General features: G+C 36.0%; 1 protein-coding gene across 5 annotated transcripts; it reads left to right on the top strand.

Moving 5' to 3' along the window:
* The first annotated feature begins 25,264 nt into the window (after positions 1-25,264).
* Positions 25,265-48,086, top strand: Slc35b3 (solute carrier family 35 member B3). 5 transcript variants are annotated; one of them, XM_027948222.3, is made up of 11 exons: positions 25,265-25,431; positions 25,989-26,174; positions 30,797-31,087; positions 33,066-33,187; positions 36,364-36,518; positions 37,988-38,095; positions 40,531-40,628; positions 42,788-42,880; positions 43,259-43,370; positions 45,377-45,446; positions 47,471-48,086. In XM_027948222.3, exons 3-11 carry the CDS (start codon positions 30,887-30,889, stop codon positions 47,619-47,621), a joined length of 1,110 nt encoding a protein of 369 aa, XP_027804023.1. In that variant the 5' UTR covers positions 25,265-25,431; positions 25,989-26,174; positions 30,797-30,886; the 3' UTR covers positions 47,622-48,086. The 5 variants fall into 5 exon arrangements, with proteins under 5 accessions (XP_027804023.1, XP_027804022.1, XP_027804021.1 ...); XM_071613676.1 differs by having other exon boundaries at positions 25,288-25,358; XM_027948221.3 differs by lacking the exon at positions 25,989-26,174.
* The last annotated feature ends 24,003 nt before the right edge of the window (positions 48,087-72,089 follow it).

Genomic DNA, 72,089 nt, shown 5'->3' with positions numbered 1-72,089 from the left:
TATCGATTTTCCATTTCATATTATGTTGTTTAATTCAGTACCTTAGTGGCCCCACCCAAATATTCTACGGATGCTTTCTGATGAATGTCTAGCTATCACATTTTTTTGTTTTTATAATTTTCAAAAATAAAGTGTTCCAACAAGCAGAAAAAAACAAATATCAATTACTAGGAGCTCACTTTTATTACTAATACTTGAATAACTATAAATTGAAATGTAAATTTCATCTTCTATCAAAGTTATACATCAATATATGATACCTTTTTATAAAGTTTTACACATAACAATCCAAAAAAATGTAGAAATAACAATAAGATTTAAATTAATAATTTTTCTAAAGTCAGCACTCTTAAGTTATTCAAGAGAATCAAACCCCACAATTACTAGCAAGGAGGTGCTTGGCACACAGGACATCCACCATAAACCAGACACTGCTCTGAATGCTTCACATAGATTAACTTAGGTCACTTGGATGACAACCCCATGATGCAGATGCTATTATTGATTGGGAGCTGGGGCACTGAGACAGTAAGTAAATTACCCAAGGCCACACAGCTATTTTCAAATCCCAGTAATTTATCTCAAGGAACCTGGGTGCTTACCTACTTTGCAAAATCACCTTACCAAAAAGTTATTAATACATCCAACATACAACCTTAATTATCATTCCCACACGATAAGGATTATATTTATACTCTAAAAATTAATTGACCTTAATATTAGGCACCAATAGGCATAAATGTATATGGGTTTTTCCCAGGGATTTTCCTCCTTCCTCCTGCATTATCAATCACTGTCTTTCCTTCTGACAACATTGCCATCAGCTCACTGTTGTGCTCAGAGTTTTCTCCCTCACCTCCATTCCTTTGATCCTATGTTCCCTTACAGCTGCTCTCTCCCTCGTCCTTGGAAAGCTTCCCTGAGGAGTTAGTTGTACTCAAGGGCTGCCCAGCTCCTCATTCATCCCACTTCCTACCCGGTCATCAGCCTTTTTCACACCACCCCACAGAAAAATGCTAAGCTAAATCCAAAGGTCACTTTTATGTCCTCATTTTGTTCAACCTTTGGCAAACAGAACACAGCCACTCCCTCCTTCTTGGAAATCACTCCCCCAGTGTCTTCCCTGCCAACAAGACTTTCTGCCTTTCCCCTGCCTCTAACCTTACTGGGTTTCCCTTTGACAGCTCCTCCTCCTACCCCAGAGTTTAGGTGTTGAAGCTCCGCAGAGCCTGGCTGTGGTCCTCTCTCTGCCAATTCTCATCCACTCCCCGATGACCAAGTCATCTACTACATGGATTCACATACCATCTTTTTGCTGATTATGTGTACATTTTTACCTCATCTTTTCATTCCCAATATAAATATCCAACTGCTGTCTGACATCTCCACCTAGATGTCTTATGGATTTCTTGGATACAAAACAGAACTCTTGATTTCACCCCAAAATCCTAGTCTTCCCCTATACATGCACCCATGTATGTGCACAATTTAGGGAGGGGAAAAAAACACTTCTGTCCAGCTACCTGCCATCCAGTTGCTTAAGTCGGAAATCTAGGTTATCCTTGATTCTCCATTTCTTCTCATGCTCTGCATCTAGTCCAGCAGCATGTCTTCAAGTCCCTGCTGTCTCCATCTCACTTGCCAAATGTTGCTTGAAAGACAGATATTTTAACAGTTCTGGCCACAAAGAATGAGGGGAAGCCAAGCTCAGTAGCACACACCCATAATCCTAGTGACCTGGGACACTGAAGCAGGAAACTGCAGATTGGAGGTCAACCTCAGTAGCTTGGCAAGACACTGTCTCAAAAAAAAAAAATGAGGGAGAGATTTTATTTATATGTAAAAAGACACACAAGAAGCCTCTTTTGTTCAGGAGATGAGTGAAATTGCTAAGAATTATGAGGTTCTGTAAGAAGATATCACCGTCATGATAAGAATGGCCAAGCAGAAAGATGGTGTTTGGGGCACTGTCTTGACCTGCACTGAATTTACGCTGCCTCTGTATTTATGATGTGAGACGGTAACACCTCACTGTTTCAAAATACTTTTAGTTGGGTCTTGTGTTTGGGAGACCAAAAGCCATCTAACTGACATATTTCTTTTTCATCAGCTCTCTGTATAAGAAATCACCTCAAAATTTAGTGGCTTCCGACAACAATAAACTTGGTATCTTTCACTGTTCCTGAGGATCATGAATTTAGGAGTGGCTTATCTGTATAGCCTTGTTTGGGGGTCTTTCATGAGGTTATGAATATAATGTCAACCAGAGTTGAAGGCTTAATTGGACAGGTGGTTTTCCTCCCAAAATAATTCACTTACATTGTTCATTTGCATTCAGAACTTGGTATTTGTTTTGGTGAAAGCCTCAGTTCCTTTCCATAAGATTCTTCCCAGGCTTCTAATAGTCCCAAAAAACAAGAGTAAGTCATCTGAGACTGAGTAAGCCAAGGGTAAGCTCTTCTTTGTTATGACTCAACCTCAGAAATCACAAAGAATTGCTTCTGCCACCTTCTATTGATTAAAAGTGAACCACTAATTCAAATCCAGATTTTGAAGGAAGGAATAAGGCTCCAACTTAAGGGAAAAAGTTGAAGACACTTTATAACTACAACATGCACCTTTTCTTTTTGCATCCCAGTCCCAGTGATTTTCTTTCAGTTCCCAGAATTTGCTAATCTCCTATCTACCTTCAAGTTCCTTCACATGTGAATATGCCTGTCTAGAAGATTCTTCCCCTGACTTTCCTGAACACCTTTTTAAAGTGGCTTTCCCTGATCCATTAATCTTCATCATTACCCCTTGTATGTTTCATGAGGGAAGTACTAGCTGTGTCTGGGTTTTCCATTACATCCAAAATTCTTAACACAGTGTCTTATAGACAACAGGCACTCAAAAATAGTTACTGAATGAATGTATAAATAAATGAATAAAAGTATACACATATTCATCCACAAAATGTTTTCAAAGAGCTGCAAAACCATTCAGTTAAACCAATCAGAGGAAAATGTCTAAGATGATAAGGTGCTTAAGAAGTTTAATATGGAAAGTGACATTATAGCTATCTTTTAAATATTTAAAGGACTATCGTTGGGGAAAAGATTAAGTTTATGCTTTATAATTCATGGAGTTGAATTAGAATGAATGGATAAAAATCATGGGAAAACAGAGTTTAGCTGAATAAAAGAAAGACCTTCCTAATGATTAGAGTTATCTAGAAAAGTCAAACCAGACAACGTATAAGAGAAAACTTATCATTTGAAATGTTCGAACATGCTTTAAGACAACCTGTCTGCAATATTAAAGAAATTCAGATAATTGGAAACCAATTAAACTACATGACCCTAGGTTCCCATTTTACATTCTAAGATTATATAAGCTTAACAAAATGTAGATTTAGTATTTTTATGGGACTAAATATAGACCTTAAATGCCATAATAAATTACTTCTTTCTATACTATCATGCTTTTAGAAAACGTTTGTTCTTCTGATTATAAAAGTAGTGTAAATGTTTTAAAATGTAAATGCTACATACTGATTTTAAATATTTTAAGTATATCTTGATATAATATAGGCACTGATCTTGGCACTAAAGAAAATTTAATTGAATGGTTCACTATAAAACATATTTGTTAATTTCTTCGGTTTCTGGAAATAATAAAGTATATAAGCTTTAGTTTCTACCTGTGCATTAAATTGGTCTTTTGAAATTGCATAAAGGAAAAATTATTCTTTAAACAGTAACATAAATTTCCTTCAATAGGTGAATAAACAAACTGTGGTATATCTATACTCTAGAATATTATATAAGAATAAAAAGAAATGTACCATCAAGTCACAAAAAGAAATGGAAGAAACTTACATGCATACTGCTAAGTAAAATATGCCAGTCTGGGAAGGCTATATACTGTACAATTCCAACTATGTAACCTTTTAGAAAACATAAAACTATGAAGGCAGTAAAAGATTGGTGGTTTCCCAGTGTTCAGGGGAAAGGAAGGATGACTAAGAAGAGCACTGAGGATTTTTAAAGCAGTGAAATTATTCTGTACAATGCTGCATTGTTGGATACATGTCATTATCGTTTGTCCAAACCCATAATGTGTCAATGCCAAGAATGATAATAATAATGTATCAATACTGGATCATCAATTATAACAAATCTAGCATGGTAAAACAAAATGTTAATGATAAGACTAACTTATTACTCTTATCAGATGGTGTATGGGAACTCTTTGTACTGTCCATTCATTTTTTGTGTAAACCACACAAACTCCATATGCAATGTATGAAATAAGATTGTGATACTTATGTATAAATTGTATAAATTATTTAAAATAAATATTAAGTTATTTAAATTGAAAAGAAAGAGGCAATAAGGAAATTCAAAAATAGGTTCCAAATTTGAAGGACTGTAGAATTTGTAGAAAAAACAAGTGGAGAAAATGACATAAGGCTAGAGAGGCAAATCAAATGAAAACTCCTTTTGAGTGTACTCCTGTACTAATAACAAGCACTATAATATTCACATAGGACAGCATGTTAGTCAGCTTTCTGTTGCTGTAGCAAAATTCCTGAGGTAATCAACTTAAAAAGAGTTATGGTCTATTCTAGCTCATACATTAGGGGGTTTTGATCCATGTTTAGTTGATACTGCTGCTTTTGGGCCTAAAGCAAGGCACATCGTGGTAAGAGCTTCCCACCTCATGGTGGCAAGGAAGCAAAAAAGAGACAAAAGAGGCCCAGGTCCCAATATCTGATTCAAGAGCACATTCCCACATGATGAGATTTCCAGCGAGGCCCCGCCTCTCAAGGTTCTACCTCCTCCAGCAAGCACCACTGGCTAGGGACCAAGTCTTTAATACATGGGCTTTGGGGGGGACTCTTACCCAAACCATAGCAGATAGTGAAGCTACTGGCCTGGACTTTGAGGCATTCAACAAATACATGAGGAAGACACTATGATAGGGTGAAGGCACTTCAAGATGTTTCCAGACATCAGTCCTGCTCTCAGGAAACTTGCTAAGTGGTATGTTTCATTACCCCCTTGCAACCATAAAATTGGGAATTACATGATTTTATAAAATAAATATGGGATCAAAAACTAGTCATGCCTCAGAAAGACTTGCTTGTGCAACTACTCGATATGTATACGCCAGGATGGTGCACTTTATATATACATATATTTTAGTTGTAGTTGGACACAATACCTTTATTTTATTTAGTTATTTCTGTGTGGTGCTAAGGATCGAACCCAGCGCCTTGCACGTGCTAGGCAAGTGCTCTACTGTTGATCCACAGCCCCAGGCCCAAGGTGGTGCTCTTAATGGTGAATACATTTTCCCCTGGGTCTGTTTTCTTTGGCACTGAAATAGTGCTATTTATATCTGAAGTGCTTCATACATTTTTATTTTTGTTCTCATTATCCACTGGTACATGAGAAATCCTTAATCATCTCCTTGGCCTACCAGCACGACCTGTTGTTGGCATGGCAATATTCCTTTCATGGGGAACTGGATGACCAAGAAGGAGCAGTTGTAGACATGCAACAGCGGTAAGGAGTGGCAAGGCCCTGAAAAGGGCACTTGTGTGCAAGAGAGCTTCTGGGGGTTGGGAATCATAAGGGAGTATCTGGTTCATATTTACAGTGCAGGGGCCCATCACATCTTAACAAAACCATCAATCTCATCCTTCAGCTCATGGAATAATGCATTTCATTTTGGAGTCAGGGGAATAATTTTTTCTTAATCTCAGGTTAGTCTAGTTCTATCCTTGAGATCCACATAAGTCTAATTCTTATTTAAATAATGGACATTTAATTATTTGAAGACAATAATTGCATACATTTTAGAAAATGATTCTTCATTAGGTTTCCAAATCCTAGAATAGCATAATTCTGTTCAGCATAAAAATTGTTTGGAAGCCTACATTTACACTTGTACAGTGGCTAAAAAGCACTTTTCATTTAAAATAATCAATTTCAAAGGAACATTTGATCAAGCTGAACATGCCATGATTACATGTATGATGACCAAATAGACCCAAAACTATACATAATATAAATACATGTGAATAAAATAAAAGGTAAGAATAACAGCTTTTAAGTAAAATATATACATACAGAGATAAACTAAAAATAAGCTGTACATTTTATACAGCCTGAGTCCATTTCAGCTGAATGTAGTTTTTTCCCCCCAACTATAAAACCTAGAAAATCTCCGCAGATACAACATGAGCTGTAAAAGGTAGACACAACATATGCATTATGCTACCATTTTAAGTTTTGAAAAAGGAAAAATTGATATACGTGTATATTTCTTATGCAGAAAGAAGTAATATTGCTGAAAATATATTAAGCTTCCAGTGATACTGGTTGACTTAGGAGGAGGAAACAAGGTGAATAAAGCCAGAAGTATGTAATTAACCTTTTTTAAAAAAATATTTTTTAATTGTAGATGGACACAATACCTTTATTTTATTTATTTATTTTTTATGTGGTGATGAAGACCAAACCCAGTGCCTCACACGTCAGATGAGTGTGCCACCACGGAGCCACAACCCCAGCCCTGTAATCAAACTTTTACCAGATGTGCTTTGCAACTTTTATATTTTTAACTGTGTGAATACATTTATAGTTATAAATAACATTAAAACATAAGGAGACAATAAATAAAAATATAAAAGTAATTAAAGAATTCTAAAAATGCCAGAAAACATGTCTAAAAATGCCAGAAAACATGTCTAAAGAATTTTTAGAATTCTTTAATTACTTTTATATTTTAAAAGTAATTAAGATTGCTAATTAAGCACAAGGGAAAATGAGATAATCCAAGAGTTGGATTCAGTTCTCAAATTGCTGACTGTCTTCCAAGGTTCAGATCCAGACAAAGATTAATCTTTATATATGCAGACTCATGGAGAAAGCAGAATAATGGAGGAAGTTCAAATGTGGAAGTCACTTTTCTATATGAAATATTATTATCTTTAATTTTTCAAGCCTATACACATTTTATCTAGAATTAACTTATATATATGTAAGTTGTAGTTGGGGGTTTCAAAATAATCTTAAACTATGATATCATTGCTCATTTGAGCAATGCCATTAACTAAGATGTTCAATGTTATGCTGAGACTAATAATCAGTATAATGGATAGAACTAATAATCAGTATGATTAAATACTTTTTTAAAGGTATGGCAAGTTAACCTTCAGATTATAGAGTTTGCTTCATGAATAATTATTAAAAAAGTCATTTTATTCCATTGTTAAGGTTCAGAATGTGACTAAATAACTACAAAATGATCCAGTAAGTCACAAACCAATGAAATAACATAGCCCAGGTGTCCATGAGAAGCCAATTATGACAAGAATTTGTTTTCTGGTAAAATCCAATGATACATTTAGAAATCAATCTCTCAACTAAATATATTACATGCCAATTATATCTAATACCTACTAAATATCAAGTTATAAGCAGAAACCATCAAGAGTTGTTAAAGATACTCTATTCCAGAGTCCTCACATATAAATCATTTAGCATATAGGCAGTGCATGCCCCTATATGGCAAATACTACATTAGACAGTATGTTACTCAGCTTTCCATCACCCATGACAAATTACCTGAGAAATTACCTCTTATAATTACCTCCTTACAGTTAACTTATAAGAAGGAAATGTTTATTTGGCTCATGTTTTCATAGGTTTCAGTCCATGGACACTGGGCTCTGATGCTTTGGGCCTGTGGGAAGACAGCACATTGTGGCAGGAGCATATGCTGGACTAGAATGCTCACCTCAGGATGGCCAGGAAGCAAATAGAGAGAGGAAGACCTGCATCCTAATATTCCCTTCAAGGGCATATCCCCAGGGACCTAATTCCTGGCAAGTAGGCCCCACCTCTTAAAGGTTTCACCACCTCCATCGCACCACAGGCTGGGGACCAAACCTTTAACACATGGGTCTCTGAGAAATTGTTATGATCTGAACCATAACAGACCATGAGGAAAAACAAAACATGGTTGATGCCTAGGAGCTCTTAGCCTTCTGAAGAAGATAGAACTACATAAACACTGCAAAATGCCATGATTGCTGCTAGAAAAGGAGAAATAAAAAAACAAAAAGAACCTGGACATAAGAATCATCGTGGTCCTAGGGAGGGAAAAGTTAATCTACTTGGCAAAGAGGGAAATAAGGAGGATAATCTTTAGAGAATGCCAACTTTTCAGCTAATAGTTTGGAAGTGTAAGACTTTTCATTTGAATTCAAATCTCTTGATTTCAATGTAGTATTCATTTTGTTATACTGTTCCATAATAAGTTAATCAAAGATCATTTGTACTATAACTAAACTACACATGCTCGTGAGATTTAGTAGTATATTTAAGGAGCATCTAACAATTACCTACTCTGCAGAATAAAGAAAGAATTGTTAACCTCTAACATTGTACCCAAAGCACTTAACACTTCTACACATGCATAGTATGATATACATACGTGTGTATATATTTACACATAGTTTCACACAAAGTTATTAGATAGCTGTATCTAGTAAAAAGTATTATTTTAAAAACAAAAGTCCAATTCAGCTTATTTGCAAACACTGATGCCAAAAGTTTATTAACCAAGCAATTAGACTGTGCTGCTGTAAAACTATTATCCCTGAATGATATAGAATGAAACCAAGGATAAATCTTGTCATTATAGTTGTCTTTCTCATTTAAAAAATGCATTTCATATCATGTACAACCACAAAAATGGGAATTTATACTCCATATATATATGACATATCAGAATACATTCTACTGTCATGTTTAACTAAAAAGAACAAATTTTAAAAATAAAAGAATATGTTTCAGAGCGCTTACCTTGATTAATGCAGGTGATTTTATACAAGACCAGGTTGGCTACTTAGGCTGTCAAAATATACTATCTTCCTCAAATGTACACAAAGCAATTAAAACCTCTGATGCTATTTGATAGGTAAGAAGTACAAGAGCACACCAAATGTTTGGTACTGTATAAATAACTCTTACTCTTTCAGATAACTGAACATACTGTGGCAGTCCACTGGCTCTGAAGAAAGAAAAACACTGTACTCATGTCTCAGAGCCAATGGCAATAATGCAAGATAATGTTCAGTGGATAGTGACCTCTAAACACTATCTTCTACATCATGAAATGCAAAAAATGAAATTAACCAAAATGCTACTACTTTTCTCCAAGCCATGCTGGTCCTGAGAGCTTTCTTTTATGGATGATGAATCCAATAGACTGTTAGTGCAAGAAGACACCTGAAGTAATATTTCCCTTTCTGTATTAGCCCTGTCACAGATTCTAAATGCCTAATGTGTGAAAGCTAGTCATTTTATTTCTAAGAGAAAAAATGTTTTACATTATTGCTAAATCACATCAAAATAACTATACACTATAAATAGTAAAACAAAATGTGAGTGTGTTGTGTGTGCACACACACACAAAACATACACAAGCTTATTTTGTGAAAGACCATCAGACTAAAGATAGCTGAACCAGGGTTACATAATACTTACTTATGATTAAAACCAATTTAAAGAACTTCAGAGGTGGAGAAGAGATCTGTTAAGGGTTATTGGAAAAGAGACTTAAGCTATTTGCTTAAAATTCTGTCATGTTAGCAATTTATGGGCCTGATTATGTCTTCAAAATGAGCCATCACCCAGTAACAACTCCAGTAGAAAGACACTAAATTTTTATGATATGGGATAATCAGTTTGGCAACCAGACATATAATATTGACATGATTCAAAGAAGAAACAATTCACAGTAAACCACTAAGCCCATTTTTTTGTAAAAAAATAAAAAGACAAAATTTTGGTTTTATTAATAATTTCAAAAAGCTGAGAAAACTTTATCACATTTAACTTCATTCTTGCAATTTTTTCTTCCATTCTATAAGAATAAAAAGGATGTGCATAAATATTTTAGGCAGGTATGTATGTAGAAATGCATTGTAAGACTTTTAATAAAATAAAGGAAACTAGGGTACTCAATCATTAGGAACACAAATTACTCATATGAAAATGTGAGCTAATATTTTTATAGTTAAAATTTATCATTGTTGTTTTGCCTTGCTTTTCAGGCTTTGCTTATAATATTTCAGTTTGACTTTAGCTTTTAAGAAGTAGTTATTTCCCTAAGCCTTATATCCATATATCTGAAAAGATTAAAGTAAACAGTCACACTATATACCTCTTCAGAATTTATTTAATTGTATTTATTCAATCGTAGAAATATTTCCTCTAGGGTATAGACACAATAGAAATAGGATCCCTATCTTACTATCACAAATCAGTCCAATATTAGTTAAAAACAAAAAATAGAACAAAGTTTTTTCTTTCTTCATTGTTTCTTTTTCTTTGAAATGCAAAAACATAATGCATTCTGAAAGTTGTTTGATGTTAACTATATACATAATGTGTAGTAAATTTTATATATATGTGTATTTATCTATATCTTATATTTTGTATGTCTAATGAATCTATATATTATGCCATTAACCTTTTTATTGGTACAAGGGTTTAAACAATGAGGCACTTACCCACTGAACCACATCCCCAGCTCTTCATATTTATTTAGAGACAGGGCCTCACTAAGTTGCTGAGGCCAGCTTTGAGCTTGTGATTCTCCTACCTCAGCCTCCCAACTTTAATTTCTTTGCAGAGCTTCAGAATGTATTCCACACATTGATTTGAGATTTTTTACGTACTTTCTAGTGTTAAATATAGAAAAATTACCTTTAACTATAATTATAATTAAACAAAAATTAGTATGACTTCCACAGACTAAAATTATAAAAAAACTTTCATTTTGTTAATTACACAAGTCAGTTTAAAAAGATCTAAAATTGCAAACCATAATACATTTTATAGCCAAATGAAAGCTTTGATACTAACTGTAAATATTAATTCAAATATGTAAATGAATTGAAACTTGTCATTTCCATAAAAGTATCTTAGGTAAAATTTGTTGACGGACACTTTTAATACTTCTCCTTTTGAAATAAGTCCAAGAATGATTTGTTGAACTCTGGGTTTGGTAAGATGAAACTATTTTTATTTCAAAGATGCAGAATGGCCATTTAATCTCTGCTGCAGCAGTCTCTGAATTTACCAACATGGAGCCACTAGAAGTGTACAATTATTGTCCTGGCTGAGTTACTATATTAAAGATCAAAAGTCTTTCCTACTGCTGAAAGATCATTTCTATTAATTCATTTGAAAATATTTTTAAAATCACTTTTAGGAATGTAAATTTTACTTTACAAAAAATATATGTCCTTTCATTTGGTGAAGAGTCAAAATTTGTGTTTGGGAAATATATGATCAAAAACAACTCTCTACAGGAATAATTTTCATCGTTCATGTGTCCAAAGATGTGGAATACAATCTCCAGGACGGTGCATCTTTATAAAATACTGAAAGAAACATCTATCATCCAGCAATTAAAAATCCACTGAAAATAGCTTTCAGTGGGAAGGCAAATTAAAGACCTCACAACATATGCAAAAGTTAACTAAAAATGGATCATAGACCTAGATGTTGAACCTAAAATTAGAAAATTTCTAAAGGAAAATGAAAAAAAATCATTGTGACACAGAATTAAGCAAAGTTAGGTATGACACAAAATGAATTTGTTTATTAATTTTATAAATTTATTAATTTATAATTAAGACACACCAAAATTAAGAACTTCTCTACAAAATACTATAAGAATGATAAAATGAGTTTAATCATGAAAGAAAACATTTGCAAGATGCATTTCTGATAAAAAGACTGGCATCTAGAATATATAATTTCAGTATTATCTTTACTCTCAAAATATAAGAAAACAAAAAATTTCTCTCTCCATGTGAAGTGATGGAGATGCTCATTTGCTTGACTGTAGTAATCATTTCAACTATGTATATGCATACTCCATGTATGTTTTACACCTTAAACACAGACAATAAAAAAGAAAAAAATAGAAAATATTTGAAATTAAGAAAAAAAATGTAAAGAAAACAAAAAATCCAATTAGAAAAATTGTCAAAACAAATATGTCATGATAGAAAATCACATGTCATAAAGTAGGTGAAAGATACTTATTAAATTAATAAGCACAAGAAAGAAATGATTAATATGATTAATCATTACAGGATTACAAAATGAAACCCTAGTGGGATTCTATTACTATTAAAATGGCTAAAATAACAATGAATGACCATTACTGTCTTCTTAGCAAGGATGTACTTTGGGGAGCAAGTAGAATTCTCATCCACTGCTGGTGGAAAAAATACAATGCTGCTGTGCAATAATACAACTACTTTGCAAAATATTTCAGCCTTATCTTTAAAAAGTAAAATGTATGATGAAATCATTCCACTTCCAGGTTATTTACCCAAGAGAAAAAGAACTCAGGTCCTCCCAAAGATGTATGCATGAATGCTCAATAGTGGCTTAGGGCAAAACAGCTAAAACCTTGAAACAACCCAAATGTACATTAGCAAGTGGAATGGATAAACAAAGTGTGTAACAAATGCAAAGGAATATTATTCAACAATAAAAATGAATTCATTTTGATAAACACAACAACATGGATGACTTTCAAAATAATCTGAATAAAAAAATGTTACATGGCAAAAGAATTTTCCTATCATTAAGGTTACTAATCAGTTGATAATGTGCCGCAGTCTGGCTGGGCACAAATCACAAGCCACTGAAGCAGGAACAAACTTTATTTTTGAACTCCACCAGCACACTCCACACACGCTCCCCAGGAACTCTCCCGAACCACGCAGCTCCTCCAGGAACCACACACCGGAAATCCCTCCTCCAGCACTTCCCCAACCAATGCAAACTGTTCAGGAATCCCCGCAAGAGCTCAACCGGAACCCAACGGGAACTCCGCGAGAACTCAAAAGTCATCATCTTAAAGGCTTGCTGGCGTCACCTCTCAACCACTACTTCTGGCAAAAATGCCATGCGTCATCCCGACTCGGCTGTGGCCCTCAACAATAATGAATGAATCAAAATTATCCTTATAGGTCTGAGTTAATCACATGACCCTTGATATGGGTCTGAAGGTCAGAGACAGAGCAAGTCAGGGCTGTGTCTTCTCCAGAAGCAGATGGCAGCCCACCAGCTGGCAGTCAGCAAGGAAACAGGGGCCTCAGTCCAATAAGTGCAAGGAATTTGATTCTGCTAACAACCTGCATGAAGTTGAAGATAAACACTGAGCTCTAGATAAAATGACAATCCTTGCCAAACCTTGATTTCAGCTTGGTGACACCCTCAGCAGAGAACCCATTCAGTGCATACCCAGGTTTCTGACCTCAAAATTAAAAGGTGTTCAACTGCTGTTTTTCAAGAATATGTTTAGTAGCAATAGAAAACTAATATACACGTCAAATCTGTGAGGACGAAAGTATTATAGAAATGTCAATATTTACCAGGAAGTAATTTGCAGGATGGAGGAGAGTCAGGAGTAGCAGCTCTTTCTGGTCTCTCTTATGTTGTACTCCAGTGTCAGACAAGCCCACTCTGTGATCACAGTGGACCAAGACAAAAACACAAAACTATCCACTAATTGTGTCTGAATGCAGACACAAATAAAAACATTGTCTAAACCACAAAACTCTACTGTCCACAAACATCTCCCTGTCTGGGCTAATACATGTGACAGCTACTTATTGACTACTTGTAACTTTAACTTTTCTTTGTTCTTCTCTCCTTATAGGTCAAGAATTCTGAAGAGACCCAAATTTAGGATTATCTATATTCCTGACAAGACAATCCCAGAGTTAACCCCACTTCAAAACTTTCCTCCGAGTCACTAGACAAGAGACCTAATCCTGTCCTTCCTAATGCTCTTACCAACGTGCATCACAATTCCCCCACAGGGCGCTTTCTCTCTCTCATTGCAATGAGTTAATTAAAGAGCATTCATTCCTCAAGCACAGGCAGTGTCCCCAGTTCTATTCCTCCCATGCTCCTGCTCCCTATCCCACTATGAATCAGCCTCCTTACATCAAAGAAAACATTAGGCATTTGGTTTTTTGGAACTGGCTAACTTCACTTTGCATTATCTTCTCTAACTCCATGCATTTACCTGCAAATGCCATGATTCTATTCTCTTTTATTGATGAGTAATATTCCATTGTGTATTTATACCACATTTTTTAATCCATTCATGACGAACTCTAGATAGGGCAGAGGGGTTGGAGGGGAAGGGAGGGGGCATGGAGTTATTAGTGATGGTGGAATGTGATGATCATCATTATCCAAAGTACATGTATGAAGACACGAATTGGTGTGAATATACTATGTATACAACCAGAGATGTGAAAAATTGTGCTCTATATGTGTAATAAGAAATGCAATGCATTCCACCATTATATATAAATAAAAAAAATTAAAAACACTTCCTCAGGCTTTGCTTGCTGGCATGAGGAAGGCTGGAAGTGAACGTCTGGGGAAGTTAACAATAATAGGAAAAGCCCTTATCCCTGGGAAGAGAGTTAAAGGATAAATATCCAAGCTTCAAGGGAAGTAACTCATATTTTATACTTTCTCTCAGAGGTTCCAGCAGAATGGAGTCCCGGTTGCCCACAATGGCACCCTCCTCAACAGCACACCTTTTATTTAATTTCCTTCTTTTTACTGACTCACTTGCCTACCTCTTTACTAGTGTTTCCAGGATTCACTTCCCAAACAACCACCTTTCACAACAATAAGCTGCTGGGGAAATATAACCTAATACAGTGGTTGAGGTTGGTATCCAGATATCATCAGGCGGCGACTGTAAAGTTACTGCTGTAGGAAGAAAACTAGCTCCTCAAAGATGCCCACATTCTGAAATGCACTTGAAATATGAACTACACATTGAATTTCTAAGACTTTGTATAAAAATTAAGATATTAATAATTTTTATATTGATTACATGTTGAAATAATATTTCTCCTGTACTGGGTTCACAAAAATATACTATTAAAATTGTTTTGTTCTACCTTTTTAATACAGCTAACAGAATTTTTAAAATAGCCCATGTGACATGCATTATGTTTCTATTGGATAGTACTAAGAAATGAAGAGATCTTCATGTAAAGAAGAGAAACCCTCCATGGAAGGCAGCTCAAAAAACTCTCCTAAGAAGTTAATCAAATTACTTCTTAAAAAAAAAAAATTGTCTCAAAAGGTAACATGTCGCGACCCCTCGCCGGCAAGGGAAAACACGACACAGGATTCTTCTTTCAGCAGTTTATTCAGGCCTTGATTCAAGTATCATCTTCTAGTGACCCCCCCGCCGAGCGCCCAAGCACAGCCTAATAAAGCCTCCCGCATACCAATCCCAAGCTGCCACGTGGATCTTTCTCATAGGGTGGTAAGGGATTGCGCGCCAATTCTCCATAAAAGGAGTTGTTTATCACAGGCCACAGTGGAAGCTGGCGCCATCTTCTAATGGCGGCCACGGTCTATAGGAACGGCTCACCACAGTAACACCCAAATCAGTTGTTAAATGAGTAAAATATTCCTTTACCTCATTACACTTGCTACTGTTTTTTCTTTGTTCTAACATTCTTTTTTATTAATTTCTTTTATTTATATATGACAGGGGAATGCACTACATTTCATATTGCATACATACACATTTTCGTATCTCTGGTTGTATACACAGTGTATTCACACCAATTTGTGTCCTCATACGTGTACTTTGTATAATGATGTCCATCACATTCCACCATCATTTCTAATCCCCTGCCCCCTCCCTTCCCCTCCCACCCCTCTGCCCTATCTAGAGTTCATCTATTCTTCCCATGCTCCCCCTTCCTACCCCACTATCAATCATCCTTTTTATATCAGAGAAAACATTTAGCATCTGTTTTTTGGGGATTGGCTAACTTCATTTAGCATTATCTTCTCTAACTCCATCCATTTACCTGCAAATACCATGATTTTATTCTCTCTTAGTGCTTAATAATATTCCATTGTTTATATATGCCACATTTTTTTTAATCCATTTACCTACTGAAAGGCATCTAGTTTGATTCCACAATTTAGCTATTGTGGATTATGCTGCTACAAATATTCATGTGGTTGTGTCCTTGTAGTATACTGTTTTTAAGTCCTTTGGGTATAGTTCGAGGAGAGGGATACTGGGTCAAATGGTGTTTCCATTCCCAATTTTCCAAGAAATCTCCATACTGCTTTCCATATTGGTTATCTCAATTTGCAGTCCCACCAGCAGAGTATGAGCATACCTTCCCCCCCCCCCCCGACATCCTCGCCAATATTTATTGTTGTTTGTATTCATAATAGCTGCCATTCTGACTGGAGTGAGATGAAATCTCTTGATTTGCATTTCTCTAATTGCTAGTGATGATGAACATTTTTTCATATATTTGTTGATTGATTTTATATCATCTTCTGAGAAGTGTCTGTTCAGGTCCTTGGCCCATTTATTAATTGAGTTATTTACTTTTTGGTGTTTAAACTTTTTGAGTTCTTTATATACCCTAGAGATTAGTGCTCTATCTAATGTGAGAGGGGTAAAAATTTGCTCCCAAGATGTAGGCTCTCTATTCACCTCACAGATTATTTCTTTTGCTGAGAAGAAGCTTTTTAGTTTGAATACATCCCATTTATTGACTCTTGATTTTAATTCTTGTGCTATAGGAGTCTTATTAAGGAAGTCAGGGCCTAATCTGACATGATGGAGATTCACGCCTACTTTTTCTTCTAATAGGTACAGTGTCTCTGATTTAATTTCTAGGTTGATCCACTTTGAGTTGAGTTTTGTGCATGGAGAGAGATAGGGATTAATTTCATTTTGTTGCATATGGATTTCCAGTTTTCCCAGCACCATTTTTTGAAGAAGTTATATTTTCTCCAATGTACTAGGCTATTTTATTTTTTGAGGCTATTGTAAATGGGGTAGTTTACCTTGTTTCCCTTCCTGAGGATTTGTCACTGATATACAGAAATGCATTTTGACTTATGGGTGTTGATTTTATATCCTGCTACATTGCTGAATTCATTAACTAATGCTAGAATTTTCTGGTGGAACTTTTTTAGGTCTTCTAGGCATAGAGTCATATCATCAGCAAATAGTGCTAATTTGAGTTCTTCTTTTCCTATGTGTATCCCTTTAATTTCTTTAATCTAATTATTCTGAGGAGTGTACAACTATGTTAAATAGAAGTTGTGAAAGAGGGCATCCCTGTCTTGTTCCAGTTTTTAGAGGGAATACCTTCAATTTTTCTCCATTTAAATGATATTAGCCTAGCTAATAGTCTTTATGATGTTGAGATATATTCCTGTTATCCCTAATTTTTCTAGTTTTTTGAATATGAAGTGGTGCTGTGCTTTATCAGATGCTTTTTCTGTGTCTATTGAGATGATCATATGGTTCTTATCTTTAAGTCTATTGATGTGATGAATTACGTTTATTGATTTCTTTATGTTGAACAAACCTTGCATACCTGGGATGAATCCCACTTGATCATGGTGCATGATCTTTTTGATATGTTTTTGTATTAAATTTGCCAGAATTTTATTGAGAATTTTTGCATCTATGTTCTTTAGAGATATTGGTCTAAAGTTTTCTTTCTTTGATGTGTCTTTGCCTGGTTTTGGAATCAAGGGTTACTGGCCTCATAGAATGAGTTTGGAAGTGCTGCCTTTTTCTATTTCTTGAAATAAATTGAAAAGTATTGGTATTAGTTTTTCTTTAAAGATCCTGTAGAACTCAGCTATGATTCATCTGGTCCTGGTCTTTTCTTGGTTGGCAGACTTCTGATGGCATCTTGTATTTTGTTGCTTGAAATGAATCTGTTTAAATTGTGTATATTATCCTGATTCAATTTGGGCAAATCATATGACTCTAGAACTTGTTGATGCCTTTGATATTTTCTATTTTATTGGAGTACAAGTTTTCAAAACCAATTTCTAATTATCTTCTGTATTTCTGTAGTGACTGTTGTGATATTTCCCCTTTCATCCATATGTTAGTAATTTGAGTTTTCTCTCTCCTTCTCTTCATTGTCATGGCTAAGGGTTTGCCAATTTTATTTATTTTTTAGAAGAACCAACTTTTTGTTCTGTCAATTTTTCAGTTATTTGTTTCAATTTCATTGATTTCAACTCTAATTTTAATTATTTTCTTTCTTCTACTTTTTTGTGGATAGATTTGTTCTTCTTTTTCTTTTGAGATGTAATGTTAAGTCATTTATTTGTTGACTTTTTCTTCTTTTAAGGAATGAATTCCATGCAATGAACTTTTCTCTTAGAACTGACTTCATAGTGTCCCAGAGATTCTGATAAGTTCTGTGTTCTCATTTACCTCTAAAAACTTTTTCATCTCCTCCTTTATGCCTTCTGTAGCCACTTTTTCATTCAGTAGCATATTATTTACTCTAGAGGTGTTGGAGTAGCTTTTATTTCTTATTTTATTATTCATTTCTAATTTCATTCCATTATGATCTGATATTTTTGCTAAGAATTGTTTTGTGGCATAATATATGGTCTAGTTTAGAGAAGGATCCATGTGCTGCTGAGAAGAGAGTATATTCACTCATTGAAGGATGAAATATTCTATATATGTCAGCTAAGTCTAAGTTATTGATTGTGTTATTAATTCTATGGTTTCTTTGTTCAGCTTTTGTTTGGAAGATCTATCCAGTGGTAAAAGAGGTGTGTGCTTCATTATTTTGGGCATATATATTTATAATTGTTAAGTCTTGTTGGTGTATGTTTCCCTTGAGCAGTATATAGTGTCCTTCTTTATCCTTTTGATTAACTTTAGCTTGAAGTCTACTGTATTTGATATAAAGATGGAACCCCCTGCTTGCTTCGGCAGTCCATGTGAGGGATATGATTTTTCCCAACCCTTCACCTTTAGTCTGTGGGTGTCTTTTCCTATGAGTCTCTTGGAAACAGCATATTGTTGGGTTTTTTTTAATCCAATCTCCTAGTCTATGTCTTTTGATTGATGAGTTTAGGCCATTATCATTCAGGGTTATTATTGAGACATGATTTGTATTCCCAGCCATTTTTGTTTATTTTTGGTATTTAACATGACTTGTTTTCTCAACTGATTAGATTTTCCTTCAGTGTAATACCTCCCTCTGCTGATTATCATCATTGTTTTTCATTTCCTCTTCGTGGAATATTTTGCTGAGGATGTGCAGGCTTTCTAGTTGTAAATTCTTTTAACTTGTGTTTATCATGGGAGGTTTTTATTTCATTATCAAATCTAAAGCTTAGTTTTACTGGATATAAGATTCTTGGTTGGCATCTATTTTCTTTCAGAGCTTGGTATATGTTGTTCTGTGATCTCCTGGTTTTGAGGGTCTAGGTTGAAAAATCTGCTGAGATACCAATTGGTCTCCCCCTATATGTGATCTGATTCCTCTCTCTTACAGCTTTTAAGATCCTATTCTTATCTGCATGCTAGTCATTTTCATTATAATGTGTCTTGGTATAGAGCTATTGTAATTTTGTACATTTGGTGTCCTGGAAGCCTCTTGTATTTGGTTTTCCAATTCGTTCTTCATGCCTGGGAAATTTTCTGGTATTATCTCATTAAAGAGAATGTGCATTCCTTTGGTTTGAAACTCCGTGCCTTCCTCTATGCTAATAACTCTTAGTTTTGGTCTTCGGATGCTGTTCCATAATTCTTGGATGTTCTGTTCATTGTTTCTACCTTCACTGTGTGATCAACTTTATTTTCCAGATTGTATACTTTGTCTTCATTATCTTAAGTTATTTCTTCCAAGTGATCTAGTCTGTTGGTTATGCTTTCTATTGAGTTTTTTATTTGGTTTATTGTATCCTTCATTTCAAGGATTTCTGACTGTTTTTTTTTTCCAGTCTCTATTATCTCTTTCTTAAAGTAATATCTTGCTACCTTTATTTGCTCTCTTATCTCTCTATTGATCAATTTCTGCCTATTATTTGCTCATTTAGGTCATTCTTTAATTCACAAATCATTTTAATTATGAACCTTTTGAACTCCTCCTCTGACATTTCATCAACTTCGCTGTCCATGGGTTCTGTTATTGTAGTAACCTGGTTTGTTTGGAGCACTTTCCCCCAATACATGTTGTCTATGTGTCCTCCTTTCTTACAGTGTGTATCTGAGGTGTTACAGTTTCTACCCTATATTCTTGTAGCACCCATGTAGAATGTCTGTAACTCACCCTGATATTGGGCTTCCAGACCCTGCTGGTGTCCATCAATGTATACTACTTCAACTAAAGGTGGTGGCGGCAATAGCCAAGGTAACTCAAGATAATACTGGAGGTGCCCACGATGGATGCAATGTCTTACACAGATGGGACTGAATGCGTGGACCTTATACTCTCTTTGGAATGCCTGCTCTGAGATGCAGCTGCTTCTAGGCCCTGTCATCAAAAAGGCAGGGGCTACAGTGTGGGGAAGGCTATGGTTATGACTACAGTGTCCCAAGATGGAAGTGGGTTAGTATTGGGCTCCCAGGTGTTGGGGGGTGGGACGAACTCAGACCTACCCTGGACCTGGGTCCTGCCCACGTTGGTGAGGGGAGATCTGGTCCTGGCCTGACCTCCCACAGTAGTCTGTTGGTAGGAAGGGACAGTCCTGTGCAAGAGGCGGGGCTCCGGCAGGTGTCTGCTGGTGGTGGGGTGGATCAGAACCTACTCTGAGACTGGGTCCCGCACAGGCTGGTGTGGGTGGATCTCACACATGCTACTTCCTTATGTAAAATTTTGTACCACACAAATTATCAATGCTGAGAAAGGAGGCCAGCTGGGGCTTTGTTCCAGTGGCCCAGGAACAAAGTATCCTAGTTTGTTTGGGGCACTTTTCCCCTTGGGAGAAGTCGAAAAAAAAAAATTGTAGCCCTGGAAGTTAACTATCCTACATGGAACTTGAACCTATATTGTGGCCTCCTCAGCATAGCCAGTAGCACTGATAGCAGCCTTTAGTTAATTCCCTTATCACTAACATTAACCACATTGTAGTAACTTGCATAATTATCTCCACCACACAACTATGAGGTTTGTGAGGGCACAGATCTATCTCTGTCTGCTTCATCTATACACAGGAGAATGAAAAAAAAAAAAAAGCCAAATTAAGGTGGCTTTGACATCAGACTGGTTCATAGCAAATGATTGCCTCAAACATTCTGGAAAGTGTAAATACTTCCCAACATCCTCGCCGGGGGAGATACAGGGTAGGAGCAGTTGTCCATAGACATCCATCTCACCAAAAGATCAATGCCTGAAGGCATTAATTCCCCTAAACCTTCTAAAGGGCAGGTTGTGTGTGTATGTGTGCATTGGGAAGTAGGGCCAATGAGACCCTTTAGGCCTCTGTAGAATCAGAAAAACAGAAAGCAAAAAAAAAAAAAAAAAAAAAACAAATCAGAATGCAGGCTTCAGGAGAGACACTGTAAGCAAGAAGTGTACAAATGATATTTGAAAGGATACAACCTCCGCAGAGAAGTTAAGACACAAGATTGGTAGGATCAGCTAGAGATCCTGCTGCCACCATTCATCCTGAAGCAATAGCTGATAGTCTGTTTTGATGGTTCCTACTTCCTGGTAGAATTATTCCATGGAGACCAGAACCTCTAACCTAGTAGAGAAATGGGAAGCACAAATTCTGCCTTTGAGTTACTGGGAAGCATTGTGAGAAAGGCCAATATTATTTCTACTTCTTGGTTTCCAGGCTTGTGTATTCCAACTATGGGGGACGAGGGATAAGACCATATCTATCAGGAGTTGGTTATATGAATATAAGTATATTGGAAAATGGTACCACAACCTTTTTAGGGTATTTGATCTAAGCAAGAAGTCTTGCTGATGTTCACTAGACCATGTCAATGTTCCATTAGGCATCTACCTATAGATGGCCCAATGCGCCCAGTGTTCCAACTGCCTTACCATCAGTGCCTTCTTTAGTCAGTGGCAATATGTCAGAAAATTACATGTGCATGAGAGAATAGTGCTGACAAAGGCACTGTAATCAAGGAAAACTCTTTTCACAAGAGATGTCAACTCCATAACAATATACTACTTTTCCGCTTTCAATCCTGATGAAATTGTGGCCCCTGACCCAAACAACAATCTCCATAATAAACTCTAGTATTGCCTTTCTTCTTTGTCTCCCTCTCCTTTTTATCTACCATTTTATCTGAGATGATTTTCCAAACACCATCTGCACACAGGTTCTTGCCTCAAATTCTTGTTGGATGAAAAATAAAATAAGGGATATTATAGATTCTCTCAAAATTAGATGCCCCCAAATTTGGCGACTGATTCATTGCAGGTTTTATCTCCCACTCTGTCACACATGTATCTTCCTATGGTGTAGTACTTACCTCTTGTTCTCTAGGTCCAACATATATGTCAAGATCATAGAGGACAAATAAAGTAATCTGCAACATTTCATGACAATCAAGGTTCTTGCGAAACTAAATCATAATAGAGAATAGGAGTTATCCCAACCCTAGAAAAAGCCAGTGAATGAGTATTGCTGCTATTTTATAAAGAAGCCAACAGTCGTTGCTATGATTTATTGACAAGAACATTATCCAGATCAATAATCATATAACAGAGACCTTGCTTTTATTCTAGTAAAAATCCCACAGCTTGCACAGTACCTGCCACTGGGCTGTCATGTGGCTAAATTACAATAGTCCAGATTGGGCGATGTATTGGGGAACCCCTACTTAAGATACCTGTGGTGGCATTCAGGATTCTTCCTTCAAAGGATCTGTTTCGCCCTCAATTGATGAACCTGGGTGTAAGACTATTTTTACTGAAGCAGCTGATGTTAGCCTTTTGCTCACCAGTTCTGTTTGTTTCCTGATTAGGCAAGGTAAGTGACATGCTTAGGCTATCCATCTGTTTCCCCTTTAAGTAACCTGGTTGCCACTCTGCCTTTGCTGCTTTCCATAGTAATTATATCCTCTTGCTTCTGTTGGCTAAAATCTTCTACTGGGTTCCTGCCATTCTGTAATCCTATCACCCTTAATGCCCCTACTAAAATTAAGTAGCCCACAGAAGCATTTCCTTATGTTTCATCTTCATCCTCAATCCACTACAGGTAACAGTCTTAGTAACTGTGATGTCACAGCACACCAGGGGCTATCACCACCTTATTTGCCACCAACAGAGTTCAAGTAACCTAGTTCCAGAGTTCTGAGGGTCTGTATTATCAGTATCATCTTACATAAACTTTTTAGCTAGGTATTCCCCAGAAGCATAACCTAAGAAAACCTACTTGAATGATAACAGGTTATTTTGCAGATAATCCTAGTAAGAAACAATAAAAGAATAGGGAGAAGGGTACAGACTGTGATAAAAGACTGTGTTCTTGAAGTTGCTGTTATGGGCAACCAGAACTTAGTTTCATTACAACTACCTGAGATAGTCACAGAATAGCCTACCAAATTGTTTTGCTGAAGGATATAAAAAATTACCCCAGATGAGTTAAGTAACCAACACTTCAAAGCTGTGCATAGCACACACTGAGAGAGCTACTGATGGTATCCTCAAAGTCAGAAGAACCTTGGGACAGAAAACATTGGTCTGGTAAACTTGAGAGAAATTACTGGGAGAAATGCATGGAAGCTAGCAGGATGCTGTTTCCCCCCAACCCAACCAAGGCAGAAATCAGAGGTGATAGTGAAAATATGTGAATTGGGGCACTAAAGGAAGAAAAGGAGGAAACAAGCCCTGAGGTTGTACCTGAGAGGGCCATGTTCCGTGCAGAAGGAACAGTAGATAACAAAGCACTGATGCTTGGTGTGCTTGGAGAGGGTTAGATGGGCTCTTGGAGAGGGTTAGATGGATGAGTAGCTTGGACATGACCCACCAAAAACAAGTGATAAGCCAAGGTAAGGGGCTGTGAACTTGGAGTAAAATTGTTAGTCATCAAAGGGTTCCGAGTAGAGGAGCAGCATATCCTATATCAGATTCTAAAAAGATCACTCCAGCTGTTGAGTGGAACTAAGCTGTAAAGAAATAAAGGGGACACAGAAGACTCTTGTTTGATGGCTACTGTGATGTTATCTCTTATACTGTAAGTTTTATAGAACCATTTACATTCTCACATGTATCCCATAACTCCTTTGGGGCAGAGAGCTCATAGTTACAATTTACGGATTATGTATATAACCTAGATGTATGCCCATTGAGAAATAATTATTGTATAAGTAGCTGACAGTAATATTAAATCTACATTATTTAATTACAGTATATCACTGAAAGTCTTTGTCTTTTACAATCTCTTTAGAAAATGTAAGTTTTCTAGAGTATTTGTTTCAACATTTGTAAAATGCTGATAACTCTGGCCTACTAAGATTAGTAAGTACTAACCTGAAAATGCCTAATCAGACCTTTTCTTTCTCACCATAGCCGAGAGTAACAATTATCTGCCTTGTTGTAATACGATCCCTCGCTTTCAACACAAAACATAAACTCTGCAGTTACTGCAAACTTCCTGAAAAATTTTAAAAGTTTACACAACTGATTGCATTCTGACATTTATATTAATCCAATCCATCCCTTTCTTGGCACCTGACGCAAGGTCTCAAACACGGACCCTCTTCCTTAGGGTCATTTTTTTTTTCCTTTTTACATCACTGTTAATATAAAAACCACTCATCATCAATCCCATCTTTTTACTTCAGTGCACCTCGGGGAGCACAGACGTGGCCTTAAGTTTCCAGGGTTAAGAAGCAATCAAAACAGTGCGGAGTTTGACAGGTCCCGAGAAACTCCGGGGCTGTAGCTACAAGCTGAATCACAAGATCAGAAACCAAGTTTCCTTCCACCCACCCCATTGAAAAGGCAGGTGCGTCTCGGGCGTTGCACCGCCGCATCACCTCCCTGAGCCGGGGTGCGGGGAGGAGAACCCAGGGATCTTTAAATCCGGGTTCAATATCCTCCCCGTGGCCGCCTTCTCAAATTTCAGTCCACGGCCGCCTACGCGGAAGTCGCCTCCCCAGAGGGCACCGAGAGGCCTGAGCACACCGGCGATACCGGGCCCCGAGGCCGGAAACACGCGGGACATTGATAGTGTTCTCAGTGGACCTGCTACAGCGCTGTCCTCTCACGGGCCGGCCCTCCACGGCTGAGCGCGTCCCACACTCGGAAACACACAGAGCAAGCGCTGGAGGCCACGGCGAGCGCGTCGACGTCGGCCCCGGGCCTGGAGGGGGCGGGGTCGCACTCATGCGCACGCGCGCAGAGACACATAAGCGGAAGTGGCGCATGGGTGCCGGTGATGAGAGCGCCTTCCGGGGAGGCGGCAGCGGCTGTGGAAAGTCCAGAAGTAGGAGAGGAAGCGGAGGAAGAGGAGGTGATGACGACCGACTTGGGGAGGGGGCGACGTTTCGTCTGGCCGAGGCGCCGTCCGGGCTAAGGTCACCCAGGTGACGAGCCGGTTTGGGGGTGGGCGTGCCCCCGGCGCCCTTCTGGTGTTTGGGACCCAGAATCTCTATCCCTTAAAGACCTTAGACATTGCAGGTGTCCCCCTCGCTGAAGGAGCTTTCTAGGAGCGGATGAGGTCGGGATGGCAGGAGCGGGTGACTTCCTCTTTAAAAAGGAGCCGACACCTCCGGGTACGGTTTCCTGGGAGGAGCACCTGTTTCTCCCAAACCCGTTACCCTCCTGGGGCTGTTGGGAACGCCTTCAGGCCACCGTGGACTCCCTGGGAGGAGGCCAGCCCCAGGGCTCTCAGGGCTGTGCACCTGTGGGCCTCTGCAGGACTGTCAGGCTCCTGCTTTTCCCCAGGACCATCTGCACTTAAGAATCACTTCCGGGTTCCATGTTTTGAGGGGACTCCACGGTTCTCTGATGCCCATTTCCCTTGCCCTGGAAGGTGACTGACTGTTCTTGCCTTGCTATTGAGTTTATGTTACTAGAAGTTCTGCAAGTTCCTCCAGTCTTTGCAACTGATTTGCTACCTCTGTCTGTTTTTCTTTCAAAGGAATGTTGAAAGCAGAAGGGGGAATCATTTGGTGCACCCACAGAATTTTTTTAAGATATCGGGCATCTGCATTTCTTATGCAGTAGGTTTCCCTGTATCTAGAAAATCCAACGGATTTTGAAAAACAATGGTTGTGACAGTTTGAAACTTGGAAGAGGATGCAATTACCCTTTGAATATAATTTAGGTAGTATTATTTGTACTTAATTAATACATAAAATCCTAATTTTAGCATTTTCCCTTGGGGGGAAAAAAAGTAACAAATTGGCACCGTTTCTCGAACTTTGTATAATGAAGTGTGTAAAAAGAAATGAGACAGAATCTTATTTTGTTTTTTGGTACTCCATAGGCCGTGGTTGATATACAGTGCAGTTAATCAAGGGAAAATTACACTTTTATTTCTAACATTAAGTGTGGCAAAATACGGAGTCATGTTTCTCAGGTTACTTGCATAGTAATGACAGATTTTTCCTTACGTGCTACCCCACCCCACCCCCCTTTTTTTTTTGTAGTGGGAGTCTTTCAGATTAGAAAAGAGAGATTAAGAAATAACTAATTTTTATTTCCTTAGGTCATTATAAGTCATCACTATCACTTTATAATTTTGAAATATCCAATATGTACTAGAGATGCTACCTTTTAATTCCATTTTAGCTGTTATTTGTACCTTCAAGGAACTAAAGGTAGATATCTATTTTGAGTTTAGGAAGAGAACTCAGGCAGTGATTCACACTTGTGGTTTTCTTTTCTATTTTAGTTTCATGGGTTATTGTGAAGTTCTAAGGCAAAGCCAGATATTGTTTGTTTAATTTGAAAACTATTTTTAATTCCTGTTTCACAAAGACAGGCTCAATTTCTTTAGATGTTAGTTTATATCAGTCCTTAATGTTTTAAATGGAAGGGAAATGGCCAACCTTGGGCATCATTACATGTATATAAATCATGCTGAAAGAGGCCTTCATCAGTCATGCATTCTGATCATCGGTGTGCAGATTAATAACACAAAACTACATTCTAAAGGCAAAGCATTTAAAGGGTAGGTTTGGTGGTACTGATGCATCAAGCAAGAAAGGGAAAGAAACTTATTTTCATGTTCATTTCAGGTGCTTTGTGGAAAATTCAGGGGAGATGTTGGTATTTTTCTTCATGCTTAGAAAGGATAGTGCTGGAGGAATTTAACTGCATATGTGGCCCAGATCTGCAGTTCTGAGGTTGTAAAGAAATATGTTGGGAGAGCTAAAATGATGGAATGGAGCAGAATAGTGTTGATTCAATGATGGTTACTAAAGTGCAAGAGAGTCCTTCATTTAATATCTGATATTTTTGTTATATGCTTGAACAGCCTGTGAAAGCAACATCATCTCTTAAGGAACTCATATTTTTGGAGGAAAAGCACACACAAAAGTCATGCCATTATGATTTAGACATTTGTAAATTATGTTTACCTATTACATGTACATAAACCATGCTGTAAAGATCTAGAACAGCAATTAGTTTTTAATGTACAAGGTCTTAATCAAAGTTGCAGCATGGCCAAATTTCGTGTTCATCAATGTGAAAGATGAGGAGATTATACACAATCTAATCTGGAGAAAATGGCTATTTGATGGTAACGTCAAATATTTTAGATATACTTGTGGATGTAGAGTCAATAGGAATCTTTGCAGGGTGTAAATGTGAGGAATAGGAAAGAATCTTAAGGTAACTCCTGGACTTTTGAGTTTATGTTTCATGCTAAGTAATATTACATGATATTGGGAATATAGGAAGAAGAAAAGATTTGTTTTCAGGGGAAAATAAGTTCATATTAAGCCATGTTTAATATATGGTGACAGTAGAATTTCACTGAGATATCAAAGAAGCATTTGGAGAGAGGTCTGGGTAAGAAATACAGATCCATATTTCCAGTTGCACTTCAAAGAGTGAATCAGCTTCAGCACAAGAGACCACACCAATGGTATTTCTAAGTAGTTGAATAATTATCACTGTTTTAGTCGGCCTTTTTGCTGCTGTGACTAAAAGAACCCAACCAGAACAATTGTAGAGGAGAAAAGGTTTGTTTAGGGATCCTGGTTTCAGAGCTCTTCATCCATAGTATTCTGGCTGGCTCCATTCCTTGGGGCTCAAGGTGAGGAGAACATCATGGTGGAAGTGTATGGCAGAGGGAAACAGTTGACATCAGGAAGCTGAGAGAGATTCCACTCTCCAGAACAAAATATATACCCCATAGCTTTGCCCCCAAGAAACCACTTGGTCCAGCCACACCCCACCTGCCTCCAGTTAATGTTCAGTTAATTCCATCATGGATTAATCATCTGATTAGATTAAGATGATTCGATCATTTCTCCTCCAAACTTCACATTGTCTCGTGAACTATTGGGGGATACCACATCTAAACCACAACAATCACTAACATACATGTACTGTCATACCATGTACTGAAAACTTTTACATTTATTTCATATGGTCACGGCAAAAATCCTATGGTAACCATATTTTTAACACTTTTCCCGCCCTATTCCCTTCTTAGAGGTACAGAACTTAAAGCTCAGAAAGGTTAAATAATTTGCCCAAGACTCCCTAGCTAATACATAGCAAAATCCAATCTTGAATTCAGATCTGTCTAAATTAAAGCACAATGCTATACTGCTTTCTGAGAAGTATTAGTTAGAATTGTATTCATGTGCTTGGCATTTTGCTGAATTACATACATCACAGAAGAAGGTGACTTTGAGAGAAGTTTACCTTCTGGAGAAGTATTTTGATATGAACAAAAGCAGGAATGAGATTTTATATAAGGTTTATTCTATACATGTGTTTCTCCAAATTCTGTAAGATTTTTGCTTACAGAATAAAGCTTGCCAACACCATAGCCCGTTTCAAACAGAGGGTGACGATTACAAACTGAAGTTTGAGAGTATCGAGAGGAAGGACCAGTTTATTTGCTTTATCCAATTATTGGATGCAGAGACTACAAGAGTATGAATCTTCTCTTTCATCTGTCTCTTCCCAACTGGGGGAGTTAGGGAGGGTGTCACGAAGGAGACATTAAAGCTGAACTTCAAAACCTGACCCAGAGAAAGGAGACCAGGTAAAAGGACATCATGACCAGAGGGCAAGATTATTTGAAAGTCCATGATGTTTTTCAAGAATGAAATATTGGTTTAGGCTTTATTGAAAGAAGTGAGAGAAAGGGAGCTTAGAAGCCTATGTTCTGCCAGATATTTTTAACTGGTGCTCTTTGCCCATGCTTATACATAGCAGATAGTTGTTAAAATTTTTTGTTCTTTATTCAAGCATAGGTTTGATGAAATGTTTAATGAAGATAACTTATTTGTATTATGTTTTTATTAGTACATTATAATTATACATAACAATGGGGTTCACTGTGATATATTTATATTTGCACATTAAAAAATCTTGCTGCATTTCATTTCCCAGTACTTCCCACTTCCCTTCCTTCCCCAATCCCTTTCTTTATTCTACTGGTCTTTCTTTTATGTGTTTACTTTTTTACTTTTTTACTTGGTGCATTATAATTACATATAAAAGCAGGATTCATTAGAGAAAATAATTTAAAGCAGTTTATAAAGACAATCACATCTCAAGGTTATCCTACAAGACAGTGTAAAAAGTCTTAATTGAGAGAGAGCAATGATTGAAACATAACTGAGTAAAAGAACAAAGTAAAGGAAGAAAAAAATAAAGAAAAAGAAACAAAGCAAAACTTTGTAAAACTGCACATTCTCTGTTTAAAAACATAGCACAGACGGTATAAAATAAAGTGTTTTGGTGACTGAAGTGTTCTTAGCTACAAGTTATATTCAGAGCCTCAGCCCTCATTTGAATTAGGGCCTAGTTCATCTTTGTGAATCAGTAAATTGGGAATGATCATAGAGGCAACACTAATTCTTACTATTTTAAACCAACAGTTTCTATTAAAAGATTTCCAAGTGAAGCTCACTGTCAAAATTATACTTATCTCTTCAGCCCTTGGTGTATAAATTTTCATTCTCACTGGAATCATAATAGTCTTTTCTAGAAAAAAGGTATTTCCTCATAAATGTGCTCTAATCTTTAATTGTCATTAAATCTTGAGTCTCTTCAACCTTTACATGGAATTTAAGTTTCAGTTTATTGAAATCCAAAGAGAAATTGACAGTCTTCCATGATGCCTCATACTTTTTTCCCCCAAAGACTGACAAAAGATGACATATTTTCCAGCCTTTTACAAAATGATCTCCAAAAGAAAAAAATATATATTTTATTTTAGCCTAAGAAATGTTATTACTAAAACATATTATTCATTCTACAGTCTCTGGTAAATTAGCTTTTTAAGCAACTTACAGTCGGGCGACTTTTAAAATGTTACTGGCAAATAGATTTTACAGTTGTTCTAGTATTTAAAGGAACACCACTTATTCTTGACTGTTCTCCAAGTAAAGATTAACTTTAATGTTGAGAATGTTATGCTTACACTATTGTAGATTCTAAAAGTTATCTACTTACTAGATATGAAACCTTAACCTCCTGCTTAATTCTTTAACAAAACAGATTAGCTTTTGGTTTGTTGCTATGGAATGAGTGTGGTCTATATCCAATTTAGTGATGCAGTTGCTCTCTCAAGTTTATACTTGATAAATTGGCAGTTAGGTGTGGTGTTTTTGGTTAAGAGGCTGTAATTGAGAAGTTAAGATAGTACATCCACAGAATTAGCCTCATCTACACAGTTTTATAGTTTAGATTAGTATTTGGAGCAATACTTTATGATATAAATGTTTTACTTTAATTGCATATTTCCTTCTCTAGGACTTGGCACAGCAAACAGAAGAATTAAACGAAATACAGCAAACCAACAGAGATAACTCTGGAAGCCCTGAATGCAGCAAAATAAGAACAATGGACCTCAAGTTTAACAACTCCAGAAAATACATCTCTATCACTGTGCCATCCAAAACCCAAACAATGTCACCACACATTAAGTCAATTGATGACATTATAGTACTTGGCATAAATCTCAGCAAATTTAACAAACTTACTCAGTTTTTCATATGTGTTGCTGGAGTTTTTGTTTTTTACCTAATTTATGGATATTTGCAGGTAAATAGTTATTTGTTTGTAATATGTTAATCATTTATAGCAGTTAATTTCAGTATTAGCACTTACTAAAAATTTTGTCTGTGATATTTTTACTAAGAGTTTACCAGTTGATTTATAAATTTGAATTTTTCATAGAGTAATACAAACGGACTTCTTGAAAGGGTTAGTGAAAACAGAGTTTCAGAGTAAATTATTTTAAGTGGGGAGGGAAGATGATAATCTTTAAAAATTTAAATTATGAAAATATGTTTTTAAATATTCAACAAAATGTAGATATTTGCAGCCGTGTGTTAGTTTTTAAAAAGAAGAAAATTTCAAATATATGTGATACCTGGGAACATAATTTTCCAATAAAATTATAGCACAATTCTCAATTCTTTGAGCTCAACGATAAAAGTCCTTTTTACAAAAATAGATCACGATATTTTAATTCATCTATAATAGACAAGTCCTTTTAATCTTTTAATAGTCAAATACTTCTCATTTTAACTTGTATTTTCTCTAATTCCACTTTGCCAGAATCTTATCTGTGATTTTTGTTTATACAGAACACTTCTAACTAACATTGCAATAGTTTGTTTTGTATTTGCATTGTATTTTAGGATAGTTCTATACATTTGGCTTGCAGCAAATCTCTAACTTTCAAAAACATGGGCTGGATGAGTGAGGTTCCTAGCTAGTAAAAATGTTATAGTGGGAATCAGTGTTATTAATGGCCATTTAATTAATGAATGTTTTTATCCTTTAGTGATTTAGATTTTTAATACAACTCCATAAAGTGAGAGAAGCTTTGTAATTCAAGAAAAGGAATGAGGTTTTCTGAAAACAGTATTTCTGGCATACATTAATACTAATAAATAAAGAGTGATTTCAAAAATATTACTTTTTCATTGTTTTATATAGATGAATTATAAAGATAAATGTAAATAAAGAAGGTAGAATTTTGACTTATTTAGCTAGCTAAGAGACTGCCATGAAGAATATTAATGTAAACCAAAACATGAACTAAAAATATTAATATTTACAATTGATTTCCTATTAGAAGATGATATAACTTAGACATCATTATGAATAAGAGTTAAAAATAGAGATTGGAATTTCTCGTTGAAATTTTTTTATCCTTCAGTCTTCCACTGTTAACAAATAGCTTGGCACCAAAGGTACCTATAGCAAAGGAAAATGAATTAGAAATTCACCTTACAATTTCATTAGATGCATTTTTCATATTTGATTAATGATTAAATATTTTCGTTAATAACCAGTGGGTGCAGAGTTTTAAATTGGAAAAACCACTGCAAATTCCATTTGTAGTTTTACCTCTTTTACTTTGTGAAATTGACATTGTTCTTCGCTCTTGTGTATAATCAGGCATTGAAATAGTTCAAGGAAAATGGTTGAGGTTTGCTAATGTGACATATACATACATGCACACCTGCACATAAGGTAGGCAGTTTGATTTATTCATTTAAAATTAAGCCAGATAATTTCAGTAAAATAACTCTTAATGACTTGTTAAAATGACTTTCTAATAAATGATGTAAATGTGATTTTATGATATAATACTGTGTTTAGGGAAAAGTTGTACATAATCTGGGGCACAAAAATTTTGAAAAATTATATTATTGATTTGAACTATGTTTCTGTAGAATAGCCCTAAGATGATAGACTTCTAGTGAAATCTGTTCTTTATACGTTCTTGAGTCAGTCACCTCTTTCATTGTTTTGGGCAACTTTTAATTGTGGTGTGTATTTGCTTAAATAAAGAAGCACATCATGTTGCTTTGTATTTTCTGCTGATTTTCATACTTGGGTATGTAGGGTCAATTCTTGGCGAGAACTAATTTCTGACTTCTCTGAGGTACTATGGGGTAGGGGACTATGGCTTGATTTCTTTTAAAATGTTGTTTTTATGAGAATTTAACAAGAGTAAGTTGGTCTATCCACTTGAACTTAACAGTATCCATATGTCTTTTGACAGGAATTAATATTTTCAGTGGAGGGTTTTAAGTCCTATGGCTGGTACCTTACTTTAGTGCAATTTGCATTTTACTCCATATTTGGCCTAATAGAACTTCAGCTTATTCAGGATAAAAGGAGAAGGTATGTAGCTTGGTTTTTTGTTAGTTAAGTTCACTAGTATTAGTTGAATCTTCTTTTAGAAAAAAATTAGTTTGTTAAATATGCATGAAATGTATATTTCCTATTAATGTTATAATCAGCTTAATATAATTTTCTTTATACACTGATGCTCAACTTATGGTAAAATATATCTTTCTGAACAGAAATATGTATATTTTTATAAAGTTCACTAAAATAAGTATAATTACAGGAAGGTTTAGGGTGCAGCTGACATGGAAGTAATGAAGTGAAATATCTGTTTTTGTAGAGATTTTTTAAATGTGAAGTTAATGTTTTGTGGGATATATCCAACTAAAATGGCCATGGAACATCCAGTAGCTAAGATTTTCACTCTTAAACATTAGAAAAACATACTTCATTACTTTTTGTTAAAATCTAAGTGGCTGGTTTGATAATATTTTTCAAATTAACAAATATCTAGAATTGAAAAATTTATGGCATATTTAACAACATGCATGGAAACAGTCTCTGATGATGAATAGAAGGTGGTTAGGAATTTGTGAAATTTTGATAAATGCAAGAAGAGTGGTCATTCCTTTATTATCACACCCTAATATTGATTTCACATATCTGTTGTACAGTTCAAATACAATAAAGACTATAATATGGGCATTCTGTTTTCTTTCATGTAAATGTTTAATCCTTCAGTAAAGTGAAAATTTTTTTTAATTGAAAAAATTTTCATAGCTTTTTTTTTTTTTAACAAAAAAATGATTTTGTGTGATGGTAACTGTACAATTTTAAGTATTTAATTCTGTGACATAAGATTCTTCCTGGAAGAATCTGTGACAAGAGTTTCTTCACATATCCAGTTTTGCCTGCCAAACTCTTTACTGCCAATAAACTGTTATAGTAAAACAAAAATATTTGAGTCTGAGAATATCATCTTCCTTATTTTCATGCTCTGAAATCATAACATATAGCCATAAATGATAGAATAAAAAGCAATGAAATATATCTATCAAGACTAATATGTAAGGAAACCTGAAGATTTGTTAGCGATTGCAAACTCTTGGGCTTCCAGTTGCTTCTAAGGTAAAAAAGACAATAATGCCATATTTGTTAAGTGAAAAGTTACACAAAGATGATGTATCTCCTGTCAGATATCAGAAGGAAACATCTCCCGTTAGCTACCTAGATGAGATGGTAGTGGGCCATGTTTATCTCAACCTTTAAGCCATATGACCATAATGTGTTTTTAAAAGATAATTTGATTTAAACATAAGTGAAAGAATCTGGGAGAAGAATTTACAGACTTAAATGTAATTTTGAATTGACACTTTTTCCTTCCGAGGCATTTTAAATTTTAAAAACTGTCATTAAAGAAGATACAATGAAAATATGCCCAATCATGTATGACTTAATATACTTAATATTATAGTAGTATGTTTTTTAAACCTTTAATTAGCTAAACTGCTGCTTAGGGTTATATTCCCCTCCCCCATATTTATGTAAATAGCTGTGTATAGGAAAGAGAACAGGATTTGAAGTTAGAAAACATGGGTTTGAATCATTTTGGTGCTGCTGCTTATTAGCTCTGGCAAAACCTCAGGGAAGTCACTGAAATTCTCGATTTTATTGGGAATCAAATGTGATAATGTGTGCTAACACTAATCATAAACTGTAGCACCCTATATATGCTACTTATTATTTTTCACCAAAGATTAATTCCATTTTAATTACTTTGATTTTTTTTAACAAAGGAGATCTGTCGAATCAGATTTGAGAGGTTTTTGTTGTTGTTTTTGTTATAGTTTTGACACTACTTCTAAAGTAATTGAGGTATTAAATAAAATACAATGAGAATTCTAGAGGCAAAAAGCCAACTTTTTGGTAAAAAGCCAACTTCCTTATTTTATATATGAGAAAACAAAGACCTACAGACTTGCTGAGATTTTCAGGTCTCCTGGGTTTCAGGCTCTTTTTCTTTCTACCTGTGCTATACTGCTTTTCTAATCTTGTAAATTTTTTGACTTGAACTTTAATTTTCTGGCCACCACCACTGTTTTTGTGATGTGTCTGAGGAAATTTGATTTGTATCATTACCAGGGAAACTTTCACTATATATCTTCACTGATTAGGACAATGAAGTTTACGGACAGTGTGAAAATGTTTTGGGGTACTCTATTGTATATGAGCATATCACGTTATTTCCAGTGGATTTAAATATTGATTACTGTATTAGTACTTACCTGGGAAAGGTCTCAAAATTGAAATGTTTAGATGTGATAAATTGTAATTAAGTTTTCCTAGTTAATTATTTTACCTTATGTCTGACCATATAAAAGATATGAGGGATTGTTGTTGCTTTTGTTTAAACATAATCACAAATTTCAAAAGGGAAATTACACTTAAGTATGTAGCATCATCAAATTATGTGAATAGTGACTCATTGTGTTTCTAACACCAGTGTACAACATTATTATTTTAGACCATTAAATATCTAGTCAGTGTGAGCATAGGGTCACAATAATGACTTGAAATTCTAAAGATGCTAATAAGGAATCTCCTTTAGGAAATTTAGATAGAGCCGAAAATTAAAAGATTTTGAGATCAGAGAGTCAGATTGTTGTGACATTTTATAGAACACAGAGAGTTGATTTATAAGATAGTATAATAAAAATCATGTCTAGAATTTTAAAGCTCATGCACTTTTTTTCCTAAGAAATTCTGCTTAGGTTTATGCTAGCAGAACGGATAGATAATTTTTTCCTAATGCTAGATGGAAACATTAGGAAACAACAGAACAACAGTTTAGAAGTTAAATTTTTGTTGAAATTATTTTAGGTGCCTTTTACATTATAGAGGCTAATATTTTTTAAAGCAATTTCTTTTTCTAAATTTAGTCAATATTGTTTTTAACTGTAGCTAGAAATACTGTTTAAAACCCTTTGATCAATGTTTATACCTTTAGTAAGAATCTCAGTAACTTTTTACATAGTTGAGAGTCCTCATTTATGATTAGTTATAATAAAAGCAAATTGTTATTTTATCAGTGTTCTTTTATATAAGTGTTTCAACTTTAAGAGTAGTGATATTTTTACTCATATTTACAGAAATATTAACCAGAAATTCGAAAAGCAAAGTAGTATGAATTGGGTCCCCAAAATGAAGGTTTTAAAAATTGTCTTTTACAGAATACCAGGAAAAACCTACATGATAATAGCTTTTCTAACAGTGGGTACTATGGGGTTATCAAACACTTCCTTGGGCTACCTGAATTATCCCACCCAAGTCATCTTCAAGTGCTGCAAATTGATTCCTGTTATGCTAGGAGGAGTTTTTATTCAAGGTATAGTAATGATATATTTTCATACTATTTGAAACCAGTAGGACATGTTATGGCATCTAGCATTAGGAAAACACTAAGCATCTATCATATTTTAGTGAGTATCTAGGTATCCTAACAGTTATAAGGGTATCTTACAAAAGTAAGGTATTATAAAAACATAGATACTTCTCTGATATACCTCATCTGGAATCAATAATTTGGACTTGAGAGAAAAGAATTTTACTTTGAAATTTAGGCATTTCTAGCAATACTGTATTCACATATTGAAGATTTAGCTCAGAAGTACCTGCAAAGTTCCTTTTCTCAATTCTTTTATTCTACTCTTCAGAGCCCACACTCAACCATTGTACAGTGGGTAATTGTCATATTAAAATAAGGCTTAGTCTGAGTGGGTTACTAACCCTGCTAACTTACTGATGTCTTGGAGCCCCAGCTAAGTTTAAAAAACATGAAAATATGAGAAGAGGATCCACAGCAACTAGCAGTATATCAAGTTGTTCTACCTGTTAGCTGTCATGAGGAATATTCATGTTTCAATAATTGTTTCTGTATCACTAAATGTCGTATATAGCAACATTTTTATTTTATTCCTTCAACGCCTTCCCAATAAGCCTTATACAATGAAAGTGTGTTTTATAGCAACTTGACATATCATCATAGGGCAGTGGTTCGTGTGGGAAAAATTTACTTCAATCCATATTAAAAAATCACACTTTGGCAATCCCTGTTGGGTCCCCTCCCACCCTTCTGGAGTTGTCTCTTTTTTTCTCATTTGAATAAATTCAACTCTATGCTTAAAAAAAAATCAAATCACACTTAACCTGATGAGGCACATATAATATTACTTATAATCCTTAAAAAATTATACTACGTTTCATTTTATTAAATGTGAATATCTCGTGGTATTTATAAACAAGGAAATCTTGCCTTTTAATATAAATCCATTAAAAACACTCATTTCTACAAAAAATTTTTAATACTTTCAAATGCACATTATTCTTGTCAGTGTTCACCAATATACAGTCATGTTCTACATTAGATGTTTCGGTCAACAGTGTACCACATAGGAAGGTGGTCACATATGATAGTATTGCCCAGGGAAATCATAACTGTTGTAGTCTGTGTAAGTATACTCTATGATATTTGCACAGCAATGTAATTACCTAAAGATGGGTTTCTCAGAACATATCCTCGCCATTAAGCAAATATGACCATGTGTATTTTATTCACTATCATAACAGATGATGTAGGATTCCATTTCTAACTTAAAGACATGCTGTGCCCATTGATCATTTAATCGTCAGAAGCCCTTCTGTGACTGTCTCATCCCTGGATCTAAGTGTTCTTTATATTTTTGGCATTGGATATTAAAAAACAGATCCCAGTTCTATTGGGTTAAGCACATAGGTCTAACATTAGGCTTGATGAATATTCTCATAATGAGGTGGGCTTACCTTTGTTTTGTATAGGAAAGCGTTATAATGTTGCAGATGTCTCTGCTGCCTTATGCATGAGCCTAGGCCTCATCTGGTTTACCCTTGCTGACAGCACAGTTGCACCTAACTTCAATCTGACAGGTAAGGAATTTATAATTCTAGATTTTATAGGCATTTTGGTTTAGAGTAAGAACTTCTAAAATTTCACAAGGATTTTAAATGATGGTATAACATCTGTGATTCACATATCTAACATAAGGCCTTTAGACGTTTATAGGCTATAGTAAAAATATCACAACTCTGGAAATGTAAGTTTTTGTAGTACCTTTTATTTCAACATAATGAGGCTGCCCAGTCAAAATCTTTGATGATCAAATGTAGGTTAGATTAATTTTTTACCTGCTGAATTATAACTGTGCACATGAGTAATAGGGGAAATACAGTAGTCATTGTTTCTACTCTCATTAAAAAAACAAAAAACTGAGGACTGAAGATGTAGCTCAGGTTGTGGAGCACTTAGCATACAAGAAGTCATGGGTTCAATCTCCAGCACCATCAAACAAACAAACAAACAACAAAAAAAAAAAACTTTGAAACTTGTGCATTTATTGTCAACGTTTGTGCTAAAGGGGAAAGATATGCTGTACTTTAATATTAAACTATGTAATGTATATATGAGTATTATCTGAAAGTGCTTAAATTTTCTACCAAAAAGTTTTCTCTTTAGTGTGCTATGTAAAATTTTACAAATTAAAGTTAGATTTGTCAAAAGCAGAAAAATTTTTATAGGATGTGCAAAAATATGAACAAAAAATAAGTGTGGGCATCCTGTTCTTATTCTAGTTTACCTTTCAGATAAATTGTTTTGTGGTATTATTGGGGTTTATTATATATACAGTGCTGCACTAAAATTATTGAAATAATTTTACTAATAATACTAATTTAGTATCATCTCCTAACTTGACAGACTTTTAAAGTATCTAGGTCTTCAAAGAAGCTCAGAGAAGAGCAAAAAAGTAATAATATCACCAAGTATAAAGTGTAATTGTTTCTGAGAAAAAATAATAAACTTTCACATAATGAAAAAAATATGTATTTTCCTAAGAATCAAGACATATTACCAGTTGTCAAGTTTTCCTCAATACCCTGGCTGGCCAGGCTGAGTGAATGGATTTCAATGTAAACAGTTCTGCCTCTCAAAACACCCACAAGAGTCTGGTAGGACCTACTCCATCTGCTCTTTAAACTTGATTATAAGCACTCACTGCTTATTTAAGAGAATGCTGTGAATTACAGCTGTTCTTGTTATAGTCTATATTTTTCAAGGAATGCTTAATTTTCACAAATCAGAAACTCTAAAGATTGTGAAATCAGCAGGAATTGATTTTTTTTTATTATTTAGGAAAAGGCAATGTTGAAAAAGGTACATAATTTGTAATGAGAGTTGTAGATTCAAATTCTCTTTGAATTATTTAAAAATAAACAACCATGAGTAAATTACCACACCTCTTTAAGCTTCACCCATAGAACAAGATAATGATAAGTTGCCTCACACAGAGCTAGTGGGAAGGGGTATACAACAGACACTAGTGTGGCAATATGTAAATCAATGGATGTGTAACTGATGTGATTCTGCAATCTGTATATGGGGTAAAAATGGGAGCTCATAACCCACTTGAATCAAATTGTGAAATATGATATATCAAGAACTATGTAATGTTTTGAACAGCCAACAATAAAAAATTAAAAAGAAAAAAAAAAAAAAAAAGATGAGGGAGTAATGGGTGTGAAGCCACATGCAGTGAAGGAGTGGGAGGTGGGGCTCCTGTGGCACCATAACTTCTCATTTTACCTCTGGTGCTAGCCCCTCCTAAGTTTCAGCTGCATATTTTTGAAGAGAATTAGAACCCAGCCATACTTCATGAAGAATAATTATTGAGCGTTTATCCCTTCTCTGATCTTTGTAGAATGTATTACCTAAAGAAGATGTGATAAAGTGGCCATTAAAGAAAAAACTTTGAAAGGAATAGTATAAACATCCAGACTTGCTCAAATAAAAATTTTCTTTAAATTATTCCCCTTAGAATACAATTGAAGTGTTTTCATGTTATTGCCATTATTTGGAATATTTTGGGGATTATCTTTGAATAGCCTTTCAGGAGGTAGGAAATTCCTTTGAAGATCCTCAAAAACCCATGTCTTTCAATATTTGAAACCAGTAAAAGAGCATTCAGCATCAAGTTTGGTACATAAAAATGTATGATTAGGCAGTAAATAATAAAGCTAGAACTTCTTCCTTAATACAGTAAGTTTTTTCAAACATATAATCTACAGTGAGAGTGAAACTCTTATTTAATGTTGAAATGCAATAATAACAGCATTAGTGTGACTTTTGTTTGTTTTAATATTTTCACCTATGTGCTTATTGCATCTGATTGTGGATAAGAATATTTAGCTTTACAGAGCAGGTGTGATTGAAAACCTGCCTTTGCTTTTTAGTCTATTTAACGTCTGCTAGAACTTGATTATGGTCCATGTGTTTAAGTAAAGAGACTGTTTCTTTTACCTTCTTGAAGGTGTCATGCTTATTTCCCTGGCACTGTGTGCAGATGCTGTCATTGGAAATGTTCAAGAGAAAGCTATGAAACTGCACAATGCTTCTAATTCTGAAATGGTAAATACTCAAGTGCTTTTTCCTTCGTGTCAGATTAAAAAATGGTAATGTGCTTATTTTTATGAAATAGAATATCAAGGACTTGCCTTGCATTTTTAAACTAATTTATTATTGTTTTCCTAATCAGTCAGGCATTATAGGAAGGTAAAAAGAAAAACTACCACTACCACTACTAACAGCTGCCTGTATATTTAATCATTTTTTTCTCATTGATTTATAGTTTTTTTATCCATTTATAGAACCCTTTGTCATGTCATTTTATTCCCTGCTTTGTATTTAGTGTTATTTTCCATGTAAAAGTTTATAATTTTTATGTGGTCCAATTTATCTTTGACTTCTGGCTGGGAATTTTCCTAACTTTAAGATTTTTAAATATTTTACCATGTTGTCTGGTTTTATGATTTCCTTTTTTTTGTTAAATCCTAATTCAGTCCAAGACTCTAAAAATATTTTTCTTTCATGACTACTCTTTTGTTCCAGTTACATTTATCAAATAAGGCCACTTTCCAGCTTATTTTAAATGCCTTCTTTATAATGTCATATTCTAATGTACAATAGATTTCACTTGAATTTATTTCTGCATCAGTACATATAACAACAGCAGCTTTACCATACCTTTGCCATCTGTTAGGACTAGCCAGCATTGTTCCTTTTCTTTTTCAGAACATTACTACCAGTAGTAATTCTTGGGTGTCCATACTCCCCCCTAAAAAAACTAGAAATCCCATTGGTATTGTGATTGGTATGGCATTGAATTATAAATTAATTTAGGGAGAATGGCTTCTGTACACTTGATTCTTTCAGTCCAAGAATAAGGTATGACTTTCTTTTATTCAAGTGTTGTTGTTTTTTTAATGTCTATTAAAACTTAACATTTCTATCATAAATATCCAACACAGTTCTTATTAAAGTTATTGTTAGGTGTTTCTTTTGCTGTTGTTATTGTAAATACTTTCTTTTCTTTCAATGTATCTTCTAACTGGTTTTATATCTAGGGGGGGAGAGAGAGAGAGAGAGTGAGAGCGAGAGCAAAGCACATTAATCTTATAACCAACAACCTTCATAGACAGAATGCATCGCATTAAGGATATAGAGGAGTATTCTTTGCTGTTACTTTCTCAGCACAGACTGGTGCATCTTTAAGTACATCCTAGTAATATAGTAACTTTATTCTTGATCAATAATTTTCTTGATCATTATCACTACTTTTTCTAAGTAAGAAAAAGATGTCCTAAGAGGGAATTATGGAACTGTAGGTGGTTAGAAAGTTAATAAAATGTAGTGGTTAAGATGTTAAACTCTGATAGCCTTAGTTCATATCCTAACTTTACTACCTCATATTTGGGAAAATACATCTCTAAGTTTTAATAACTTCATTTGCAAATTACTGAGGAACAATAGACTAAGAACCTGTTGCAACCAGGCACGATGGACACACCTGTAATCCCAATGGCTTGGGAGGCTGAGACAGAAGGATTGTGAGTTCAAAGCCAGCCTCAGCAACTTAGCAAGACTGTGTGTTTAATAAAATATAAAAAAGGCCTGGGGATGTGGTTCAGTGATTAAGCATCCCTAGGTTCAATTCCCAGTACCAAAAAAAAAAAAAAAAAAAAAACCACTTATAGCTTATGTTGGTTGTGAGAAATCTGTGAAGGAATTCATTTGGAGCAGTACCTGAGACTATTTATGAGGACTGTAATAAACAGAGATAAAATGGTTAGTAGGGAAATTAAGCAATAGATTATGCCTTGTACTGCTTATTTTCAATATATATTAATATCTCTTGTAAACTTAATGTTTGGGGTTCTTTTCGTGTTCTATAAGTAACTTTAATGGTTTCATTTTGATTGTATATATTTTTACAATGCTAACATTAAATCTGGTTTGTATTTAGTAATTAAACAAGGCAAAAAAAGAAATAATTATGCACATGTGTAAGAAAGGATTTGTAGTGCTGTTATTTGGTACATAAGATAACTTGTAGTGTACTTATAATCCATTAGGATCAACCATCATTTCCAGAGAGTTGCGCCAAATGGGAATGATACTGCTACAAAGGTTTTGTTTTCCAAACTTAAATAAATTAACTGAACTCTACTTAAAACCCTCAATTTTCTATTTTGATTTGATAGTGCTCTTTCCCACTTTATCTATTCTAGGTTTTATATTCATATTCAATTGGTTTTGTGTACATATTATTGGGATTGACATGCACTAGTGGATTAAGCCCTGCAGTAACATTTTGTTCAAAGGTAAATACTAATTTCATTTTTTTAAATAAAAATTTTTTCTATAATCTTAATTCTCCTAATTTAAAAAGGCTATTGTTGGTATAATTTGATAACTCCTCTAATATAATATTGTAGATAAGAAATGAAATGATAGATATTTGAATTTATTTATCCTTGCTATACCCTATTAGTTAATTTTTAAGCAGTTCATAATGTAGAAGTTGAGAAATTTAATTTCATCATTATTTTTCCATTAAATCAAAACTAAATAATGTTTGCTTGACTGCATTGTTGAGTGGCTTATTATTGCTTAAGAAGTTAATTAAAATCTGTGGTTTTAGTTCATTTGTAATATGTCAGGTTTTGTATTTTTTTAACAGGCTTTTTTATTTGTTGCAGAATCCAATTCAGACCTATGGTTATGCATTCCTTTTTTCCCTCACTGGATACTTTGGAATTTCTTTTGTTCTGGCTTTGATTAAAATTTTTGGTGCACTTGTTGCTGTAACAGGTAGGAGGGATTTATTTGCTTAGATAATGAAGTAAGCATTTATGTTTTCTCTGATGCTGTTTCCAAAAGACAAAAAAGTTGTTCTGTTACACCAGTTTATTATTTGACTTAATAATTTCTTAAAATTTTTATTCTAAAGCAATTGATATTTCAATTTAATTTCTTGTTTTCAAATTTAAAACATTTTTTTTTTCTTTTTTGTGGTGCTGGGGATCAAACCCATGGTCTTACCTGCTGGGCAAGCACTCTTACCATTAAGCTACACCCCAGGCCCTAAAGGCTAAATTTTAAAGAAAAATGTGTGCACTTATCCAAATAGTAACTTTTAAATGCATTAAAAGAATTTGCTGTAAAAAATATAATGGGACGAATACCTTCAAAGAAAATATTACCTTTATACACTTTTAACTTATTACTGAAATTCCAGTTTCCTTGCCTTTCAAATATGATAGGTTCAATTTAAACCAAGCTTTTAAACCTTTCACTTGTATCTTTTCTAGTACAACAAGGTCTTTCTTTCTTCACTGATAATACTTATGCACCTGCTCAGTGCCAGGACTTTGCATGGCAATCTAGAGGAAGGAAGCTTGTATTTCTTGTTTTAGAGGAATGTCTAGTCATGTGAGGGGAGTCAGTAACTGGATATGCTTGTCATTTGCCAGAACTGAAATGCAGCCCTTATCTTAACAGTGTAGGCAGTTTTGTTTTGTTTTTTTCCTGTTCTGTGAAATCCAGAGGTGGTCATAAATAATACCTACTACACACATAGCCCTTATTATATTGAGAAACCATTCTAGATATCTTATGTCTATTAATTATTTTAATTTTTGCAACAGTCCTAAAAAAGTAGGCTCTATTATTGTTCCATTTTATGGAACATAAAATGGGCAAACTGAGGCACAGGAAAGTTGACTTGTCTGATACTCATCTAGAGACAAGGTTCCAACCAAGGCCATCTGGTTCCATGCCAGTGCTCTTGACCATATTCTGCACTGCCTCCCAAGCACATGTAGTAACTCCATGGTTATCCATAATCCAGTCTCCATCTATCTTCTGGGCCATCTTCATTCTCCCTCCCCTCCAGGCAGTGGGATGGAGTAAGGGAAGATGAAAGCTACACCTATCTCTTTATGGAAATTTCTTTCAAAAATTGTATTTCTAAAAACATTACTTCTGTTCAAGTTTAACTAGCCACAGCCTAATCACATGACCACACTGACATGAAGGAGAGACTAGAATTATACGAGCTAAAAACAGGTTCTTTTACCAAAAATAGATCCTGGAAATAAAGCCCTGGCACATGTTGCCGTAAGTTTCTTCATTTGGTGTTCATTCAGTCATGCCTTCAATATTGAGTACCAGCAGACTGTGGAGTGTGGGGATCCAAGCATGAGGAAGGGGAGAAACTACAGCACATGGGCTGACAGCAGCTGACTCTGCGACATGGAGGAAAGGCTGCAATGCAGATGTGTGCAGTGCCTACCTCTGCCTGGGACGAGGGAGAAAGGTTTCAGCCTTATGGCACACTTCCAGCTGTAACCCCTAGAAGGACAGGGAAAAGTTAATACAGACATGTAAAGAGGATTGTAAAAATTATTCCGTCTTATCCAGAGATCACCATTTTTAAAATCATTTTATGTCCTTTTCTGTTTTTAACAAAGAAGCCCACTCTACCTAATCACATCCTCCTTAGGAGAGAAAGCCGTTCTATTCTTCTGAACTGTCTTTAAGGGATGGTGTGGCTCCACAGTACCATAGTGTCCACTGCACACTTCCTACAGCTGTCCTTTAGCATTTCACTGTATTAAATATTCACGCTTCCCCACAAAGCCATAAACACAGTAGCAGGAACAGGGCCTGGTTGTTTGGTTTTTGCTTTGCATTGTTCCTGGCACCTCACATAGATTCTGGCATGTAGCTGGCTATAAATATTTATTGAATACAGATGACTTCCAAAATGTTACCATGCTAAGAGGTACTTTCTAATCAATTTTTTACTCCTACAGTGACAACAGGAAGAAAAGCAATGACCATTGTACTTTCCTTTATATTCTTTGCTAAACCATTCACATTTCAGTAAGTACTTTTTAATTGCAACAAATTTCTCTATTTTTAGATATCATTTCACATTTCTTCTTAAATATCCTTATTTTCAACTTTTTTAACTTTTTTGCAGAAAATATATTGATTTTGTTTCGCTCTAAAGGTTTTATTTTATTTTTTAATTAATTTATTTATTTTAATTAGGTATATATGACAGCAGAATGCGTTTTGATTCATTGTACACAATTGTGGCACAACTTTTTATTTCTCTGGTTGTATACGATGTAGCATCACACCATATGTGCAGTCATACATGTACTTACGGTAATTCCACCATGTTTCCTGCCCCTATACCCCCTCCCCATTTCTTTCTCCCCTTTGCCCAATCAAAGTTCCTCTATTTTTCCCATGCCCCTCTCACCATTGTGGATCGGCATCCACTTATCAGAGAGAACATTAGGCCTTTGATTTTTTGGGATTGGCTTACTTCACTAAGCATGATATTCTCCAACTCCATCCATTTAACTGCAAATTAAAAGAGAATAATTTTATTCTCTTTTAATATTGAGTAATATTCTATTGTGTAGAACAGTTTCTTTATCATTCATCTATTGAAAAGCATCTAGTTTGGTTCCACAGTTTAGCTATTGTGAATTGAGACTGCTGTAAACATTGATATGGCTATGTTACTATAATATTGCTGATTTTAAGTCCTTTGAGTATAGACCGAGGAGTGAGATAGCTGGGTCAAGTGGTAGTTCCATTCCAAGTTTTCTAAGGAATCTCCATACTGCTTTCCATATTGGTAGCACCAGTTTGCAGTCCCACCAATAATGTATGAGTATCCCCTTTCCCCCACATCCTCTCTAACACTTATTGTCTGTATTCTTGATAACTGCCATTCTGACTGGTGTAAGATGAAATCTTATAGTAGTTTTGATTTGCATTTTTTTAACTACTAGAGATGTTGAACATTTTTTTTTTCATATGTTTGTTAATTAAATGTATATCTTCTTATAAGAAGTGTCTGGTCAGCTTCTTAGCCCATTTATTGAATGGGTTGGAATCTTTTTTTTTTTTTTTTTTGGTGGTGGTTTTTGCAGTAAATTAATGTGGGATTTTTTTTCCTGTTATGCTCTATAAGGAATTGTTTTCATTTTAACCTCTTATTGATATCTTTTTCTGTTTTAGAAAGGTTTATAATTTGTTATTTCACATTTGTCATTTCGTATATTTAAATTGCCAAAACAGAGCCCAGTGCAAATGTGACCCTATTTCCTATATGAATGTGTACACTGTTGACATTAAGGGATTACCTAATGCCCTGGTACAAATTAATAAATACATATTTACAGTATGTGCTTTTAAAAAACTACTTGTTTATTTATGGCCTTTTTCACAAAGGATTTAAATTAGAGAAGTACTCTGTAAGTTGTGTCCTAGTGACTTAGTTTGTGGCTTTTTGTGAAATTGCTTACTGTTCTCTTTTTTGAGTGATATTTGTTTGAAAATAGCATCATGAATACTTGATACAGAACTTTAAAGGTAACCCTAAAAAAAGTTTCCATCAGTGTTTAATAGATTATTAAATTGATAATAAATTGATTTTCCTTTCTGCATGAGCTAGGTATACATTATAGTAATTAAATTACGCTTACATGTCCCTTTTTATCCTTTTGTATTCTGTACAACTGGAATAGCTGGTTGTACTGTGGAGTTGAATTCCCAAGATGGCTTTTAGTAGATTTATATACTCAATATTTTAAGCATAGTCTTAATACTTTGGTGACAGTAGTACTATATGCTATTATCCACAAAGTTCAGATGAACCTCATTGCATATGATACTTGGTATTTTTTATATCATAAAAGATATGGAATTCAAGCTAATCAGATATAAGAATACTATGTATTTTCATGCTGTTATCACAGGCCTCTAATACCAAAAAATTTATTTCATTGAAGAAATATTGTAGACTGATTATCAAATTCTTCTGTTAACAAAAATTATTACCTTGTGAAGTTTAATATTCTTTTTTTCTTATTTCTTTCATTTAGGTATGTATGGTCTGGTTTATTAGTTGTCCTTGGCATATTTCTCAATGTTTACAGCAAAAATATGGATAAAATAAGACTACCCTCACCGTATGATCTGATAAACAAGTCAGTGATTGTAAGAAAGTCAAGGACGTTGGCACAAACTGTGTAGGTACTGATTTGTCCTGTTTAGAATTTTAAGGGAACAATCAATCAACTTTCCAAAAGGACTGTGATAAAAACAACCAAAGGATCTGAAGGTATGCTTTGCATTTCTGGATGGATTGCATATGAATAGTGTTGTGGTATCAGCTGTTCTTCAGAGCACCTGTTTGACTGACTTCTGATGCAATCAAGAACCACATCTAGCACACCTTGCAATTAAATGTCTACATGAAGGACTGACTACTCCCTAGCAGTTTCTTGAGAAGTTCACTGGAAATGGACCATGATACAAGACTTTTTGGATATCATTATGAATACCAAACACTGATATGTAATAGCACATTGTTTTGTCTTCATTCCATTTTGGTGGTATTTAAATTGATTCTCTGTTATAAGAGTAACTTATGATTTAAAGTTTGGAGAGAATAACATTCATTATAAATAAAATAATCTTATGATTTTTTTAAAGGAATATGTTAATAGAATTTTGTTATAAAGACAGAAGTGAAAGTTGTAATAAGATTTAACATGAGCTTTAAAACCTTGGTCGGTCTCTTATGAGAATATTCTTCCGAGAAAACATGCCTTAAGTTTTATGTAGGATATAGGCAAGATAGTAAAAGCAGTCATCATCCTGTGTCATGTAAGTTTGCATCACATAAATAATTTGCTACTCTTTACAAAAGAAGTACAGAATGAATGATTAATTGAAAGGAAAGAAGTGTCTTAAGTTATTATAAAATAATGAAATTTTCTAGTTTATCTCGTAAAAGTAAGATGTAATTTGGAAATTCAAAGATGAAGTAGGATAAATTTAAGAAATACAAGTAGATTTAGCAAACTTGGGCAATATTTTCTCTCAGTCCATTCAGGCTACTAAAAAGATACCATAAAATACCATATACCAGATAACTTATATACACCCAGAATTTCTCACAATTCTAGATTCTGGGCAGCCTAAGAGCAAGATACTAGCAGATTTGGTATATGATGAGGGCTGCTTCCTGATCCTTCAATGGGGCCTTCTTGCTGTGTCCTCATATGGTAGGTGCTAATCCCTTCACCAGTGCTTTCTGCCCTCATGACTAAATCACCTCCCAGAGTCCACCTCCTCATCCTATCACATTACAAGGTAGGATTTTAACACATGAATTTGGGGTGACATAAACTTTCTTATGATAGCGATGTTGTTCACTTAGTTTTTAAACTCCTAAATATTTTGACCCTTTTATACATTAATTTTTGGAATTGCTTCCACAATTAAAAATTCTAGCCAGGCATGGTGATGCACACCTGTAACACCAGCAGGTGGGGAGGCTGAGGCAGGAGGAACATGAGTTCAAAGCCAGCCTCAGTAAAAGCAAGGTGCTAAGCAACTCAGTAAGACCCTGTCTCTAAATAAAATGCAAAATAGGATTGGGGATATGGCCCAGTGGTTGAGTGTCCATGAGTTTAATCCCTGGTATCCTTCGCCCCCCAAAATTATATTTGCCTTCATTTTCAATATAGTCTGTGGTGATGGAAGTATCTAGCACAAGGAATTCTGCTTTGGTTTTTATGTGTCCCATTTGTTAAATATTGTGGGAATCATTTTTAAGTTTTCATATCTTAAATGGAACCAGTCAATTCCTGTGGGTTCAGATTTGACCTAGAGATAAACTGGCCTAGCCATAATTCTCATTAAAACCATGTTGTACAATGAGGGATTTGACTGGGCAAATTATCCCTTGTTCCTGGGAGACAACCTCTAAATCCTTGGAATTCCTCAAGTGATGAAGGTGTTAGTATTCATGATCATCCCCTAGGGAGTTTCAGAGCTGAAGCTGGCCATGCTAGAAAGACCATAGAATTGGATCTTTGAGCCACATGCTATCAGTCCAGCCTCTAAGGAAAGGAGGTAAGCAATTTAGGAATTGATTTGAACATCTGGGAACTGATTTTTTTTCATATGTTTTGAAAAAGTTTGTTAATGTATATCTTAATTGCAAAGAATATTTTTTGAGGGGCTGGGGTTGTGGCTCAGTGGTCGAGCGCTTGCCTAGCACATGCAAGGTGCTGGGTTTGATCCTCAGCACCACATAAAAATGAAGAAATAAAATAAAGGTATAAAAAATATTTTTGAATCTGTAGCCAGAAAATATTTATAAAAGCAAGTAACCTTTACTGTCTAAAAGCCACAAGGAATTATTGCTGGATTTAGAAAAATAATAGAAACAAATGTTTGCAGTGGCATCATTGACACAAGGTCAGGGGACTAGTGAGAATAGTAAGTCACAGACATACACTGAAATTCTACACGTTAATCTTCCTTACGTTAAATTATTTTGTTAACTTATTTCTTAGCAGTGTGCAAATTCTTACAGAAGTGAAACACAGGTAGTATTTTGTGTGCCTGTTTGTAATTCTGAGGACTTGTTGCTTTACAAAGTTTCAAGAACATTTAATTAACTATTCCCTTTCTTTCCCCATTCCTCTACATGTTGCTGATTCTACTTTTATCTGTATATTTCTGAGCTGCCCTGTCATGGTTTCCATTTCTGCTGTCTTGCTACTTCTGGGAAGTCTCTCATTCCTGTCTTTAGTTGCACTGCTCTCTTCTGCATCTGTTCACCCTGCCTCATTCCATTCATTGTGATGGTATTTTTGATATTTCAATTACATATTTATACCTAGTATTTCCACTTGAATTTTTTTTTTTTTTTGACTTCTTGGTTTTATTTAAGGATGCCAGTATTTTTCCTTGTCTTTACCATGGTTCTTGTAAATCATGGGCCCCCTGTCCTAATCATTCTGTTTCCAATGGCAGATACTTTTTCAGTTGTGTTTTGCAGTTATCAGACACCCCAGCATAACTATTGGTAGTTTCCCTCCAGCTGCCTTCTGCATTTGTGCTCTCCTCTGCTTTCAATCCAAAGTTAGGACAGCCTCAGTCTCCCCCAAACCTCGATTTTTGGTATTGTTTTTTCCTAGAATCCACCTGTCTGTCTGTTCATCTAAATCAATCAACCCCAACTCCCATTTTACCAAGGTTGGTTTTGGAAAGGAAACTTCTTCCAACTCTTTGTCATAATGGTTTATACTACTGATTCACAGATTTACCAGTCAGTTACATATAAATGTTGCTTGTAGGCTGCAACATTCTGATTCAATTTTATTTTAGAATTTTTTTTTCATTTACCAATTTAAATTGGTAGAATTCAAACTTAAGCAGTAAGATTTGTAATGGCTTACAATTTAAATACAGATTTCAAATCTGACAAAAATGAAATGATGGAAATATAAAATATTCAGTTCTAGCAATAAACTTATTTCATATTATGTCTAATTAGGTGAGATCATTTTTAATCCATATGTATAATCATTTAAGATTACAAAACTTTAAAACTTTGATTATTTGAGATGACGCCAGTTCATATGGCTTGTAGGAGTTCCTAGTTCTGTCATCTGGTATATATATCATTAATAAAAATAAAACGAGGTAGGCAGGAAAGAAATAATTTGTGTCTCACAGACATAAAAATAGGCTTCAGGAAGATCAATGATGTACCTAAGATTGACATGTAGCAAGTGGCAGAATGGGCCTGAGTCAGTGTCTTTGAACCTGGACCCTAATGCCTCTCTGATGACCCACTATTCCAGAACCCATTCCCTTTCCAGCCCACCACACCAGAAGGTTAGAATTGACATCTTGCAACTGTTTGCCCTCTGAAAGGACATAACATTGATTACTTGCCTTCTCTGTCACACTTAAACTGGACAAGACTTTCCAAGGACTTTTGTAGACCATCCTGCTGGTGTACCTAACAACCCACCAAAGGGGACTCTTCTCCAACCAGGATTTGGGAGGATGGACATACAGTAGTATAGTGAAAAAGTATTCTCTGCCTGTTATTCTTGATCAGCCAGATGCACCTGTGCATGAAGGAGATGGCTGTTTCGAGGTAAACACCTCAAGTAATCCTACCTGCAAGGGATGGGCTCAACAACAGAGAGGTGCTTAGGGTCAACTTGGAGAGGGGGATAGAATGAAAGGACCAACCCAAATCCAAGTTTCAGTTGAAGTGGATCCTGAGCAAGAAGCCAGACAAATGTAGTCAAGACAAGCTGGAAACAAAATATCAGGCAGAAGCTTAGTCATGAGAAAAGGTAGAGAAGGTGGGATCCAAAGTCATGAGGAAAACAAAGGGAATCTGACTCCTGCAGCTTTGAACTCCAATGACCTCTTGTCCTCCCTGTAAGAGATCAAGATGGGACTAAACCTAACAACAAGGGGGCAGGGACTGAAGGTCATTAGCAATGGAAATTTTTAAGAGATGGAATATAGGAACCAGATAAGGAGTTTTGCTTAATGATTTTATACAACTCTACTGGTAGCTGGAATCATTGTTACCACAACAAGTAAGGGGAGAATCTAGCATTACAAATCAGCACTTCTGAATGATTGTCAGTAATGAGAGCTGGCATAAATTGCTTGATTTTCCTATGCTTCTTCCACCACATGAAAAAGAGGTGATGAAAACCACCTCTCCATTACTGGATTCTCTTACTTAGGATAGCTCTGTTGTAAGTGGTATGTAATTTGAAATTATTGTATTTAGAACTCAAGCATACAACTTAAATGATATGATTTGTCTATTATCTTCCAATTAGGTGTGACTATTGAAATGAAGTGGTTATAATGACGAGGCTTTGCTATAGCCACATGAACAGAAACTTTTCCTGACCAGCAGAGCATTATCATAAGTGGTTCATTTCTGATTTTCTAAAAGACATTGACACAAATGTACCCAAATTAATAGTGCCATCTCAACTGTCTTTTCAGAGAGGTGAATAATAGCATGGAACCACATGGCCCACCACAGAAGTATGGATTATCAGCAACTGTGACAACACTGAGAAAAATAGTAAGCTTTTTTTCTTTTTCCTGGTGACATCCATTGGCCAAATATGTATTAGATAATTTGTAGGGCTCTTAAGAGATACATACAAGTGCCATTGCTCCTATACTCAGTTATCTCTCAGTTTAGTGAGGGGAAAGAAACAGGCAGGAAGTTATGGTATAATAATTTCTATACTGTGAATATGTATGAAATATAATAGTATTACTCAAAAAGACTTTCTCTAGAACATAGCATTTAAGCAAATTGTGACAAGAAATTATGAGGACCTAAGTAAGGACTCAGGTATTAGGGCTGAAGAGGGTGGAACTAATAGAAATATCTAGAAGGAAATCATAGGATGACTTGTGGTCCTGACTCAGAACACTGGATGCATGGTTTTTGCTGACATAAGCAATCCTGAATAAACAGTTTATGGGAATATTAAAAGAGTAGCTTTGGACATGGTTGAGTAAAGTCTGAACTTTGGAACCTCTAGATGGACAATTTCAGAAGAGAACCTGAGAGTTTGATGGTAACAGTTGAAATAATGAGCCTGAGTAAAAGGACCAGTGCACTTTTATACGTGAAGAGAATGCTTGTAAAGAACTGGTAAACACTGTAATTTAATGGTGTACAGCAAGAAGATCCCGCAGAGACAGGTGATCATAGGAAGAGAGTGGGAGATTAAGGAAGCCAAAAGGAGAAACAATGCCAAAAACAGTTTTCAAGACAATTGAAAAATTTGCTGATCACCAATAAAATGGGTTTAAAAAATTAAATTCTTTCATTGATCCCAGATTCTGTATATTGAAATTTACCGTATTCTAAATTTTTTCCATTACAAATATAATTTTTTAAAAAGATAAAAACTGCCTTTATGTTAATCATTTTTAATTCAAGGGACTTAAGAATATACATTTTCCATACAAATAGACCTAATTTGAATTTCAGCATCATAATTAAACATGAGCAGATTCTTTACCTTCTTATTTATCAAGAAAAATGGAGTTAGCATACCTTCTTTACTGTTAGAGTCTGTAAACAAGTCAGGATGGCTCCTGGCATTTTGCCAGAGAAATGTTAGAGTCTGTAAACAAGTCTGGATGGTGCCTGGCAAAATGCCAGAGGGAATGGTTTGTGAAGTAACACCAGCGAGCCATTAAGTGTGGAGATTCCTTATTGGTTGACTGATGTATCTAGTTTATGCTAATTAGATAAGCTGTGTGGAATGTATAAATACTGCTCCTGTCCTGCAATAAACGGCTTCCACTCCTGCTGTATCAACGTACACAAGTTATTCGTCACCCCCCCCCCCCCCCCCCCCCGGTTATTTTGCTGCAGCCGGACTGCGGCACTTTACTAGGTGATTTTGAAGATCAAACAAAAAAAAAGAACAGCCCATTTGTGTAAATGGTTATTGTCTTAAGCACCTATTTTAAGTTAAGAAAATATTCAAGTAAAGAACAGCCCATTTGTGTAAATGGTTATTGTCTTAAGCACCTATTTTAAGTTAAGAAAATATTCAAGTGAAGCCCAAAGGAAGTAAAAATAAGCATATCATAGAATAAAAGCAGAAATTACTTAAGTAGTAAAGAAAATATATTATAGAAAAATAACAGAAAAATTGGTTCTGAAAAGACTATTAAAATTAATAAATTTCTAACTGTCTAATCAAAAAATGAAAAATACAAATCTTAACTATAAAAAAGAAAGCTATTGTATGCTCTATGGGTATTTTAAAAGATTATTTTGAAATACTTTATGACAAAAAATTTGAAAATTTAGACAAAAGCAATAAATTCCTACAAAAACACAGTCTACTAAAACTGACATAGAAGACATAAAACCTTCATAGTTCCATTTGTATTTTTTGTTGTTGTCTAAAGAGGACAAATTTATTTGTAATTAAAAACCTTCAACCAAGAAAACTCTGCCAAACATTTATTTAAGTAAAGAAATAGCACCAATCTTATAACTTTTTTTCCCCAGAGAATACAACAGGGACAGATCTTATGAATTCTTCTGTGTGGCTAGCATGATCCTGAAAACACCCTAACCAGAACATGATGAGAAAGGAAAGTTACTCGACAGTGCTCTCACATATATAAACATGAGCTTCCTGACAAAATATTAAGCAAGTTTAGTGATACATTAAAAAGATGATATATCTTCATCACGTTGAGATCCTTTCAAGAATTCAAAGTGGCTTAACATTCTAAATCAATGTAATATATTACATTAATAGATAAAAAATCTGAATAGATGCATTAAACTGCTTGATAAAATTCAATATTGATTCTTGATACAACATTCTTAGCAAATTAGTAACAGGTAAAGTGCTTATAAAAAGTCCATTTCAAGAATGATACTTAATGGTTAAATTGCTGAAAATATTTATTCTCTTTCTTTTCAGGAATGAGTGTGTATTCCTATCATTAGCACATTTATTCAGCATTGTCCTGGAGGTCCTCACCAGTACAAAAAAAGGAAAGTGAAAACTAAAAAGATTTTTTTTTTTTTTATGGTGCTGGAGTCAATCTCAAACTCAGGGAGGCTTAACCACTGAGCCACATCCCCAGCCATTTTTTATATTTTATTTAAACACAGGGTCTCACTAAGTTGCTTAGGGCCTTGCTGAGTTGGTAAGGCTGGTTTTGAACTTGTGATCTTCCCTGCCTCAGCCTCCTGAGCCACTGAAATTACAGGTGTGTAACACCACACCCAGCAAGGAAAAAAAAAAAAAAAAACAACCCTTTATTCACAAATGACACTATTCTGTACACACAAAATCCAAGAGAATCTACAGATAAATCACAACATTTAAAAGAGGATTTAGTGAAGTCTCTGGGTACAAGGGGCACACACACACATACCAATTGTATTTCTATATACCAGAATCAACATCAAGTACCATGAAATTATTTGGAATAAATGTGAGAAAAGATATCTAAGATCTCTACCAAAAAAACTATGAATTATTGAAAAAGAATACCTACATTAATGAAGGGATTAATATTCAGGTATCCGCAAGTGCAACATTGTAAATTGTCATTTTCCAAAGATTTATGGATTCAATTCAGTTCATGTGTATGAGAGAGAGACAGAGCAAGCAAGAGAGAATCAACAAGCAGATTAAAATGTGTGAGGAAATGCAAAGGGCTAAACTAGCTAATGATCTATGTAAATAGCAAAGGGCCTGTAGATGTGCTCCACGCACTACCAAGACTGGTTATAATGTCATGGTGATTAATGCAGCCGTTGTGCAACAAGAGTCAGACAATTGGAATAGCCTAGAAAACTCAGAAACACCATTGTTGAATTTACCTCAAAGATGGAACTAAACCAGTGAGAAACTTATTTTCCCCCAATAAATGATGCTAGATCATTATACATGGAAACTAAGGACCTTGCCCTAAGCTTAAATATGAAGTCAAACAGTGGCTTTCCGGATATAGGAAAGGAAAAACAGAGGCTTTCTTTTTGTTTTATTTTGGTTTTGGTAGTGGTGATTAAACCCAGGGGTGCTTAACCACTGCACCACATCTCCAGCCCTACTTATTTATGTATTTATTTTTACTTTGAGACAGGGTCTTGCTAATTTACTGAGGACAGGATGGCTTTGAACTTGTGATCCTCCTTCCTCAGCCTCCTGAGCCACTGGGATTGCAGGCTTGTGCCACCATGCCCATCTAGAGCAAAAGATTTTTTTTAAGAGAACATAAAGAGCATTAACTAGGAAAAGATCAACAAACTAAACTACATTAAAAAATATTTATTCATTCAATCAATCCATTTAATTATGAGAAAACATCAGAGAAGTCTCAAGTAAGGTTCTTTCTATGAAATATCTGACTATTTTTAAAATATCAAGGTCATGAAAAACATGGACCAATGAATTGCCACAGTTTGAGGGATACTGAAACATGACAGTTAAATGCACTGTGGTATTCTGTATTGGATGCTGAAGCAGAAAAGAGACAATAGTGAAAAATTTGAATACACTGCTAGTTTACCTAATAGTGTCATACCAGTGTGAATTTCTGGTCCTGGTGTTAGATATGTTTGATAAGTGGTTATATAATATGTTAATATCAGAGAAAGCTGGATGGAGGGTACATGGGAACACTCTACTCTTTTCTATGCTTCTGTAAATTAGTGCAAAAAAATACTAAAAATTTAAAAAAAAACTATATTCAGCAAAAGATATCACTAAGACCGTTTAATAAAACAAGCCACAATTAAAAGAAGAAATGCCTCATGCATATAATCAAAATAAGCTCATTTCTAGAATATATAAAGAGCCTCTACAAATCAATAAGGAAAAGGACAACATGATGCAAAAGTTGAGAAGAGACTTGAGGCATTTTTCAGCAAAAGATAGCCAAATAGTTGTCAGTATACTAAAATAGTCTCAAACTCACTGGTCACCAACAAAACGAATTAAGCCCCAAGTGAAACACTACTATACCCTTACCAGAAGAGTTAAAATTAAGATTGCAGCTACTAATTGCCAACAGCCATCTGGAGAAGGAAGAAATTTACATTCTGCTGATAGAAGTACAAAACTTTGTCAGTATCTATCAAATCCAAATTGAAACCCAATAACCTAGCACAATGCAACAGAAATGTGTACACATGGATTCAAAAGACACAAAAAGAACATTCATGGCAGCAGCATTCATAAAGCAAAAACTGAAAGCCACCTAGATGTAGTAGCCACCCTCAGTGGAAGAACAAGAAAACAATGTGAGATCTGTCTGCCTACCTAGATAGATAGAAACATCTAGATCTATATGGAGGATTTGCCACTACTCATACCAAGAAATGAATTTGGCATAATAATGCATCACTGGAAAGAGCAGAGATTCAAAAGAATATAAACTACATGATTCTGTTTCTATAAAAATAAAAAAAAAATCAGGCGCAGAAAAGCTGTAATGTTTAGGGATGCATGTTTCAATACTATTATTTTACTAAATAATAAAGAAAAACAAATGATAACATAAAAGAAAGTTGAATTTTAGGGGCAAGGGAGAGGGTAGTGATGGGGAGGGAGGCTGCAGGAGTTTCTGTGGTATGGACAGTGTTGTGTCGCCCTGTGTGCTATCTACCCTGGGTGCCTGTTGAGGTAAATTGTTGAGCTGTGTATTTTCATTGCATTCAGATTTCTGTATGTATATTACATTCCACAATGAAAGATTTTTTTAAAAAGAGGAAACAGTGTGGAAGGGGGTAAGCGATAAAACACTTTTTAAAAGGTAACTCACCAACTGTCTTCAAAAATGGGGAATTTTAGACTAACCTGTGGTTATTTCTTTGTCTTGGGTCTTGTTTTCCTCTTCCAAGGCAAGATCCATTTCTTCCTTTTCGATTGCATCAGACACTTCTGCTTTTAGCTGTGCTTTTTCGTAATCTTGGTAAGTATTTTTTACCAGGGTCAAGGTATGCACTGCAACAGTTGTTCTTTGGTTAATGACTGATTAACTGATTAATCAGCAACTGGTTAAATGGCTGTAATTTGTACCTACATGTATTTATCTACCTTTACGAATGTATCTTTGAGACCCTCCTTCAAAGAGTTTATTTGACTTTAAGGGATATATTTAGTCATTAGGTATTTTTTCATCACATGCTGCATTAAGTGTTTTCCATTTAGAAGACCGATCTAAAACACCAGCCTTATCATTCTTAGGTTTGCAATTTAAGTATAAAATCTTGCCAGAGTTGCATCCATTAAAATAAAACAGTCTTGGAAATTAAGCACTAATTTCCCCTCAAATGGCCATTTCTGGGTTTTTTTTTCTTTCTAATTACCACTGTAATGAAGTGGCCAGTATTATGGTAGGAAGTGATTTCAAAGGCAGCAATCTCTTATTATGAATCATATACTTTGTTTTCAGCCCTAATGGGAATCAGCCTTAGTTATAGAAAATGCATGTGCAAACTCCCTCTCTGCTGAGACTAAAATAGTTTCGGAATTGCAAATCATACTTTCAGTTTGCAAAAAAGAGAAGGCTTTGGAGCATTTCACTGCAACAAAGCTGGAGAGGAAAACCATTGAACTTTTACCATGGGATCATTTCTGGTCACTGTAGTCTCTCACTTCCAGCAGCAGATTTTCAGTATCTTAAAACATTACTATATTAATAAACCATATGATAAGGACAACTTGTATCAAAGTAGATGTGAAGAAAGGCACTTAGAAAACCTCAAGCCCTAGAAAAGCATTAATCTTCTTGAAAATTTCTTCTGACCCTCCCCTTCCCTACCACCAGTCCTACCATCCACTCTGCTTCTAATGCTTGGTGTTTCCTATATCAAAGTGAAGCGTGACCAAAATATGGTGCTTTCATCAATTTAAATGGAACTTCTCTTTTAACTTGGATCATGTCTCGTGTGGACTTCCAATCCTTCTACATCTCCTTAAATTTTTTTTCCACCAAATGATCATGATATGTCACTGCTTCATGCCTGTGTGGTGTCACCACAGTAATAGAGTTGTGGTTTTAGCCTATTTATTAAACTGATAGTGTGATAGTTACCTCTAAAACAAATAGTGACACACATGCTCTCCATTCTTTGGCGCCAGTGCTGTCAAATTTAAATGGGAATGGCATCAAGAAATGAGTTTAGCTATCCATCTGGAAGTGAGTCCTGATGGGGTCTGCAATTTGAAGCACTGGGGTTCTTCTGATGCAAAATACAGAAAATGATGGTGCTGACCATGTCACCTGCCAAGATTATACCATGTCATTTTATCATTGTCCTATGTAGAAAACAGGTAACCTCACCTTGATGCCAACACTATTGCTGTTCGCAATTTGGTAATAGACAAGAGAAATCAGTTTCCCTTGTGGGCATTTCTGGATCTATAAAACCCTCTTTATTCCCTAAGGGTTTTTCTTCCTCCTATGGATTTACTGGACCAAAGATGAGTGCGCTCCAGGTTCATGGGAGTAGGAAATGCCAACTCAACCTTAAAAAAAAAAATCAATCTATGAACATTTCCTGATTGGTAACTTAAATTTCATGAAGGTATTCTTTCTTCATCTGAAGAAAATAACAAGAATTCTGCCTAAAAAGATAATAAAAACTTTGGCTTAAAATATAATATTGAGTCAACACTCTGAGGACAGTAGAAAGATCAGTGGTTGCCAAAGTTTGGAGGAGAGGGTGGAGATGTAAGGATGCACAGGTGAAGCACAGTTGGTTCTGGTCCACGTGATACTCTAGCAGGTAGACACATGTCAGGACACATTTGTCAAAGCCCTTAGAACAGGCAGCGCCAAGAATGAACCTTAATGTAAAGTATGGGCTAAATTTAATAATGATGCATTGATATTAGTGTATCAATTGTAACAAACGTACCACACTAGTAAAAGATGTTAATAACAAAGAGACTCGTCCAGGTGGAATCGGGTGATATATGAACTCTGTATGCTAATAGCTTAATTATTTTGTAAATCTAAAATTATACTCAAAAAGTGTATTTGTTATTTTTTAGAAAGAAGAATAAGGGGATGAAGAAGCTGACCTACCACTATAAGCAAGTTACACACTTTTCTCTTAGTAGACATCTGGATATAAATCCAGAGCTCCTGGGCTTGCCCCCAAATCATGTGAGTTATGCATAAAATTGAAAATCTTGCCAATTTGAATAGACTTAAAACAATCATGTTTTTTTTTGAAGTCTTACAATTTCTATATTTATCTGAACCATATCAGAAAAGCAGGAAAAGGGCAGAATGTATTCATTTAATGTTTTTAATAGAGATTATCTATTCTCATTTAAAAAGATTTGCTTGCTTACTAAGACACTGAGGAGGAAGAAGGTGAAAATAAAAGAAAATCATTTTAAATGTTAAAAGATATACAAATCCATAGTGACAAGGACATTAAGGCAAAGACCTAATGAGCCAGCACTGAATGATAGCGGCATCAACATAAAAAGGCAGATGACCAGGAACAAAGTGGGGTCAGGTAACCACAGGCATTTCAGTGCGGCTAGAACTTGGGTTTCAATGAGGGTGAGGCTGCAGGTGGAATCAGGGTTGTTCCCTGTGAGAGGAAGAAGCCGTAGTAGGGCTTTCTGCTGGAAATAACATGATTTTAGCAGCACATCCTGGGAATGAGAGGACAGATCTGAAGGGTGGATATTTTAGTCAAGTTTTTCACTGCTGTGATCAAAAGACCTAACAAGAACAATTTTAAGGAGGAAAAGTTTATTTGGGAATCATGGTTTCAGAGGTCTCTGGAGAAAGAAAGAGAGAGACCGACACTCCCCTTGCCTCTCCATAGACAAAATATGTACTTCAAAGGCATATTCTCAATGATCCACCTCCTCCAGCCACACCCTACCTGCCTATGGTTAAGTTAATCCCTACCAGGGAATTAACACACTCATTAGGTTAAGGCTTCCATAACCTAATCATTTCACCTCTCACTTTCTTACATTGTCTCACACATGAGCTTTTGGGGAACACCTCACATCTAAACCATAATGGGAAAGTCATGAGGAAATGTAGACAGAAATAAAGGTTAGACTTGCTGAAGACTGGAGAGAAGGGATACAGAGGAGGGGAAGACTTTTGAGAGATTAAAAACAAATGGGTGGATATTTGGATATGAGGGAAGGAGGAAAAGATTTCAGAATGACTCCCAGGCACCATTGAGGACCCTAAGGAGAGGGAAAGAGCAGCTGCAGGGTCCAGAGAGCACGGTATAGGGAAGGTGGTGCCTTCAGTACGGGGCATGTTGGGACTGAACTTCTGTCAGTCGTCCAGGCCGATCTGTCCAACAGGAAGAATGGAGCCTACAGTTCTACAGGTCAGAGTGATTTGTCCCAGAGCTGAAGACCACAACAGACCAGTGGTAATGGAAAGTGAATAAATGAGACCACTCCAGACATGATCCATTTATGTCCATCAAGAAAAAAGGAGACCCCAGGACATGACTCTTAAGAAACACCAACATCTCAAGGGCAATCAGAGGGAGATGATCTCCTCCGAGGAGTCTATAAAGAATAGAAAAGGGAGAGTCAGGAGGCTGGCGCCCTGGAAGGCAAGAGAAAAGAAATGTTACGTTCTGGTGAAGAATATCACCAAGTATTTTCCTTCCTCAGTCCTACAGTATTTTTAAAAGTCATAAAAGAAAATGGAATTGTGTGCCATATATCTTCTAACTTTGAAATATTAAAAATGTAGCTGAGTTAAATCAATCTAATGATAATGGAATGCCAAGTAAGAATTAATTTTAAAAATGTTGGGCTCAGCTTCACAGCATGAGAGCCTAAGGAGAAGAAATACTGCCGGCACCTCTTGGTGTGATTTACCACAGCATCATGGCTTATGCATTCATGAACTGGGAGGAGAAGGAAAGCCATGGACTGTGCACTAGTCTTGGAGTCCCGAGACCTGGGTTTAAATATGATTCCTGCCACTTACCAGCTGGGGCAAATTATTTAACTTCTCTGAGGTCTAATAGTGACCTAGCTAATTCTGGAAATTAGACATGTTAAATATAATTTTTTATAATTTGATTAGTATTCCTCAACTCCTTTCAGTGGTATGCTAGACATTAGCTAATATTTACTTTTAGCATAATATCTGATGAGAGGCAGCACACAGGTGACCCTGAGAACATAGAAGTTCCTCCCTTCTCAGTGAACATCCTGGGGCAAATGTATGCAGAGGTCAATTGACTGAGAACCTCTAATGACCATTTTAATGGAATGCAACTTAGCAATTTAATTAGATCCTAGGTTTTCTTAAAAATTGAGATTTCTCCAAAAAACATTTGTGAATTTGTTGAGTGTTTATCCCATCCCACAGATTATCTAATATCGAATGGGACTACTGTGACAAAGGGCTTCCTTTCCCCCTAGACCCCCTCAAGGTCTTAATACCTCACTGAACTGGAAGGTAACCATTCCATTATATCCTAAGCCTTTGTAATAAATAGTGGTAGATGCATAAAGTCCATCACAACAGCCAAGAGAGTGGTGCACACTGTCCCCTCCGAGTTTCCATACCTATTTGTTACCTTAGTCATTTTAAAGGAGGGAAAAAAAGATAATTTGGTTGCTGGAAGTGATCAAACTGAAAGCAAAATATATATTCCTTGACACACTTAACTGAAATCTTGCTTAATATCATTGTGTTTCACATTTTAGACTGATGTATTGAAACATAGACATAATTTAGTAAAATTCACTCTTTTCAAATACACGTCTATGAATTTTGGCCAACACACATAGTAGTGTAACATATAGCACCATCACTGTAAAGAGATGGATGACATATTATCATTGTCCCTTTGTATGCAACCACTGTACCCTATAACTCCTTGTTTTCTGCTTCTGCAGTTTAATCTTTTCCAGAATATTATATAAAATAGAATCAAACAGTATACACAGTCTTTTGAGTCTGGCTTCTTTCACTTAGTTTAACAAATTTGAAATCCACTCATATTATGCCTTGTCTCAAGAAGATGTCCATTTTCATTGCTGAGTAGTTTTTCATTGTATGGGATATAACACAGCTAATTATTTCACCTATTGATGAACATTTGAGAGTTTCCAGATTTTGTCATTATGCATAAAGTTATTAAAAACATTTAAGAACTTTTTCTTTAGAACAAGTCTCATTTCTCTTAAATCTCTAGGAGTAGACTTTTTAAAATCACATGTTAAAATTGACTATAATAAGTTTCCCAACTCTTTTTTTAATATCTTTATTTATTTTATTTATTTATTTTTTATGTGGTGCTGAGGATCAAACCCAGTAACTCACAAGTGTGAGGCAAGCACTCCACCGCTGAGCTATAACCCCAGCCCCCTCAACTCTTTTTTTAAGTGAAATTCCCATCACCAGTATACAGGATTTCCAGTTGCACTGCATCCTCAACAACACTTAGTATTGTAAGTCTTCTTTTTTTTTTTTATTTAGCCCCTCTTATAGGTGTGTAAAGGTAACTTCTATATGCATTTCTGTAATAATTATGATGTTAAATATCTTTTCATGTGCTTATTTTGCATCTGTGTGTCTTCGAAATATATCTATTTAAATCTTATGCCCATTTTTCAAGTTGTTTCCTATTGAGTTCCAGGAATATTTTAATGTGTATTCTGGATTCAAGCTCTTTATCAGATACATATTTTCAAATATTTTCTCCAAGAATGTGGCATTTTGGGGGGTGGGGGTGGGGATGGCAGTGTTGGATCATGCCAAGCAAGTGCTCTACCACTGTACTATATCCCTAGACCTGGTCTTTTAAATTTTCTTAAGTTGTTCTTCAAAGACCAGAAGGTTTTAAGTTAGTCCAATTTGTTACTTCTTTATATTTGTTGATCATGCTTTGGATGATTTTCAAGAAATCTTTGCCTTACCCAATATCTCAAAAATATTTTTCTATGCATTCTTCTAGAATTTTTTTAACGTTTGAGGTTTTTAGATTTAGTTCTATTATACTTCCTAGTTAGTATTCCATATAACGTGAGGTCTCGCTCATTCAAGTTCATTATTTTGCATATAAATATTCAATTGTTCTAACATCTTTTTTTTAGAAAGACAATATTTCCTCCACTAAACTGCCTTTGTACTTTTTGTCAAAAATTAACTATATGTCCATAGATCTACTATTGGACTCTATTCTGTTCCATCCATCTCTGTGTCCATCTTTTTGACAATAATATACTGTAGCTTTATACTTTTCTGGTTTTTCAAAAATCATTTAGGCTATTTAGTTTCTTTTTCGTGTATAGTTTAGAATCATCTTTTCAACTTTTAAAAAATGTTGCTAGAATTTTCAATTGGATTGAATTGAAACTATGAATCAATTTGGGAGAATTGATATCTTGACAATATTAAATTTTCTAGTCCATGAATATTTCATATATCTCTAATTCTTTAGGTCTTCTGTGATTTATGAATAATTTGTAGTTTTCAGCATATATAACTTTAAACATGTTGTTAGATTTATACCTACATAGGTCATATTTGGGGTGCTGTTATAAATTGTACTTTATAAATCTTCAATTTCCAAATGTTCATTGCTGGCATATAGAAATACAATCAATTTTTCTACACTTATTAGAGTCTTATTCTCAAGTATAAATTCACCCTGAATAATATATGCATTCTAAAGTAATGGTAGTCACACCTGGTTGATTTTCAGAATTCCCTGCAGAATTATATAATTGCAAATATAGATTCCAGCCCTCATCTTCTACAGGTTCTTATTCCACAGTTCTGAGATGGGCCTAAGAATTTATGTTTAAAAAGTTTTCCTGAGCAATTCTGTCCTCAGTGAGGTTTGGGGATCGTTGTTAAGCATTTGCGGGAATAAATTATTTAATAGATAAGACAGATATTGTAATAGGGACTTGGTGGCCGGTTTTGCCCTCACTCTGCACTTGGGTCTGCAAATATCCAATGGGTAACTAACTATTATCAGGACTGAAAACTTGGCATCCCTGCCTTCATTTTGTATCTGTCTGTTTTCTTCCTTCAAGTTTGGATCAGAGTCCTGTTCAACTCTGCACAGATAAATACATGTTAATCATTTAAGAAATGTTCCTCTAAAGCTGGTAACTCTTGCCTTCAAGGCTGAAGACACCAAAATTAAAGTAACTAAAATATTTTTGAGATTTGCAAGGGATGTAATACCAAGTTTGTCAACTGCCAGCTTTTACAACATCCTGTTCAAGACCACTAGAATGACTCCTAGAAGTCTCCAGTCATTGCCCTAAACCTGAAGGAACAAATGCCTCCTTTCCTCTCTGACTAGCCCTTTTCTCTAAGTCATTCCCTCCTGCTGTCACCTTTGATTCCAGGAACAATAGGTCTGATCAATAAACATCTCCTGATAAGAATCAAAACTACCCTGGCAACAGCAGCTTTCATATCACTAGCCAACCCTGAGAGAATGATCAAGGAGACCACAGTTTGACCAAGACTGATTAACTCAGCCTGCTTCCTGCCCCTCTTCTGTTCCTTCCCTTTATAACTGCACAACTCTTGTTAGCCCCCCAACACAGGGCTGAGGACAATTCGTCCCCCTGGTCCTTCCCAGTATAGCTATCCTGAATAAATTCCTTTCCCACTTCATCACTAGTTTTTCTGTTTGATTTTGGGGGCAAGTACCCAGAACTGATCTGTTGAACCCCCAAAGTCAGGCCCCCTTTTGGTCTAGAGCTCCAATAGCTATGGCAAATAACTCCTTTCCCTTACTATTAACCTATATTCATGGGGCATTTTCAGTTGGATTTATGGTGATGGATTTACAGTGAAATATGTGCCCTGAATTCTAATCTGGCATTATTAAACAACAGTACATATTTCTTGGAAATTGAGACAGATTAATTAGTAGGTTGGATGTTCATTAAACTTCAGACTATGGCCATACTTGGCCAGAGAAGCACAATATTTGCTAACTATGTAAACAAGTTACATAAAATTGCTTTGGGTAGGGGCAAATAAGGTGACACTGGTTGAAACAAGAGCTAATAAAAATTTGATTAAATTTTAGAATGGTATGCCAAGATAAAATACTGTGATAAAGTGATTGCTGAGTCAAAGTCATATTTAAGTAGTTTTGAGAAAGAGGAAGAGTAGATTTATTACCAGGGCTTTATGGTATCTTTAGAAGAACCCAAGAGCAGGAATTTCACATGGCCTCCAAGGGGACCAGAAGATGGGCAAAATCACCATCAGGATCCCAAACAGCTTTTTGTGTTCCTTCTGTCCACAGGACTACTTCCTGCTTCCCTCATTGCCTTCCTGCAGAGCAGCTATTTCTACTCCTTCTCAATCAAGAATAGCCTTCAGTGAAACCCTCACCTCTAAAGTCCACAGGCACCAGAAGTCACATAAATTCCAATCGAACAAGTAGGTCTCCTGTGAGATTAGGAGACGGGCCTAACTTGCCTTAAGTGAGTGCCCTTTAATAATTCTGATGGGGGTTATGGCAGTGGTCCTCTGGGAAAGCAAAGGATCCTTGGGGAAAGAGTCTGAGTACAGCATGTGATTTGGTCAATATCCGTCTTATAGGGATACCATTTATGGAATCTCCCCTCTGAAGTATGAATGATGGTTGTGCAGTGATATGAAGTGTTTCTACCCTGTGATTCTGAAATGTCAACAGGGTATGTCCCATGTAAGTGCACGTATTTTGAATTGTCTAATAAGCTTAAAATAGCATGTGCTAAATAATACGTTAGACTAACTAAAGAAAAATTCTACCCTGAACACATAGAGCTTATCCTTTGGAATAAGGTGAGCACTATAGAAACAGTACTGGAGTAATTAAAATTAAACTACTTCCAAATAAGCAAGCTAACCACATAATGACGCTGTGCAAACGAGGCCATTTCCTTGGATTTTATACTGTTTTCCTTCTTCGCTACTTCTGAGATTGTGGTGGTTTCCAGATTGTACATGTGAGAAGCACACCTGTCCAAACCCAAAGAATGGGCCAAGACACAGAAAGTTCAGAGGAAGTGAGGCTTTCAATGATAGTCTGCAAGATCCGAGACCTGGTGTCTGGGTAAGCAGGCCCACCCAGAGCAATTGCAATCAGAATTTTATTCCCTAGTGTGCAAGGCCCCTCCCCCAGTTCCTCACTGGCTGAGTACTATGGGGGATACAGTCTTCCTGAATGTTGCCTAGGTTTTACTGCCTCCCATTGGGTTAAATAAGTGCACCTTTAGCTGTCCCCACCTCCCTTTGATCTCTTGTGATGAGAAGGCCTTTTGTGGGTGGAGGTGAGTGCATTTTGGTAAGTACTCAGTTTATATCAGGCTGGTCCCTTCCTCTCACCCCCCGTTCGTCAAGGGGCTGTGAAGTTTTCACATTTGTGTTTGAGGCAGGGTGAACCATATGTACCCATCACTGTAGCGAGGCACTCCCCAAACACAAACACCCAGACCCCACAATCATGATGACCATCCTGTTTGACATGGTCCATACAAAACCTGGGTGTCTCTGGCCAAGAGAAAGTTCCATTTGGCCATGGCAACCTACCTGATCCTCCAGCACCAGAAAGACCAAGGGGGAGGGTGCATGTTCCAGGGGAAGCCTGTGCCTCCCAGGGTCATGCCTCATCCATGCCCTGAGGATCTCTCTGATGGCCCTGTCCTCCCCAAGAGGAGGGCCAGTGAGCCTGCCCTGCACAGCTGCCCCTTACCCGCTGACACTCAGCTGCCTGAGGAGGTCCAAGAGCCAGGCCAGAAGGGCATCAGATGCGCCCGCCTGCCTGCCATTCCTCTCTGCTTCCTGCCTGCAGGGCTCCACTCCCAGGGGAGCCTCCCAGTCTGACTCTGAGTCCCTCATGTCTTATAACAGCTGCCATTTTCTGCCCTGAAACAGTCATGTTAGATGGCCAGTGAGACCTGGACGATGTTCGTTAGGTGGGCCAGGACAGGCAGCAGCCACTCCTCCCAAGATACACCCACAGGCCAGGCCATGACCACAGAAATGCCTGGAAGCGGGTAAGGAGGAGGACCGCTACCTGTGCCCGAAGCCTCTGCTGCTGCAGGCCATGTCAGCAATCAAGTGGCTCCAAAGACAGAGGGAAGAAATGTGCCACGTCCATGAACAGCGAGGCTCCAAGGAATGCAGAGCTGAGTCAGGAGACCCCATTGCAAGACCCGAGTCTCCTCTGCCTCCACCTGTGGAAGATGGCAGAGACTGTTCTGCCTGGGACTCTTCACCCTGCCCTGCCCCTCTGTTCTTCCCCCCAGTCTTCTGAGATGTTTCTGAATAAGTTTGTTTCAGACAAATTATACCATAACATTCTTGTTCAGACCATCAGTCTGGGAGTTCAGCCATAGTTACATGTCATGGCTGGAGGTCTCCCCAATCTCAGAGAACCATAGGAATGTCAGACGACCAATGGTCACTTCCCAGGTCTCACTGGCCATCTAACATGACTGTTTCAGGGCAGAAAATGGCAGCTGGTTATAAGAGTCTAAGGGTCTAAGTGAAACTTGCATCATAGTTGAATGCATGGGTTGGGCAGTCAGGGGAGCAGTGATGGAAGTTCAAAGCCCATTGTTGCTGAGAAATGGTGAAAGTCCAGAGCCCACTGTTTGGCCTCTTCGCCTGGGACCCACTGTCCTCCCTTCTCCCTTGGGGTCGTTGTTCCCCTTTCTCCCTGGGGGTTGTTGTTTTCCATATCCTTCACTTGAAAGTCATGAAATCTCTAAATAACAGTATATTCCATTGAAGCAGTAAATCCTGTAATGTAAGAAGTTGACATTCCCTATGTCCTCCGTCCCTGGGGCATTTGGTGTAGGAAAGCATTAAGGCATTTTATAGGCTGGTCAACTGAATGGCAAGCTTGTGTGGATTTATTTTCAGAGTCATGCAAAAGGATCATAGTGAAATATTTCACTCCTGGAATATCTCTTAAACATTTCCATTTTCCATTATCTTATTGTTAAAGGTCATCCAAATATTCTTGATTGATTGGAATCTGGGAAGGAAGCCTGTCCAAAGAATTTTCACAGTTCTAATATAGTGCGAGGTTAATCAAATTCCTTGAGACTGTTGAACCCATAATTAGAGATTAAAAACATGAAAAAAAATGCTAGTCACAATGTTCAGATTCACTGGAGACAAACCATTTTACATAGTTCAAGGAATGGATGTGCATTGAAAATTGGGGCAAAACTGATTATTTGAGAAAGATTAGCCTTAGTTGAGATCATTAAGGTCATAACATTAATTTTTCAACTGTCATCATTATATGACATTGGCTAAATCAGAGAGGATGACTTTGATTGCCCCCATCCACACCATCTGGTTGGATCACTTTGACTGCGTGTTATGTACACTAGACTCACATCAAGTGAATTTGGAAAAAAAAAATAAGTGCCAGAATAAGACCATGAACTTCTAGTGACTCTGCAGCATCTTCTAGTTCAACTCCAAACTCGTGAAAGTGAAGTCACACATTACCCTTCTTTTTTGAATACCTCCTTAGAAACCTGTGCTCAAGCCAAGCCTGCTCCCCTCTCATTTTTGTGAGTCTAGCATTTGTTCCCCATTCTTTTCAGAGTAAAGTCAGAATCCCTTAGTATGATGTACCTGCTTCTCCCTGGCCTCGCCCCTACCTGTGTCTCTCACTGTCACCTGGCATCTGTGCCTTGCTCCAGCCAAACTTGAGGTACTTGGCAAGCTCTCTTCTTTTAAAAATATTTTTTATAATTATTATTTTAATGGGACTAATTTATGGGGTGCAGTGTAATAATTTGATACATATACATAGTGTGTAAGGATCAAATTATGGTAATTAATAGTTTCTTCTAAAAATTTTTTAAAAAATTATTGAATATAAAAATTGTACATATTTGTGAGGTATGGTATGTGTCTCTTCCTCCTTGCCCTTCCCAAATAATTCCATCATCCTGGGATGTCCTTTCCCTCCTAATTCCCTGGTCTAATTCCTTCTTATCTTAAAATTCCCTTTATCTCAAGATGCCTCTTAAGACTGGCTTACTTCACTTGGAATGATAGTCTCCAGACTCATCCATTTACCAGCAGACATCATAAAGTCATTATTTTTATAGCTGAGTAATATTCCATTGTGTAAATATACCACATTTTCTTTATCCATTCATTTGTTGAAGGACACTTAGGTGGGTTCCCCAGCTTTGCTATTGTGCATTGAACTGCTGTAAACATCGATGTGGCCACATCACTGTAGTATGCTGATTTTAATTCCTTTGGATACACACTGAGAAGGGTTGAATCTCTACATCGTGTACATCCACAGACTGGGATCCTAATTAGTATAAGACATACTTCATTTTTGTATAAATATGTCAACATACATTCTACTGTCATGTGTAAGTAAAAAGAACAACAACAAAAAGACCTAAAAACTGCCTCTTAGGATGAGCTCCTCTGGAAGACTTTTCTTGGTCCTCTCTCTCTCCAGCTGTGTCAAGTAAAGATCAGTTAGCACACCCTGCCAAGCTCCAGCACGCCTTTGATCCCAGTGCCTATCAGTCCGCTTGCTAGTCTGCTCCCCTTAACTCCAGAACAAGGGCCATATCCTTCATCACCCAGCTCCATCACCTAGAACAGGGAATGCTTTACTGAACTCACCCCCAGGATTGTGCCTTTGTTAATACTCTTTCCTCTTTCCAGGATACTTTTCTCCACCCATCCCAATTTTTCCCTTTTATCCACATCCCAACCAATTTCCATTCCTCTCTGAGCTGTGCCCCCGAAACCTGAAGATGTACCTTAATACCTCTGTACAGCCTCTCTTTTCCTAGAAAAAATGATCTGTAGCTTTAATCATTTATTTTGTGGAAGTCTTAAAATTCCAAATCAGACTAAAATACTTTCTAGGTATATTTATTTATTTAGTTAGTTTGTTTGTTTTGAAGCACTAGGAATGGCCCTTGTACTTGCTAGGAAATTGTTCTACCACTGAGCCGTGCCCCTGATCATGAAGTTGCACCTTAATACCTCTATACAGCCTCATGCTGGGCACATAATAAGTCCCTAACACTCATTGATTGATTTGCCTGAATGAGGAATAAAATACTCTGGAAATAAGGTAAAGAGTTGACTCCTTCAAAGGAATAATCATCTGTGCAAGACCAAGACACTGTCCTTAAACAAAATAATTCCTTTTTTCTTTAATAGTAACACTGTCTTCTAGCCATCATCATCATCGTCATCATCATCACTATCATTTGCCAAATAAAATACATTTATCCTGAAGCTAGGAAAAGCAATAAGACGCGTGACATGCTTTGAGTGCATTTATTAGTCAGAACACCGGTCTATTACATGCTCAAGTCTTTAATATGCATGAAACAATATTCTCTAATGCAACAGATGATTAAAGAAATATATTAAAGCATTCATTCTCAATGAAAATACACGGACAAGGTAATTCCCAAGGCTCAGAACAACTACAGGGAGTAATGTAAGCTGAAGTAGGTCATTTGTCCCCAGAGAAATTCTATGGAGATTGCTTTCAATTTGGAGTATTAAATCTAAGAAGTTGCAGCACAGAGAACTGAAAAATAAGTTTTTTGACTTGTTCATATGCAAACTCTGGTCTTTTTTTTTTCTTTTATTTTTAGATGTGGGAAGTGGGGTATAAAGAGCCCTTCCTTTTCTTTCCTAGGAAGACCACTCATTCATAACATCACAGGCCTGGTCCATTGTTAAAGTACCAGAAGCCTCCTATTTGCTGTGCTTAACCACAAGTTAGCCAGGGTATGTTGCTAAGCCTCTTAAAGGTATAATATGTGGTATATCTATCTTGTAGAATATGATATTTTGAAACATGTATACATGTGGAATGTCTAAATTGAGCTAATTAATACATACAATACCTCACATTCTTTGTGGTAGGGGACAGAAGACTTCATATCTTCTCCTTTAACAATTCTCAAGTATACGATACATTGTGATTGACTCTGAAGTATACAATACATTGTGACAAGTTAGTATCTTTTGGGGGGCAGGTACTAGAGATTAAATCCCAGGGCACTTAACTACTGAGCCACATTCCTAGACCCCATTTATATATATATATATATACTTTGAGACAAGGTCTCACTAAGTTGC

The sequence above is a fragment of the Marmota flaviventris genome, chromosome 6 (assembly GCF_047511675.1).
Source record: "Marmota flaviventris isolate mMarFla1 chromosome 6, mMarFla1.hap1, whole genome shotgun sequence".
NCBI lineage: Eukaryota > Metazoa > Chordata > Mammalia > Rodentia > Sciuridae > Marmota > Marmota flaviventris.
Note: the sequence above shows the minus strand (reverse complement) of the source record. Positions and strands in the feature narration are given on the sequence as shown.

Excerpts from the sequence above, each read along its gene's own strand:
- Slc35b3 (XM_027948220.2), top strand. The coding sequence starts at position 25,284 with ATGAGAGCGCCTTCCGGGGAGGCGGCAGCGGCTGTGGAAAGTCCAGAA. Across the intron at positions 42,881-43,258 it reads CAGTAACATTTTGTTCAAAG|AATCCAATTCAGACCTATGG; the intron begins GTAAATACTAAT and ends TATTTGTTGCAG. Across the intron at positions 43,371-45,376 it reads TGCACTTGTTGCTGTAACAG|TGACAACAGGAAGAAAAGCA; the intron begins GTAGGAGGGATT and ends TTACTCCTACAG.